The 72,089-nt window shown below is 41.5% G+C and overlaps 2 protein-coding genes and 1 pseudogene across 2 annotated transcripts; all 3 read right to left on the bottom strand.

The window, feature by feature from the left end:
* Window positions 1-4,932: 4,932 nt before the first annotated feature.
* LOC126008658 (olfactory receptor 12-like) lies at window positions 4,933-42,689 on the bottom strand. Its single transcript, XM_049772897.1, is given in 4 exon segments — window positions 4,933-5,354; window positions 5,357-5,875; window positions 42,496-42,561; window positions 42,680-42,689. Coding segments are annotated over 4 exon segments (1,017 nt in total).
* Window positions 42,690-43,157: 468 nt separating this feature from the next.
* Window positions 43,158-44,076, bottom strand: LOC126008964 (olfactory receptor 12-like; annotated as a pseudogene).
* A 24,606-nt stretch (window positions 44,077-68,682) lies between these two features.
* LOC126008659 (olfactory receptor 12-like) lies at window positions 68,683-69,630 on the bottom strand. Its single transcript, XM_049772899.1, has one exon. It carries the CDS (start codon window positions 69,628-69,630, stop codon window positions 68,683-68,685), a length of 948 nt encoding a protein of 315 aa, XP_049628856.1.
* Window positions 69,631-72,089: the final 2,459 nt, after the last annotated feature.

The following is a 72,089-nucleotide window of genomic DNA, read 5'->3' on the forward strand; positions in this document are numbered from 1 at the left end:
TATTTAAGCACCATGATTACAAGCATGATTATAGTTGGGTTTCAGTCATAAAGAGAACATCCCCCTTCACCAGTGCAACATTCCCACCACCCACGCCCCTCCTTCCCAACCCCTGCCACAGACAGTATATTTCTCTCATTCATAAGATTCTCATGATAGTTGTTAGTATAGTTATTTATTTATTTTTTTACTTATTTTTTTGACTTTTGGGTCACACCCAGCCGCACTCAAGGGTTATTCCTGGCTCTATGCTCAGAAATCACTCCTGGCAGGCTCGGGGGACCATATGGGATGCTGGGATTCGAACCACCAACCTTCTGCATGCAAGGCAAATGCTTTTACCTCCATGCTATCTCTCCAGCCCCTATAGTTATTTTTCTAACTGCACTCACCACTCTTTGTGGTGAGCTTCATATTGTGAGCCAGTCCTTCTGGCCCTCATCTCTATTGTCTCTGGAAATTATGATAATGTCCTTAATTTTTCTGAAAACCCATAGATGAGTGAGACTATTCTATCTCTCTCCCTCTAACTTATTTCACTCAGCATAATAGATTCCATGTACATCCACATAGAAGAAAATTTCATGACTTCATCTCTTCTGACAGCTGCATAATATTCCATTGTGTATATGTACCACAGTTTCTTTAGCCAGTGAATGGTATTTTTAAAGTATCTCTTCTCTTTCTTTATTTGTAAATACAAAAGCTATGGATTTTTGCCTATTGATTTTTTAGCTTCCAATTACTATACAAATCTATTGCTTCTGGACTTTTTTTTTCTTTTGTTTTTGTTTTTGGGCCACACCTGGTGACGCTCAGGGGTTACTCCTGGCTATGCACTCAGAAGTCACTCCTGACTTGGGGGACTAGATGGAACGCTGGGGGATCGAACCACGGTCTGTCTTAGGCTAGCGCTGGCAAGGCAGACACCTTACCTCTAGCGCCAACGTGCTGGCCCCTAGAAGATTTTTTTGTAGTCTTTAGGATTTTCTAAATAAATAGTGAGTTTGACTTCTTCCTTTTCTATCTGAATGTCCTTTATATATTTTTCTTGCCTAATTGCTATGACAAGTACTTTCAGTTCTATACTGAATAGAAGTAGCAAGAGTGGGTAACCTTGTATTTTCTTTCTTAGAGGAAAGGCTTTTAGTTTTTCCCCATTGAGCATGTTTGCTGAGGGCTTGTAGTAAATGACTTTTTAGGAAAATTTCTTTAATTCTCACCTTGTTGAGGGTTTTTGTCATGAATGGGTACTGGATTTTGTCAAATGCTTTCTCTGCATCTAGTAGTGTGATCATATGATTTTTAGTTTTTCTTTTATTGATGTGGTATATTTATGATATTGTATTATATTAATCAATTTGTATATGCTAAACTATCCTCGCATGTCTGGGATGATAGATTCAGTTCTTACTCAAACTCTCTGCCTTACTTTGAGTTGACGTTTGTATGAGGTATGAGACTTAATTTCTTTTTTTAAAAGAAATTTACTTATTTATTTAAATTTTTTTGGGCCATACACAGCGGCACTCAGGGGTTACTCTTGGATCTGGGCTCAGAAATCGCAACTGGAAGGCTCAGGGGACCATATGGAATGCCAGGAATCAAATCTGGGTCGTCCTGGTTCAGCTTTGTGCAAGGCAAATGCCCTACCACTATGCTATCTCTCCGGTCCCTTGATTTTATTCTTTTCCTAAAATACTTTGGTTATGCAGAGGAGATGTGGCAGCTATCCTTATGACTACAGTATCAGCTAAATGTAAGCAGGAAAGATTCAGTATGATTACCCCTGTCTTTTTGTTTCTAGCTTATTCTCAGGTCCCAATGTGGCTGCCCTGTCTCTAATCATAACTTCTGTAAGGAGAGTGAATTGTCATGCACTAATCATTATGGTTTTTAACTACTTACAAGGTGGACAACTGAATCATATAAAAATTTTCTTTCTTTTTCCACTTATTGGGTCATGTTTCTCTCTCAGTGATTAAACTTATGAAGTACAGTCAGTGATGTAGGAGTCTATTCTTTAGATCAGCATGTTAGATCTATACTGTTTATTTCCCTTTTAACTTCTTTGCTACTGAAGAATCCCTGTTATTTCTCAAAGTATTTTCAGTCTGTTGAATTTCCTATTTTATTACTTATTAACACAACAGTTTTGATTACTTTAACACCTAAAATAAGGCTTCTTTTCAGGACATGAGTTTTCTTTTTTCTTTTTTTTTTAAGGGAAGGAAAAAGGTAGCAAAGGAAAAGAGGAATAGAGGGAAAGAAAGAAGGAAGGAAATAGGGAAGGAAGAAAGGAAGAAGAAAATAAGGAAGAAGTAAGTAAGTAAGGAAGGAACATGATTTTTTTTAAGTCTCTTTGAAACTCAGCAGGGCATTTTTAGGACATCTGTTCTTTTTTTATATTATTAAATATATATTATTATTAATATATTATTACTAATATATATTATTACTAATATATATTATTATTATTATTAAATAATTAAACAACTTGATTACATACATGATTGTGTTTGGGTTTCCATCATGTAAAGAACACCACCCATCACCAGTGCAACATTCCCATCACCAATGTCCCAAATCTCCCTCCTCCCCACCCAACCCCCGCCTGTACTTTAGACAGGCTTTCTATTTCCCTCAGGTTTTTCTTATATTTTTCATAAGTCTCTTAAAAACTGCTGTACATGGTTCATGCTATTTTAGAATAAATTTAACTTGTGTCCATCATATTGAGATTTGAATTCTTGAATCTGTTGGTAATGGATACATTATAGAGTAAGAACTTAATGGGAATATATATTTCCACTGATTTTTTACTCCTAAACTGAATTCCAATAGTATGATTTTCTGTACACACAAAAAAATGTAAGTTAAATTTTTTATTCTTTCAACTTGCAATCAGGAATGAAGTTTCAAGGGTGAACCTCTGGGTGATCTCTAGTGATTTCTGTGATTATGGTGTAATATCTACTAGCATAAATTAACTTCTATCTCATGTTGAACCACTGAATTTTCCTTGGACTACTGATCTTTCCTGCTCTAGAGAGGAACCATTGTCAGGGGGACCTCTCACATCAAACACATTCCAAGTTCACGATGGGTGCCATGGATATATATTTTTAAGTACAGGTGGGGGTGGGGTGGGATGGAGGGAGATTTGGGACATTGGTGGCAGGAATGTTGCACTGGTGAAGGGGGGTGTTCTTTACATGACTGAAACCTAATCACAATCATTTATGTAATCAAGATATTCAAATAAAGAGAAAAAAATTAAAAAAAAAAAGAAAAAAATTTTCTTTTGTTTTTGGGTCACACCCGGCAGCACTCAGGCTCTATGCTTAGAAATTGCTCCTGGCAGGCTTGGGGGATGATATGGGATGCTGGGATTTGAACCACCATTCTTCTACATGCAAGGCAAATGCCCTACCTCCATGCTCTCTCTCTCCGGCCCTGCATATTTGTAACTTTTAATGAAATATATTTGGTGATGCTTTTAAAAATTAAATGAAAAGGTACTAAGTTCAGGTAGGAGAACTTTTCCTATAACTTCACTGTCCAATAAACAAATGCACAGCATGAATGTGAGAACATATAAAATTATTCGAAAAATTTTTTCTGTAAAGTCTGGGTCAAGAAGTTGAAAATCAGAATCACTTTCACTCCCACCAAAGGTTTTTTTTAATGAGAAATCTTTTCTACATAAATACATATATGAATATATACATATAATTGGACATTTGTATTTATAAATGAGACTCAGTATATTATTATATATACATCCATACATATCTCCATATTTGTATTTGTAATGAGAGAATGAGAGAGAGAAGGGAAGGTATATTCTGTGAAAGGAGACAATATTATTGTTTGATGTGGGAGTAAATACTATTATCAGATTGCCATATTTGAAAATCAACTAACAAAGTCATATAGGAATTGATCACTGCCACCAACACATTTAATGACTGGTTAGTAACTGAAAGCTTTCTCTAATAAAATGAGAGTGGTATCTAGTCTCAATAATTCAAATGCAAGGAAAATTAAATGTTTAAAGCAGAATAATTAGAAAATTAAAATGTATCAAAATTGGAAAAATAAAGTAAATTATCTCCATATGAGTTAAGATATCCAAATTAATTTAAAATTTTTCATTGCATCTGACAAATTTACCAAATGGCAAGATTGAAAACCCCAAGCATCAATGTCAGAGTGTTTTATAAACACTAACAATGAGTATTTATTTTGTTGTTTTTGGGCGACACCCGGTGACGCTCAGGGGCCACTCCTGACTATGCACTCAGAAATTGCTCCTGGCTTGGGGGAACCATATGAGATGCTGGAGATAGAACCCAGGTCTGTCCTGGGTCAGCTGCATGCAAGGCAAATGCCCTACTGCTGTGCTATCTATCCATTCCCAACAATGAATATTTTAAAAGAAAAAAATTTGGTTCCTTCCACAGGTTTTTCAAAAATAAAATATTAGGGCTAAATTTAGCTATGGAGAAAAGAACATGTAAGTTGAAAACTATAAGATATTATCAAAAGAACTGGGATAATTGCATAAGTTGAAAGATACTCAGTGTTCATTGATGACAGATGGCAGGCAGTCATACCCAAAGACATTTCAATTTTAGTGCAATCAATATAAAAATACAATATACTTATTACATAAAGAAAAGGGTGTATCCTATAATTCACATGGAATCTTAGTATACCAAACAATAAACACAACCATTAAAATATTAATTATTTGGGGGTCTCCTACTTTAAATTTCAAACACACTCCAAAGCTATAGGACAAAACAATCTGATGCTGGTGAAACAACAGATTCATTCACTGGTTACTGAAACAGACTAGGGATTCCAGTGGCGAACACTCATGAATGTGTTCAAGATACCTTTGAAAAGTTACTTGGGCCACCTACCTCATGTTCCCAGGCACTTCTGTCCTAACCGCCAGAGGGCCTCTTTCACATCCTTGTTCTGAAGACTGTAGATGAGGGGGTTGAGCATGGGGATGACCAGTGTGTAGAACACTGAGACAACCTTGGCTTGCTCCATGGATTCCACAGCTCCTGGCTGGGCATACATGACAAAGGCAGTTCCATAGAAGAGGAACGCGGCTGTCATGTGAGAGCCACAGGTGGAGAAGAGCTTGTGTCTGCCAATCCCTGAGCGCATCCTGAGGATGGTGACAATGATGTAGCCATAGGAGACAAGGATCACAAACATGGTGCCCACGATGATGAGCCCACAGATGCCAAACATCACCAGCTCATTGAGGGCTGTGTTGGAACAGGCAATTTTGAGTAGGGGTGGCACATCACAGAAGAAGTGGTCAATGTGGTGGAGCTGCAGAACGGGAGGCTGAACGTGAAGCTGGTCTGGGTGATGGTGTTGAAGACACCCCCACAGTAGCAGACAAACATCAGACGGGTGCATACAGTGGGGCACATGGTCACGGGGTAGCGGAGGGGACTACAGATGGCCATGAAGCGGTCATAGGCCATCACGGCCAGGAGCAGAACCTCAGTGGTAACAAATAAAGAGAAAAAGAAGAACTGAGCAGCACAGCGGGCAAAGGTGATGATTTTGGTAGAGGAGAAGGTGTTGGCCAGGGTTTGGGGAGCAATGGCAGATGAGTAGCACACGTCCAGAAAAGAGAGGTTACGCAGAAAGAAGTACATGGGGGAGTGCAGGCGGGTGTCCAGCGTGATGACCATGATCATGGTCAGGTTCCCCAGGATGGTCACCATATACAGGCCCAGGAACACAACAAAGAGCAGGGTCTGGATCTCCGGACCTCCCTCGAACCCCACCAGCACAAAGTCTTGCCAAGACCCTGTGGAAAGGTTCCCACGTCTGAAGGCTAGCACGGCTCAGAGCTGGGCAGTGAGGAAGAGGTAGGAGGGAGGAGACGGGGGAGATTATAAGGCCAAGGTTACTTTTCTCCTGGAATACAAGAACCCTTATGTGCCACTGTCCAATGCACCAAGAAGGTTTCATGTACCATCTGTTTGCCTTCCCGATGATTCAGAATGACCTGAAAGGCAGGAGACTGTGATGAAGGAAATTACAAACTCACCTGATAACTCACCTGAGGACAAGGTTGTTGCTCTGTGGTTCAGTGTGTGGAGCCCTCACTGCCTAATTTCAGCCCCCAAATTGACTTCCATGGCGGACTGTTTTCACCAATACCACATGCTGGTATCTCAAATCCTCTGCTCCTTCCACTTTACTCATTTCAGAAATATTGGTTAAGCCCCTGCTGCCTACAGGAAGAAGCCCAGAACAGGCAGAGCAAGAGTTGGGCATGGTATCTTCTGGGTGGTGGGTGTAGAAGTGCCTGTGCCTAGCACACTGATCATCAGTGTCACTGAGCCTTACTCTGATGGCCCTGGTCTGGCTGAGGTCACAGAGGGACAACACAGGGCCATGCATGGTCACTCTCCTCTGGAGATCAACTCCTGAGTGTCTTCTATGTTCTAGAGTCCACTGTCCTCACACGAGGGTCCCCCAACTTTAAGCGCCTTTTTTCCCCCAGAGTCCCACTACCCCTTACACACAAGATCTCCCTCTTGTGTACCAGAACCCACTGCCTCTTACAACATGGTCCTCCAACTCCAACTCCTAAGTGTTTCCTCCTTTATGAGCTCACTGCCTCCTCACAAAGGTTTCCCCAACTCCCATAAGGGGTACCTCACCATTCAGGGTGGGCCCATGAGTGGCTAGAGCAGCAGTGACAGGGCCAGTGCCCTCAGTGGGACTTTGGCTTGTCTATGTTGCTCTGATGAGAGGGCTGGGTCCTCTCCGTCCTCCCTGAGGTCCAGGGTTGCAGGGAGAGGAGTTATGGTGGAGGATGGTGCTGGGCTCCCAGGGAATGTGTCCTGGTCCCTCCTGTCCTGAAGCAGAACAGAAGCTGGTGCCTATCACTGTCACTGTCAGCTAAATGTACATTAGGGCAACTGCACATGAGTCACTCTATAATGAAGCCTCTACCTGTGCAGGTGGGACTTGAGGTCTCCAACGGCCAATTAGATGTAATTGGCATCTGCAGTGTGCTGGGACTTCCTGTTCCCTCGATCCCAATTGTCCTGTGACCAACTTTTCTAAATTCCCTTCCCAAATTTCCCTGATTCCGTGACCAAATTTTCCTTATTCCTTCAGCATCCACTGGGGGTTCCAGCTTGAGAGAAAAAGGCAACAAAAAAACCACCTGGCATAGATGAGCACAGGTGGACATTGTGAAGAGTCTGAATACTGCATAACTATCACATTTCATGGTAGGAAAAAATGGAAGCACATGGCGCTTGCTTAATGGTGGATTGTTAGTGTAAAGTTGGAACACTCTGAACACTTGTAGAATAGCCAACACTTGTTGATAGGAAAATGCCGATTGTGTGTTATCAAGGAAACAGCCAACACTTGTTGACAGGAAAATGCCAATTGTGTGTTATCAAGGAAACAGGTCAAATATTTCTAAAAGAACTGAAGAGATAGCACAGTGTTAGGGTGTTGGCTTTGCATGTGGCAGACCCAGGACTGAGCTGGGTTCGATTCTCAGCATCCTATATGGTCCCCTGAGCCTGCTAGGAGTGATTTCTGATAACATAGCAAGGAGTAACCCCTGGGCGCCACTGGGTGTGGCCCAAAAATAAAAAAAAAATTTTCTAAAAGGATAAAGGAAGAGTGAGAAAGTGAGTGAGAGATAATGAACAACCTCATAACTGTATCTCGTGATAATTCTATTAAATAATTTTTATAAATAAAAAACCAAGTCAAGTCAGCTCTAGACTATGGATCTGGTGGGAACAACTGACACAATGAAAGTATCTCACCTGTTGTCAGGGTTTTGGAGAAGTTCTCTACTGAAGGGGAAAGTTCTCTTTTCTTCTTTTTTTATTGTTTGAAGGGGAAAGTTCTCATGTCACTAACTTCATTCTTGGATTTGGTGAATCGTGCTTATCCTAAATTCTCACAACATGATGTGGCAAAAACAAGGAGTATTTTCTTTTCAACTATCCAGTCTTGTAGAGGACATGGGGACCCAGAGTCAGGCTGTGGAGGCTGAGAGTTTAGAAAGGGCTGCTCTGTGATCCCAGGTACAGATGTGCTCTGAGACATAGGTGTGTTCCCACCTTAGCTTCACAGAATCATAAGGATAGAGAAAGAGGAAGAAAATGAGAAGTGTTGGTATTAGCCAGTTTTCATTTGGCCCTGTCCCTACTCTTGGAGGTGGGTTTTGTTTTCCAATAAAGGATGCTTTGGGGGTCTGCAGGGGAAGCTGCCATCTTGGTTCATTGTTCCATGTGGTGGAGCAGCCTGACTTATGGATGAAGAGTTTGTAGTGTGAGTTCCTAATCTGCTATTCCTTCCCAACCATGTGTGAATTATTTCCCATCTTGCAATTGCTGCCAGACCCACGTCTCTTGTCCTACCCGGATTGGGGGCACTGGAATCCCTCTCCCTCTCTGGGGATTGTGGAACACACTACCCACAATCTCACAGAGGAGGAGTAGAAAGTAGTAGCTCTCTCATTCCCATGGACAGACTAAGTTTGTCCACCATTCCAGGAGATGCTGAGGTACTTACATAGGCAGCAGCAACCAACGAAACAAAGCATCATACCACTTCCTGGAAAAGAAAGAAGATAATTGGTTAAGTATTGGGATGTTGACTTGATCTTTTGTTTGTTTGTTTGTGGGCCACATGTGCTGGTGCTCAGGGGTTACTCCTGGCTCTGTGCTCAGAATCCTCCCCTCCCCCCAGCAGGCTTGGAGGATCATATGAGATGCCAGGGATCGACCCGTGTTCGTCCTGGGTCAGCCACGTGCAAGGCAAATGCCCTACCACTGCTATCACTCTGGCCCCAATAGATTTTTTATTTATTTATTTATTTATTTATTTATTTATTTATTTATTTATTTATTTACAGGGGTAACTCCTGGCTGTCTGCTCAGAAATAGCTCCTGGCAGGCATGGGGGACCATATGGGACACCAGGATTTGAACCAACCACCTTTGGTCCTGGATCGGCTGCTTGCAAGGCAAACACCGCTGTGCTATCTCTCTGGGCCCCAAGATTTTTTTTTTTAATAAACTTACTGGTTATCTCTTCTTCAGACAAATGTGGCTTCATTTACTCACATCATTTTGATGTAATTATTGAATTTTTTTAATTATTAAAATTTTTGATATGAGCGATTTATATATCTTAAACATTAACCCTATCTTTATTATATTATTGTGTGCAAATAATTTTTTTTGTTTTGTTTTTGTGTCACACTCGGCGGCACTCAGAAGTCACTTCTGGCAGGCAACGGGGATCATATGGGATGCCAGGATTCAAACCATCGCCTGTTCGAATCTATACTGCATGCAGGGCAAATGCCCTACTGTTGTGCTATCTCTTCAGCCCACAGATAATTTATATCAGTTGAGTGTATTTTAATTTTGTCCAAGCTTCTTTTGTCATGCAAATTTGAGTTATTTTTATTTGTTAATATTTGTTTCATCTTTGTTTCATCATATAATTGAAAACATATTTGCTGTCCAATTCCTGAAGTGTTCTGCTTATATAATATTCGGTGTATTTTATGAATTCTGGTCTAATTTCAAGGACTTTTATCCAATTTGAATGGAATTTTGTGTATGGTGTGAAATAAAGTTCCACTTTTTCTTCCCTCTCTCCCTCCTGCCCTCCGCCCCTCCCTCTTTCTTTCCCTCTCTCCCTCCCTCCCTCCCTCCCTCTCTCCCTCCCTCTCTCCCTCCCTCCCTCCCTCTCTCCCTCCCTCCCTCCCTCCCTCCCTCCCTCCCTCCCTCCCTCCCTCCTTCCTTCCTTCCTTCCTTCCTTCCTTCCTTCCTTCCTTCCTTCCTTCCTTCCTTCCTTCCTTCCTTCCTTCCTTCCTTCCTTCATTCCTCCCTCCCTCCCTTCCATCCTCCCTCCCTCCCTCCCTTCCTTTTTTTGTCTTTTCCAAGCATCATTTATTGAAGACAGTATCTTTGCTCTGCTTTATGTACTTGACTCTTTTGTCATGAATTAGCTATCAAATATCTGAGGGTTTATAACTATGTTCCCCATTTTAATAAATTGGTCATAGAGTCTGTTCTTATTCATATTTCATGTTGCTTTGATTCCTTTATATAGCATAGTATATTTTAGCTATATAGTGTAGCTATATAGTGTTGTCCAGGACACATTACATAATGCCTCCCAATTTCTTGCTTCTTAGAATGGCTTTGGCTATTTGTGGTGTATTATAATTCCATTAGATCTTACACCAGTGAGTATGGCATATATCAAAAAGACTAGGAACAACCTCTGCTGATAAGAATGTGGTGAAAAGGGAACTATCATTTACTGCTGGTCAGAGTGTTGTCTTGTCCAGCTACTATGAAAAACTGTACAAATATTTCTCAAAGAAAATAAAAGTAAGACTAGAACAAGCTATGCCAAGCTGCCAAATTGACCAGAGAGATCAATCTCTGGGTTGAAAACCCTAAGACCCTCTTTGAAAGGGGACTAGCTGATTTCCCTTCCTTCTAAAAGGAAGACGGAAAGCAGACTCCATACTTGACTTCTCCAATATTAAAAGCCAAGTTTCACAGCTCCTGATATCATCAAATTTCACAGTACTGGAGCACATGGCCACATATATGGTCATTTGGAATTTCCAAATTTTTCAGTACTATCAGTCCTAGAATCGAAGCACATTTGAAGGGAAGGTTGCATCTCAATGAATGAATAACACAGAAGTCTCAACCAGCACCCACCAGCTCAGTAAATCCTCAATGATTTTTAGTAACATCACTGTAAGATACAGCAAACATCACAAATTGACTTTTACTGGCTTATTTTCTGATAATTCTATTTTTAATTTGTTGTAACAAAAAAATGAAACAAATTTATATCTCTAAGGGGTCAGGCTTGTGGGATGGGAGGGAAACTGGTGACAGTTGTAGAGGCAACATCACACTGGTAGTGGGACTGGTATTGGAATAATGAATGCCAGAAAAACTGTAATATAAACAACTTTGTAAATAATAAAGTTTAAATAAAAAATTTAGAAAAAAGTTCTCATATGATCCAGTGACCCCACTTCTTGATATTTATTCTTGGTACAAACAAAAATTTATTAGGATATATCGCCACCTTGGATGGAAAAAATAATATGTCAGTGGGATTTAAGAAAATTTCTTACTTGATCTATTTGTTGGCTTCCAAGTGTTTATATAATGTATTTTTCTGTGCACATGTATAAGTTGTTCATTGTTCTATCAAAAAAGTTAACAGGAAGTTCCATAGCTAGATATTTGGAAAAAATTTTAATAATGTCCAGACTTGTGTGATTCCCATTAGTGCAAAGAAAGTTCTGTATCAGGTTGAGTCAGTATATTTGTCTCAACTTAATTGATTTGATCAAAACAAACCACTTGATTTCTTTGAGAGAGAGAAATTGGGTCACTCAAGTCAAATCTATTCCTATTGGCACCAAGTTCACTATTGGTAATGTCATGAATATGTATTCAAGTTATTTTTAAAACACATGAAATTTCCAGAAATTTTATTGTAATTTAAGTCACTTAGTGGAAATCTCTAGTGGGTTTGAGACCTGGGGCATGGCTGTGTATCTGTGGTTTACAGATGGGAAATGTTCATGTTGGCATATATCAATTTATTGAAAGACAAGCACTTTATTGATAAGATTTTAACATATTAGGCTGTTAGGAAAGACACCTAATTTCTTTGTTTAATGTTCCTTCTCCCTGGGAACAGAAGTCAAGACATGCAGGGTTGCTTTTCTCCCCCAATATTCTTGCTCATTATTGTCCTAGAGATTATGCCTAGCATCCTTCCTTTCCCAGCCTCCACTCAGTCTGTTTTGTTATCACCAAAGGCATTCCTGTGGAATTCCAAGAGTTTTCACATGCCTCAACGCGTCCTCATGAACAAGGTCATTCAGAGATGAGAGGAATTGTTGCCAACAACTGAGTTAAAATAATGTCAAAACTTGTGGTTTGACACAGGAAGTCATACCATTACCTCCTTCATCACCATCAAAGTGCTATTGTCTTTACATTACTTCTAGTTATTTTGGATAAGCTCACTCTGGATATCTTATTAAAAACGAACTTAAAAGAAGCCAAGTTGAGATATAACTCTTTTCTGTATATGTTCTACTGTCCAAAAAAGTGGTAGACAAGTGTTTGGAGAGTAGAGCCATGAGCAAGCACTGAGTATTGCAGGATGTAGCAAATTTTATTTTTTAAGTCTTGAAGTTGTTATTGCAAAAGTCAATTATTATTATTATTATTATTATTATTATTATTATTATTATTATTATTGGTTCTTTTTTGGGCCACAACCAGGTGGCGCTCAGGAATTACTCCTGGCTCAGGGGATCATATGGGATGCTGGGAATTAAACCTGTGTTCATCCTGGGTCAGCCGTGTGCAAGGCAAACACCCTACTGCTGTGTTACCACTCTTACTCCAATGATTATTATGTTTTTTGTAGAGACTTAAGATAAAAAAGTTTATTTGTGAATTAAATTTTTTAAAAACTCTTATATTTACACATATTTTTCTTTTACTTTTTATTGGGAGGCTTGGAATTGAAACCAGGGGCTTTATGAGCAAGTCACATCTCTGGCTACATTTTTTTGTTTATTGCTGAAAATACTGTAGTTTAAATGATAACACTCCTATCATTCTGGTTTATTTTTTTTATACTTACACCCTTCAATTTTACCACATCTGCAGTTCCCCACATCAATTTTTTGACATTTAGAAACCTGAAAGTTGTTTATTTTTATTTTTTATTTAAATACCGTGGTTACAAATTTGTTCATAATACAGTTTTATTTCCAAAGATTAAGTTGTTCATGATTTAGTTACAGTCATACAATGTACAACAACCTTCACCAATGCACATTTTTTTGCCACCAATGTCCCCCGTTTCTCACTCTCCCTGATGCCTTCTCTCTTTCCTGTCTCAGGCATACATTTTTCTTCTCTCTGTATCTCTCTTTCTCGTTCTTTCCTTCTCTTGCTTCCTTTTTTTCCTCCCATTTAGACACTTTGATTTGCTGTATAGTACACATTTCCTGCCACCAATGTCCCCAATTTTCCACCCACCTATCCTTCCCCGCTTGCCTCTAGGGAAGGACTTTTACTTCAAAAAGAGACAGTTTAAACTAAAAAAGAAAGGGTGGAGGTAAATTGTAAGTGAAACCTATTAACAAACTTTTTCTTGATGAAAGTTGAATCATGTTGCTAGAATGATTCATTGTCATCATTTCTACAAAATCTTTTTTTTTTTTTTTTTGGTTTTTGGGCCACACCCGTTTGACGCTCAGGGGTTACTCCTGAGCTATGCACCCAGAAATCGCCCCTGGCTTGGGGGGACCATATGGGATGCCAGGGGATCGAACCACGGTCCGGTCCGTCCTACTCTAGCGCTTGCAAGGCAGACACCTTACCTCTAGCGCCACCTTCCCGGCCCCATAAATCTTTTTAATGAAAAGTAACCTTTCCCTCATGGGATATATGTGAGTACATGCATATTAAATAAAGTATATTAGTATAAGCATATAGATCAACATACATCTATAGTACATATATGTTAAAAGACAATAGACAGTTACAGAGTCAGAGGACAGGTGTCTTCTAGGGAGAGGGAAAGAATTATTATTGACTAGTATGCAAGTAACTACTACTTTTAGTATAACAATGTTTTAAGTTGTTATACTGTAAAGTAAGTCAATATAAAATTCTACAGGTTGAAGAAAAATGCAAAACTTATATTTCAATCAAAAATTAAAATATTTTCATAATACTGAAATTCAAAATGTAGGAGTAGAGAGAAAAAGCTTGCCTTAATAATATTGATAATAATATTGATAATAATATGCACAGCTTCCACACTTCTTAAGGTAAATGACATAAAACTTTATCTTGAAAGAAGTGAAAAACATATTTTCCCCTACACATTCCTGATGGGAGTTGTCTGTCTCTTTCTCATGCAATGCAATGTTCCCCCCTCAACCTCCCCTCTGTGTTAACTACCTGCTTGTCTTTTATCTACTGAGTTACAGGTGCTGATCCATTTGCTGGCTCCCCATGGTTTTACAGACCCTGCATTAATTGTGCTGAAGACATCTTGGAGACTTAATGTCTGGATCCCGCTCACTTGGAGACTTGAAGTCTGGACCCTACTCACACCTACCCCCAAAACCTCCAGATTTCCCCATATCAAAGCCCATTCCTGTTTCCTCTGTAAAAATAACACAGCCCACCTGAAAACTGTATAAAAACCCCTTGATTTCAGACTTTGGAGTTCGCAACCTCTGCTCTGCTCTGAGCACGTTTCGAACCTCTGATCGATCAGATTAAACTTGGAACTTGCCTGCAATTTGCTGAGCACGTGCCTTTTTCACTATTCTGTGCTGGGCAACTGGGGGGTCGGGTCGTCCGGATTTTTCATTTTTGGCGAGCCACCAGGAGACCCTTACACACCCCACCCGAGCCGGACGAGTGAACAAGGTCTGCTTGGTGAGTTCCCTGGGATCCCTTCTCCCTCCTCCTCCCCTTAGCTCACTCTCTAGTTCCCCGTGTGCTTTGCTCTGGGTTTATCTGTGGGAAGCGCTATTGCAAACAGACCTGATAATCGACTAAGGGGCTTAGTCGTGGAAGTGTGTGACTTTGGAATCCCAGACTGAGGTTCCCACTCGATGCGTATACCGAGTGGCAAAGGAGTTGACGAACTCCAACGCAAAGTCACATCCCTGGCCGCGCGCACCAGGGTGCCTAGGAGGCGATTTAAAGCAACGGGGAAGACGTTCCCTGGTTGCAGGAAGGAGGTCTGTCTGTGTAAAGGTTTGTCTGCGTCGTAGGTTTGCTTTCTGTCGCTATTATTGAATTTGAAACTGTTGTTGGAATATTGGCTTGCGATTTGAGTTGAATATCTGGCAATTCTGATATCGTCATTGTGTTTCTCTATTGTGAGTCCCTTGGGGCTCGTCCTTTGATTGTTGAGCCGAAAAACTTTCTGTTTAAGATCTCTCACTAACTGTATCTAAACTAACGCTACTGAGTCCGACCGCAAAAGTCCCCCGGAGCCAGGTACCCCGTCTTCTCCATAAAAGACGTGGTCCGATAGATAAATCCTGGTGAAGAATAAAGGGTCTCAGTCAAGTCTCTCCAGATAGACTTGCCCTCCAGCAAGACAAACTGAGCTCCGGTTAGGAACACATTGGTTTAAGCAATACACTTCTCCCTCAAGTGGTCGGACATTCTCTTTTTCTATGTCTTCTGTGACTAGTTCTTTCTGTCCTCTTACTTGTAACTGGACTAATCCAGCCTCATATTCTGGTACACTCATCCCAGTTTGTTGTTTTCTCTCTACGGAACACCCTACCCTTGTTTTCGTGTTCCAAATCGGACTCTGTATTGTGTTTTTTTTTATTCCTTGTTGGTTGTTACACTGTTAGGTGTGGAAAGAGGGCTTGATATATTGCTGTGTGAAAGAGAGGCTTGGTAACAGCTGTTTGTGCATAAGGCTGGTGAGACCAGGCAGCAATGGGACAGGTACAATCCACACCACTTGCTCTTACACTAGAGCACTGGAAAGAAGTTAATAAAAGGGCAAAAAAAACAGTCTTGGGTTATAAAGAAGAGAAAATGGCAGGCATTTTGCTCTTCTGAATGGCCCTCCTTTGGTGTAGGGTGGCCTAAGGAAGGCTCTTTTCATTTGCCATCGGTACGGAAAGTAAAAAGCGTTATCTACCGCGCCAAACCCGAGGGACACCCAGAACAGGAGTCCTATATTCTTGTTTGGGAAGATTTGTGTGAAAGCCCCCCGGAATGGATGCGCCCCTTTCTGTTTCCAACAGCTCCCGACAGCCTGGTCGCCTTGCCGCCTGACCCTGAGCGCTCTTCCTTACCCCCACCTACTAACCATAGCATTCTTCCCGTAAGAACCCAAGAAGGAGGCGCCCCGGAGGAGATAACGAAGCCAGCCCCTCCCGGCTCACCTCTATGCCCACCACAGTTCCCCAACATTTATCCAGATACAACTGATCTTCTTCTTTTCGAGCCCCCCCCTTACAGGCCCACAGAACGGAGATTCGCCCAGCCTGCATCCACACAACGGGAGGCACCTGTCTCCCCTGCGTCTCCCTCAACTTGCGAAAGTTCAGAGAAGCAGGGAGCAGGTCAGGGGGCGTGGCCGCTTCCCGGGTCTGCAGAGCGGGGAGCGTCTGCCCAACCTGCGTCTCCCTCAACTTGTGAAAGTTCGGAGAAGGGAAGGGCAAACGGGGGGGCGTGGTGGGTCACCCCAGCGCCTGCCTCGATCTGCGGGAATGCAGGAAGTGCAGACCAGGGGACGCTGCGGCTCACCGCAGCGCCTGCATTTGGGAGAGGGGAACCATCCACACTGTCAGCTCCCACTGCCCCTCCCCAACCACCACCACCACTATTAACCAAGGGGCATGACCGGGCCCCTTGCCTGCCTTCTGTTTTAACAACAGACGGACAGGAATCATACTATCCACCCTCCCCCCCTGACTCAGAGGGAGGGGATGGACGCACAGGACCAGCTGCAGGGACCCGGAGCCAGCTAAGAGGACAAAGCTCTGCCCCTCTTGCAGCATCTATAATGCCACTAAGACCAGTGGTCCCCAACGTTCCTTTGCCCGATGGGCATGGTGGAAATATGCCTACCTTACAGTACTGGCCTTTTCCCTCCTCTGATTTGTACAATTGGAAGCTAAATCATCCTTCTTTTTCAGAGGACCCTACTAAATTAATCAACCTTTTTGACTCCCTAATGAACACTCATCAACCAACCTGGGATGATTGCCAACAACTGATAAAAACCCTCTTTACTACTGAGGAACAAAATAGAATCCTGGCCGCAGCACGGAAAAATGTGATTGGGAATGGTGGTTTAATCACCGACAGGCCTGATGAAATAGATGACATCTTTCCTTTGCGCAGACCTGACTGGGACCCCAACGCTCCTGGAGGTAGGGAACATCTGTCCACTTATCGCCAGACACTCATGAGAGGTCTCCGGGAAGCTGCTAGGAAACCCACAAATTTAGCCAAGGTAAAAGAAATAATACAAGGGCCAGAGGAGCCACCAGCTGTCTTCCTAGAAAGACTAATGGAGGCATATAGGCGATATACCCCATTTGACCCTGCTTCTGAGGTCCATCAGGCATCAGTAATCATGGCTTTTGTAGGACAGTCAGCAACAGATATTAGAAGGAAGTTACAGCGGCTAGAAAACATACAAGGCAAAAATTTGCAGGATGTGTTAAAAGAGGCAGAAAAGATATATGAGAAAAGAGAAACAAAAGAAGAGAGAGAAGAAAGGTTAGAAAAGGAAGCCATAGAATGGGCCGAAAAGGAAGTTTATAACCTAATGCCAAACTGGCCCAAGCACCCCTCCCTTCAAGCTAGGGTGCTAAATGAGGATCTGGATTCAAATATACACGAGATTCTAAAGTACACTCACAAGCTCTTAAATCAAACCAACCCAAGCTTAGCGGCTGACTGCTGGCTATGCATGAAAATGAGTAACGATTGGCCATTAGCAATACCTGTGCCTAAACCAAATATAAGTAGCTTTTCAAACTGCACCTATACCAAGCCCTTTAAGGTAATCCCTCAGGAATTTGACTCCTCCACTTGCTATGTTAGAAATTACTCACTAACCATAGATTTAGGGCAAGTACCAACAACAAGGTGCTCTAACATCTCCGAAGTCTCGTTGGACTTGGGATGCCTCCCCCCAGGACAGGTCTGGGTCTGTGGAGGAAATTTGGCTTATCCAGTGTTACCCAGAAATAGCACAGGCATTTGTGCACCTGCCTTCCTGCTACCCAACATTGATGTTCTCCCAGGAACTGAACCAGTCCCTCTTCCCAGCATAGACCTCCTGGGAGGACACCGAACTCGAACTCGTAGGGCTGTAGTATTACTACCCCTGCTGGCTGCGTTAGGTGTGGTCGGAGGATTAGGAATGGGAGCTGCAGGGTTAGGAGTTTCATTGGACCGGTATAATAAGTTATCTGATCGACTGGCCTCAGACATCCGGCAGGTTTACAAGTCTATCCAGGACCTACAAGACCAGCATGACTCACTCGCCCGGGTGGTCCTGCAAAATCGGAGGGGACTAGACTTAATCCTAGCCGAGAAAGGAGGATTGTGTGTAGCTTTACAAGAAGAATGTTGCTTTTATGTTAATAAATCCGGAATAGTACGAGACAGAATAAAGAAACACCAGGAAGAATTAGCAAAGCGAAGGGAGGAACTCTATGATCAACCGTTATGGTCTCTATGGGGAGGAATCCTCCCCTACCTCCTGCCTCTACTTGGTCCACTGCTAAGTGTACTCTTAATAGTTGCAGTAGGACCCTGTATCGTAAACAGAGTTGTAACTTTTATCCGCACTCAAGTGGGGGAAGTTAAGCTAATGGTGCTAAGACAGCAATATCAGGAAGTACCCACAAAACTCTGAGTAACCACTTGCTGCACCTTGAACTTAACCCCTGAAACCAACTCCGCCCCACCTCAGCAGGAAGTAGTTACAGAAGAGACGTCTGCCCAAAATCCCTTCAATGTTCTTGGCTAGCAGTGGTTACTTCGGTTACTTCTGTGTTAATTCTAAGAATAGAATTATTAACAAGAAGGAGTGGGAAATGAAAGAAGTGAAAAACATATTTTCCCCTACACATTCCTGATGGGAGTTGTCTGTCTCTTTCTCATGCAATGCAATGTTCCCCCCTCAACCTCCCCTCTGTGTTAACTACCTGCTTGTCTTTTATCTACTGAGTTACAGGTGCTGATCCATTTGCTGGCTCCCCATGGTTTTACAGACCCTGCATTAATTGTGCTGAAGACATCTTGGAGACTTAATGTCTGGATCCCGCTCACTTGGAGACTTGAAGTCTGGACCCTACTCACACCTACCCCCAAAACCTCCAGATTCCCCCATATCAAAGCCCATTCCTGTTTCCTCTGTAAAAATAACACAGCCCACCTGAAAACTGTATAAAAACCCCTTGATTTCAGACTTTGGAGTTCGCAACCTCTGCTCTGCTCTGAGCACGTTTCGAACCTCTGATCGATCAGATTAAACTTGGAACTTGCCTGCAATTTGCTGAGCACGTGCCTTTTTCACTATTCTGTGCTGGGCAACTGGGGGGTCGGGTCGTCCGGATTTTTCAATCTCTAATTGAATAAGGCAAAAGTATCTATTCTCACTAATTTCAAACAAAAGAAAAAAATGAATGTCTAAGTTCACAAATAAACAGGTAAGAAAATGAAAGTATCTAAGTTAAAAAATTAAATAAAGGTCTTAGAATGATAGACTAGTGAATAGGGCACTTGCCTTGCACAGTTAACCCAACTTCAATCCCTGGCATCCAGAAGTCCCTCAGCCCCCTCAGTAGTGATTTCTGAGTTCAGAGTCAGAAATCAGCCTAAGAACTTCTGGGTGTGGCCTAAAAACAAACAAAAAAGAATTAGTACATAAAATAATTTGCATTATATGATCTTAGTTGTGGAAAACCCATACATTAATGTTATTGCATCTGATGAATCCTACTCAACTAAAAGAATAAAACCACACATAATTAATATCAGTTTATACTTATATATCAGCAATTACTATTTTAGAAGGAATCAAGACAAATTCCTTTCACAACACATTCACAAAGTATAAACTTCTAAGAAATAAATGTGACAAATAGAGGTGAAAAACTCTAGCATTGAAAGCTACAAAATGTTGTTGTCCCATCCTGCAGAACTCTGTTATTCTGTGGGTGTATAGAGGGGATCCAGCCTGTAAAGAGAATGGGGGGAGGGGGGGAAGAAGAGACGGAGACCAAGTAAAGTGTCTTATCAAGGTCTTATTGAAGGGTACAGGTTCTTTTAAGCACAATTAAAGCAGGGGGTGGAGAGGAAGCAAAATGGAACAGCCAGCATTACAGACAGTCTTTACAGGGTGCATCCCTATAATTAAACTTTACATGTTATCTTTACACAGGAACCAATTTTCACCTTAAGATAGTAAAGATCAAAGATATCTCAAGCTTCCTGAAATATATGCCTGATAGGAAACTGTGACATTTCTTAGGGCTCTGGGCTAGTGAATGCCTTAGGCTATGTATTCTTGCCACACAGACTGGTTTGTCCTGCCGAATTCCATATCAGGGTTTGATCTCTGGCTGTCTCTGACATGTTGTCAACTTTATATTGACAATATATAAATATAAATGGACAAATGGGTAAATGGAAAATCATTCGGTGTTAATTGGTGGGTAATGGCAGGCAACATGACCCAAAGAACTAAAAAATTCAATGCAATTCATATACACACAATTATTAGAAAGAGGAAAACTTTGCTGGAGGTCATATTAGATTTTAAACACTTCCCAAAGCTACAGGAAAACCAATTTGGTATTGTTATGAAGACAGACTGATAAACAATGGAACACAACAGGGAACCCAGAGTTGCCATATATCTTTGTAAAAGGTTCTAGGACACTCAGAACTGAATCATAATAAAGGCCACCTTGAGGAAGAGGGTAGGGTATGGGTGATAGGACAGTGGGGTTTCAGTACATTTCTTACTCTGGAATGGATAGTAGAAATTTCAAGAACGAACATGATTTGGTGTTTTTATGCCCATGCACATAAATACAAGTTAAATTATTTTTTCATCTTGCAGCCAGAAATGGCATCTACAGCAACCTTTGGGTAATCTATAGTGACAACTGTGATGTAATATGACAATCAGCAGCCCAAAGTTCTGCTTTGTACTTAACCACTTTACTTGGCTCAGAATGCTGATGCAGTCCTTTGAGATAGAGGAACAATACTATTTACCAGATGTCTGAATTCAAACCTATTTCTAGGAACACCGAAGCCACAATGGAGGATGCCTTTGGTAAGTATTTAAGTTACCCATTGTAAAATCTCTTTAGTGTTGGTGTTGAGAAGTGACTGACATGGTGCTAAGTTGAGGCAGGAGAACTTTCAGTATATCTTCAAGTTTCCGAAAAGTGATGTCAACCAATCTATCAGGTGGAATTAGTAGGATCAAGTTGAATTGTACATCAAAATTATAAAGAAAATTTTTGTGTGAAATTGATTAAGTTGCTGAAAAGAATCATAGACTTCATTTCTACCCAAATCTTTCTCTTTTTTTTGGTGGGGGGGTCACACCCGGCAGCACTCAGGGGTTACTTCTGGCTCTATGCTCAGAAATTGCTCCTGCAGGCTCGGGGGACCATATGGGATGTCGGGATTTGAACCACCATCCTTCTACCTCCATACTATCTCTCCGGGCCCCCTGAATCTCTTTTAATGACAACTCATGTCTTCAACATACAATGTAAGTACATAACATACTTATTATTTTATATATTATAATCTACTGATAGATGATATTATGCATGTAGTTGAAGGTAAACAGCAGAGACATAGTGAGAAGTAGGATGTAATCTAGGGCAAAAGGAGAATATCTTATTGACTAGTTTATCATTACTATTACAAGGTTGAAAATCTGAAAATCAGTGTGATGTGTTATCTCAATATCATGGAAGAGAAAAGCTATGGTAGCTCAATTAATGTAGAAAAGTAGGACTGGAGAGATAGTCCAGCAGGGAGGCTTTTGCCTTGTACATGACTGACAGAGGTTCCATCCCTGGCACCCCATAGGATCCCCTGAGCCCTGCCAGGACTGATCCCTGAGCACAAGAGCCAGGAGACAGCCCTGAGTACTGTTGCATTTGGCCTCCAGATAAAAAAACTGAACAAAAAGAAATTAATGCAGAATATTATTTGGAGAAGCTCAACAGAGCTGCATAATGTAAAAGCACTTAAAAATTTTAACTATAGTTAATGCCATGGCTTACTGGCTTGCTCATAACAGTTATTTCTGGCATTCAAGTGTTCCAACTCCCATCCTACCACTAGTGTAACATGCCCTCCACCATTGTCCCCAGTTTCCCAACCTTCCTGAAGCCTGGCAGATATAAATAAGTAATTTACTATTCTTTGCCACAACTAAAGGGTAAAGGAATTATTGAATAAAATTTTATAAAAAAAATTGTGAAAAATGCCATATGTTGAATTGGGGTCATTAGTCCAATGAAGGTTGACTATACTGTTAATTGCCAGTTGAGCATTCCATTATTGGTTTTGTTTGTTGGACTTATGTGGCTTCTATGACAATTTCACTTTTAATTTGGTGTGTTTCTACTGGGAAGTCAGTATAAAATTATGGAAGAGTTAGAATAAATACAGGAGCTTCTGTCTGGTTCCTGGGTTTCATGTTGATGAATCTGGTAAAGGCAAGACTGGAGATAACAGAGATGAGTCATTCCCTAACAGAGTATCCAGTGGTACCTTGTCAGAATGTCTTTTCCACTGTTAGTTGGAAATAATCACTCTGGACAAGAACTGCGTACTGAAAGGTGGTAAAGTGCTAGGCATGATACCACTTCAGGAACAAAATTGCAAATTAATGCCTAAAAAGGAAGAGGTGAGAGAGAAAGAATAAAATGGGTTGTTATAGAGTCAGATGGGGGGTAATGGGAGGGAAAATGAAGCAGATGGTGGGTGGTGTTGTTGAAAAATGTGCACCAGGGAAGGGTGTTGGACATTGTATGACTGAAACTCAATCATGAACAACTTTATGCATCTCATGGTGAAACTAGACAGATGACAGTAGTGGTTTATGGGTGTGGCTGCCAGGACTTCTGGAAATAGAGAGGCACTGGGAAGGGTGGGATGGGGCCTGCCTTGCCTTCAGAGAGTCCTTGGCAATGGCAGGCACAAAACTCTATCCCTGGAGATTGAGCAGTTAGGAGCCTCTGCAGAGATGACTGGAGACGCGGTAAAGTTGGGACATTGGCAAGGCAGCAGTTGTAGGGTGAGTCTTTTGTAGGTCTGTGTGTGGGTTTTTGTATGGGTTGTGTGTACAATTGCCAGGGCTTCAGCAGGGTGGGGACTTGCATCACTGCCCCCCCTCGAGAGACCCCAGTTAGATCAGCTGTGAGGCTGGTATGTCATGAGCTTTTGCTGAAAGCAAACCAACTCTTCATCTCATGATTATGTTCATCTTCTATGATGAATTACACAAATAAAAACTCATTTGCAGATACAGTTCTGAAAAATACATCTAATAAAGGGAGGAAAAATTCTTGTGGGTACTACTACTTAATTATGAAATAATTTTAATTGGCTTTGGGCAATACACAGTTAATACTGTCTCTACATCCAAGAATCACTTCTGGCAGGCTTGGGGACCATTTGGGGTGCCAGGTATCAAACTCAAATTGGCTGCATGGAAGGAAAGTCTCTTGCCCAGTTTACTGTCACTCCAGCCCATTTAAAATTTGTTTATATTTATTGAATCACTGTGAGGTACAAAGTTATAGTTATAATTGAGTTTCAGTTATCAATGCTTGAGCACCCATCTCTTCACCAGTATTCCTCTCCTCCCATGTTCCCAGTTTTTCTCCCATCCCCCAGCCTATCTCTCTGACAGACAGTTTTATTTTTCCATTTAGGCACCGTGGTTTGCATGAAGGGGTATTATGCCTATCACTGTACCTCCTTTCAGTACCCAGTTCTTCTCCAGAGCTATCACTTCCTACCTACCATTTTTAACATAGTGGTTCCTTTTCTGCTCTAAACAACCTCCCTACTTTGTGGCAAACTTACTACTCAGGACCAGTTTTCTTGGCCTTCATTTCTGTTATCTTTGGGGGATTATTATCCTAGTATGTTTCTTTATATTTTGCAAATGAATGCAATAACTCTATGTCTGTCCCTCTCCCTCTGACTCATTTCTCTCAGCATGACTCTCCATGTTCACTCATGTATCAGCAAATTTCATGACTTCATTTTTTAAAATGTCTTTGTAGTATCCCAACATGTAGATGTACCATATCTTTTTTACTCATTCATCTTGGGCACTTGGATTGTTTTCAGGTTTTAAATAGTGCTGCAATGAACATAGGAGTACAGAGAGCTTTTCTGCATTATGTTTTGGGGTCATTGGGTCATTTCTCCAGGAGTGGAATTGCTGGGTCATGTGGAAATCAATTCCTAGTTTATTTTTAAATAATATTTATTTATTTATTTTGACCAAAAGTGAATTACAAATCTTTCACAGTAATATCTTAGGTACATAGTGACATCAGGGGCATTCCCACCACCAATGTTGTCCTCCCTCCACTCCTGTTTCCAGCATGCATCCCATATCCCCCTTCTTTGCTCCCTGGGCTGCTAGTATAAGTGGTCCCCTCTGTGTCTAGCTTGTTGTTGATTGGGTATTGATTTTGTTGTTTTGGCTTTGGATTTGGTGTTTAAGTCTGATCATTTTTTATTTTTACTCAATGTTCATACGACTGTTTGGTCATGGTACCATCCATTATTCCCCCCTCAATTTATGAGGCAAAACAAGATAATTCAAATTATGTGGTTCTGTTTGAAAGAAAAAAAGGGGGGGGGGCAAAAATGAACAAACAAAAAAACCAGGAGGAGTAGTTCTTCTAGACTAGAGGCTATAAATATCAATTTAAGAGAAGAAAGGGAAAAAAGGAAGAAAATCATAACAACAATACCAAAAACAACAACACCCCAAAACACTACAATGACCAAAAAAAAATCAAACAAAAAATCAGAAAAGTGTCTGTGTGATTAGCAATTGGGAGAGACTGTGCGTGTCACCTGTGTGTATTTCTCTCCTGTTCTGTGTCCCGAACCTCTCCTGAGTGGGCCAAGAAGGGCCCAGCAAGGTCGCTCTCCTAGAGCCTCCAAAAGAACACGGCCACTCTACTTCATGGCTTTGTGCTCTTCCTAACTAATGAACCCCACCATAACATACAGAAAAAATTACACTACAAGTGTGACAATGGGGAAACCTTTGCAGACAAACACGATGCACAGAGAATGAAGACCCAATGATGACCCAAAAAATACCAACCATCTGATTAATCTTTCAGATAAGGAGTTTAGAATAGAAATATGGAGGATCCTCAAGGAAATCAAAGAAAACATAGCTCTTGCTGAACAGAACACAAAGACAGAAATCAGAAAACTCCAAACTGATGTAACAGGTCTAAAAAACACGGTAGCGGAACTGAAAAATACAATGGAAAACCTCTCCAGCAGGGTAACAGCAGCCGAGGGCAGAATCAGTGAACTGGAAGATCAAATGCAGAACAACTCCATACAGAAAAAGAGATTGGAAAAGAACCTTAAGGCAAACAATCATACAATGGAAAAAGTATTCAAAGAATGTGAACAGATGAAAATAGAAGTCTTTGATAAACTCAACAGAAACAACATAAGAATCATTGGAGTCCCAGAAGCCCAGGAAGGGGATCCACAGGAAGAATCAACAGTCAAAGACATCATCACAGAGAAACTCTCAGAGCTAAAGACTGCATGCAATCAAATCCTGCATGCATGAAGAGTACCAGCTAAAAGAGACCCAAAGAAAAACACTCCAAGACACATCCTAGTCACAATGACAAATTCTACAGATAGAGATAGAATACCGAAAGCAGCAAGATCAAAAAGGGAAATTATAATCAAAGGAGCATTCATAAGATTTACAGCAGACATGTCACAAGAAACTCTCAAGGACAGAAGAAAGTGGTGGGATATTGTGACAAGACTGAATGAAATGGAGGCTTCACCTAGAATACTGCACCCAGCCCGACTCATGTTCAGGTTTGAAGGAAGGATACATAGCTTCAGGGTTAAGCAACAGCTCAGAAACTTTACAGATGCAAAGCCAACCTTAAAGGAAAACTGAAAGATCTAACTTAGGATAAAACAGACCAACAGACACAGCAAACTTATCCACAAAGATGACATTAAATCCCATGACAATCATCTCCCTCAATGTAAATGGACTAAATGCACCAGTTAAGAGACACAGAGTAGCTAAATGGATCAAAAAGATGAATCAAACTTTCTACTGCCTACAAGAAACACACCTGAATAGTCAGAACAAACATAAACTCAAAATCAAAGGCTGGAGGAAAATCATCCAAGAAAACAACACCCATAAAAAAGCTGAATGGCCATATTAATATCAGATGACACAAACTTTAGACTCAGAAAAGTTGTAAGGGACAAAGGTGGACACTTCATACTAATTAAGGAATATGTGCAACAGGAAGAAATTGCACTATTAAACATATGCACCCAATGAGATATCAGCAAATTATCTAATACAATTACTGACAAATTTGAAAGAGAACATCAGTAAAACACAATAATTGTGAGAGACCTCAACATGGCCCTGTCAACACTTGCTAGGTCAACCAGACTGAAACCCAACGAAAATATACTAGCCAGAAAAAGAGAATTGGAAGAAAGAGGCCTAGTGTGTGTGTGTGTATGTGTGTGTGTATGTATATATATATATATATATATATATATATATATATATATATATATATATATATATATATATATATATATATATATATGACACTCCATCCCCAGAAACCTAGATACACATTCTTCTCCAATGTACATGGGTCATTCTCTAGGATAGACCACATACCTTCATAAAATCAAGAGGATAGAAATTTTGCAGACTACTTTCACTGACCCAAGGCTCTGAAATTAGATGTGAACTACAAAGAGACACAGAAGAAGAATATTAACAACTGGAAATTAAACAGCCTGCTACTGAACAACCAGTGGGTCTGAGATAAAATCAAAGAGGAAATCAAAACGTTCTTGAAAACAAATGACAATGAAGACACAAACTATCAGAATCTATGGGACACAGCAAAAGCAGTACTGAGAGGAAAATTTCTAGCTTTACAAGCACACATTCAGAAGGAAGTAGGGGCATACCTCAATAGCCTAATGATGCAGCTCATAAAATTAGAAAATGATCAACAAAAGGAAACAAAAATAGGGAGACAGAAGGAAATAAAGCTTAGAGCAGAAATCAATGAAGTAGAAACCCAAAAAACAATTTGAAAGATCAACAAAATTAGAAGTTGGTTCTTTAAAATATAAACAAGATTGATAGACCATTGGCAAAACTCACAAGAGAGAAACTTGATAACCCATATTAGAAATGAAAAGGGGGAGATCACTACAGATATTACAGAGATTCAAAAGGTAATCAGAGACTACTTTGAGTAACTTTATGCCACAAAATATGGGAATCTGGAAGAAATGGATAAATTTTTTGATTCCTGATACTGGAGAGGGAGGCTGCAGCTGGACCCAGAAAATCCCACATGCCAGGATTACTGTTCCTCTCCTACAGGTATGGCTGGGATACTGGGCAGACAGCTGGCCAATGGCCTCCTGGGCTGACCAACTACTAGTCCAGGAGACCGAGATCCCCCCATGCCAAACTGGTCTTCAGGGCCAGGTTTGGCAACTGGGCTCTGGGGGGTGGGGGGAGGAGGGAAACTCCAACCCCAAGCTTTTTCAAACTGAAGAGGAAGGTTGCAGCTGGACCCAGAAAATCCCACATGCCAGGACTACTGCTCCTCTTCTACTGGCATGGCTGGGAATCTGGACAGACAGCTGGCCAAAGGCCCCCAGGACTGACCAGTTAGTCCTGGGGACCGAGAGCCCCCCACGCCAAGCTGGCTTTCAAGGCCAGGTCTGGCATCTGAGCTCTGGGGGGATGGGGAAGAGGCAAACTCCTCCCCTATGCTTTTTCATACTGGAGAGGGAGGCTGCAGCTGGACCCAGAAAATCTCACATGCCAGGATTACTGTTCCTCTCCTACAGGTATGGCTGGGATACTGGGCAGACAGCTGGCCAATGACCTCCTGGGCTGACCAACTACTAGTCCAGGAGACCGAGATTCCCACATGCCAAACTGGTCTTCAGAGCCAGGTTTGGCAACTGGGCTCTGGGGGGAGGGGGGTAGAGAGAAACTCCTCCTGTATTCATACTGGATCCCCTGCAGCAGTGTCTTTTCTTACTAATACTCATTTTTATAACCGCACGGGCGCAAATGCGCCCGCACAACAAATATACTTTTTGAGCAGTATCTAAAAATATTCTTCATTCTAGACGGTTCCTAGGAAAAGAAACGAAATATCAAAGATTTGGATGATAACACTCAAATAGTTCTTTAAAGTCAATCTTTATGGACGTGACTTTCCGTACTGACTCCAAGCTGAAATCACAAACAATTCATATACATGTATATATCCCCTGTCATGTATTGCCTCTCCCCTACCCCTGTGTCTCCTCTATCCCCTCATTTTTCAATCCTGATCCATTATCTTCCCCTAATTTAACCATCTTTACCCTCAGTTCCTAACTTGGTAGGCACCAAGACCGATCTCCTGCCCCAACAGATCACCTTCCAGCTCCTCAGTGAAAGACATCCTCTGGGTCCCCGTTCTCATACCTCAGCAAAGAACTACAACCAGCACGCCTGCTGACTCATACTTGATGGCCCCTCTCACCCCCACCAAATCGTGGACTGTTGCACGATTCAGGAATCGGCCTCAGCAAAACCCCCAGCTCAAAGACACTATATGGTCTTGTAATGCAGCAAAGCATCTCTCAATCTCAATTCCAAGGCCTGTGAATTGAAAAGTGCCTTGGCTTTTACTCCCCACAAGAATATATCAAAAGACTTAATTGGGAGTTCTATATTGCCTATTGGTAGCTCAATACCTGTATAACAATACATGTTAAGATGTGTATTCCTAAATATACAAGTAGCCTCCTCCACCACTTGTTTTATTCGAATACCTTTTCTTTTAAACTCAGTTTTATTTATTTGTTCTATTTTAATATATACATTTTTTCTCTATCCTTACCATTTTCGGTGCTGCTTGGTACAAAATGCCTTGACTGGGATAAAAGCTCAGAACAAAACCAGACGACAGAGACTGTGTGTGCAGCCTGTCATCCTTACCCAGAATAGCACCAGCAACACAGTATGACATCATACATTTTTGTATGGGCACAGTAAAAAAAGGGGAAACTATAGACACAGAAACAAGATCTTATCTTCTAGAGATAAGAACTCACTTTTTATAGCAGAAGGGTGCCTCCCATCCTGAACATGTGTCATGTGGATGCAACCAGTCCCCAGGAGATTGGACAGTGTTAGTCTAATCTGAAACCCCAGATCCCCGACGTAGAAATGATACAGCTCTGGGCAACACCACCGGGAACTAAGCTCTATTGGGAGATTTATAACACTACTCTGGCACCAACTTGTGCTAGTTTTTGATATGACAACGAGGGAAGGAAAACTTGACCTAAGACCAGGCTGTCCTATTACATCACCTAACACTAAATGGAAATCAGAAGAGCTATCGTCCTTTGAACTGTGAAAAATAAGAGCACCAACCACAGAAAACTGACTTTGACAACTGTGACTGAACAGAGCCTACCTTGGGACTAATAAGGAAAACCCTACCCTAGGCTGTAGTCCAGGACACATAAAAAACAACAACAACAATAACAACAACAAGATGTCTTATTGCAGAGGTCCAACTTGGACAACAGAGACTGAGCAGAACCTTTGGATCCATAATATCCTAGGCTTCAGCCTAGGGACTTAACGAAATCAGGGAGCAAGTGTTACAGAAGACTGAGCACCACATCAACGATGGATGGGAACCTCTAGAACCTAGAGACTCTATCCTAGACCCTGACCTATAACCTGTGCAAATACCAAGATTGCTAGCTACAGTGGCTTGAATTTCTCACACACAACCGAGAGGAAACTTTTCTGGTATCACAAAAAAGCCTTTGGGATGGGGTAATGAGTATATATGGAGCCAGGAGTTGATCCCATGATGGTATCTTCAAGGATGAAGAAACCCTGAATCTCTTAGGCCACGGGAATTCCCTTTCTTCCCCAATGCTTACTGTGCCTATGCAAAAAGAAAAAAAAAGTGGGGGGAACACCAAACTCCACCACCCCAGCACCCATACTTTTTCTTGTTTTGTTTTGATTTGTTAGTTTTTGACTTTATTTTTCTTCTCTTTGTTCTTTCACTTTTCTTTCTTTTTCACACTTGTGGTTATTATTTAGAGATCTATTTTTATTTTTATTTGCTGGGTCCATTTTTTCTTTTTTCCTCCATTTTTTTTCTTTTCTCCTTTCTTTTTTTGGTAGTTGTCACTAAATTTTTTCTCCCCTTTTTCTTATCCTTTTTTTTTTTAATCTCCAATGACGGTGGAATGGATGCTCAATCTACAACAAACTGTAAAGTGGAGACCAGTTGCACTGGCATACTGGGGGGTAGAGGAGGGAGATATGGGATGCATGCTGGGAATAGGGATGGAGGGAGGTCAGCACTGGTGGTAGGAATGCCCCTCATTCATTGTCACTATGTACCATAAATGATGCAGTGAAAGATTTGTAATGCACAGTGGTCACAATAAAAATTAAAAAAAAATTTTTTGACTCCTATAACCTTACACGGTTGAATAAGGAAGATGTAGCATATCTAAACACCCCAATCACCATTGAGGAAATTACAACGGTAATCAAATGTCTGCCCAAAAAACAAAAGCCCAGGCACATGTGTATTCACTAATTCTTTCAAACCTTTCCAGAGGAGCTACTACCAATCCTGGCCAGGCTCTTTCATGAAATTGAAAAAACAGGTACACTTCTAAATAGCTTTTATGAATCCAACATCACCTTGATATCAAAATCAGACAGAGATACTGCCAAAAAAGAAAGTTACAGACCAAATATCCCTGATGAACACAGATGCAAAGTTCTCAACAAAACCCTGGGAAATAGGATCCAATGCCTCATCAAGAAGATCATTCACGGGGCCGGAGAGATCGCATGGAGATAAGGCATTTACCTTGCACGCAGAAGGTCGGTGGTTTGAATCCCGGCATCCCATATGGTTCCCTGAGCCTGCCAGGAGTGAATTCTGAATATAAAGCCAAGAGTAACCCTTGAGTGCTGCCGCATGTGACCAAAAAAAAAAAAAAAATCCTTTACTACGATAAATTAGGTTTCATCCTAGGAATGCAAGGATGGTTTAACATCCATAAATCTATCAACATAATACACAACATCAACAACAAGAAAAATAAAAACCACATGCTCATATCAATAGCTCCAGAGAAAGCATTTGATAAGGTCCAACACCCATTCTTGATAAAAACTCTCAGCAAGATGGGAATGAAAGGAACCTTTCTCAATATAGTTAAGGCCATCTACCACAAGCCAATGGCAAATATCATCCTCAATGGAGAAAAACTTAAAACCTTTCCTCTAAATTCTGGTACAAGACATGGCTGTCCTCTCTCACCACTGTTATTCAACATAGTACTGGAAGTACTTGCTATAGCGATTAGGCAAGAAAAAGATATCAAGGGAATCCAGATAGAAAAGGAAGAAGTCAAACTCTCACTGTTTGCAGATGACATGATAATCTATTTAGAAAAGCCTAAAGACTCTACCAAAAAGCTTCTAGAAACAATAGATTCATATATCAATGTGGCAGGCTACAAAATTAACACACAAAAATCAATGGCATTTTTATACACCAATAATGATAGGGAAAAATGGGCATTAAGAAAACAACCCCATTCACATTAGTGCCACACAGACTGTATTACAAAGGAATAGTTATCAAAACAACATAGTATTGGAATAAAGAGAGACTCTCAGATCAGTGGAATAGACTTGAGTACTCAGAGAATGTTCCCCAGACATACAATCACCTAATTTTTGATAAAGGATCAAGAAGTCCTAAATGGAGAAAGGAAAGCCTCATTAACAGGTGGTGTTGGCACAACCAGTTAGCAACCTGCAAAAAGCAAACTCAGACCCCCATATAACACCATGTACAAAGGTAAAATCCAAATGAATTAAAGACCTGTATATCATACCTAAAACCATAAGGTATATAGAACAACCTGTAGGTAAAACACTCCATGACATTGAGAGTAAAGGCATCTTTAAGGAGGAAACAGCACTCTCCAAATAAGTGGAAGTAGAGATTAACAGATGGGAATATATTAAGCTGAGAAGTTTCTGCACCTCAGAGAAAATAGTGCCCAGGGTACAAGAGCCACCCACTGAGTGGGAGAAACTATTCACCGAATACTCATCAGATAAGGGGCTAATCTCCAAAATATATAAGGCACTGACAGAACTTTACAAGAAAAAAAAATCTACTCCCATCAAAAAATGGGGAGAAGAAATGAACAGACACTTCTTCAAAGAAGAAATGCAAATGGCCAAAAGGCACATGAAAAAAATGCTCCCATCTCTAATTATCAGGTAAATGCAAATCAAAACAACTAAGAGGTACCATCTCATGCCACAGATATTGGCACACATCACAAAGAATGCGAACAAGTGTGCTGGCGGGGATGTGGAGAGAAAGGAACTTTTATCCACTGCTGGTGGGAATGCCATCTAGTCAGCCTTTATGGAAAGCAATATGCAGGCTCCTCTAAAACCTGAAAATTGAGCTCCCATACGATCCAGCTATACCATTCCTAGGGATATACCCTAGGAACACAAAAATATAATAAAAAATCCCTTCCTCACACCTATATTCATTGCTGCACTATTTACAATAGCCAGACTCTGGAAATAACCAAGATGACCTTCAACAGATGAATGGCTAAAGAAACTGTGGTACATATACACAATGGAATATTATGTAGCTGACAGGTGATATGAAGTCATGAAATTTTTCTATACATGGATGTATATGGAATCTATTATGCTGAGTAAAATAAGTCAGAGGGCGAGAGATAGACACAGAATAGTCTCACTCATCTATGGGTTTTAAGAAAAATAAAAGACATTTTTGAAATAATCTTCAGAGACAGAGAGAGGAGGGCTGGAAGGTCCAGCTCATGACATGAATCTCACCACAAAGAGTGGTGAGTGCAGTTAGAGAAATAATTACACTGATAACTATCATAACAATATAAATGAATGAGGGAAGTGGAAAGCCTGTCTAGAGTACAGGCATGGGTGTATATGAGGTGAGGAGGGAGATTTGGGCCATCAGTGGTGGGAATGTTGCACTGGTAAAGGGGAGTGTTCTTTACATGACTGAAACCCAAGTACAATCAAATTTGTAATCAAGTTGTTTAAATAAAGATATTAATAAAAATTCTACAAAAAATACACCAGAAAAGCACCACAGCAATAAAGACAACAAAACAATAATCACGACCCCCAAATAAAAACAAAACAAAGTAAAAAAGATTGAAAAAATCCAAACAAACAACAGCAATAACCAAAAAAACAATGTGTGTGGTTTTTTTTGCATAGGCACAGTAAGTAAGTGTTGGGGAGATTAGAAAGGAAATTGCTTTGGCCTAAGAGATACAGGGTTTCTCCACCCTTGAAGCATACTGTCATGGGAATAACTACAGGCTCCATACATGCTCTTTTACTCTCCCCTAGGTCCTTTTGTGGTGTCTGTAAACTTTCCACTCAGTTTTGGATGATAAAAATCAGGCCTCTGTAACTAGAGATCTTGGTACTTGCACAGGTCATAGGACGGAGTCTTTCTTTATGGTTCTAGAAGTTCTGTTCCATCACTGTTGTTTTAATCAGTCTTCTGTAGTTGGTGGTCTTGGTTTTTTCACCGATCCTAAAATAGTCTTTCACTATGTTTCCAGAAGTTCTGCTCAGTTGCTGTTGTCCCAAGTCAGACCTCTGGAATTAGAGATCTTGGTTGTACTTTTGAAGAAATAAAGTCCATATTGTTTTTCAGAATGGCTGAACCAGTTGAACCTCCAACTATCATTGAATGAGGTCCCTGTCCCGCAATATTCCTGAAAACACTTTGTTCTTTTTCTTTGCAATAAGTCACAATCTCTTTGATGAGAGTTGGTATCTAATTGTTGTTTTGATTTGCATTTTCTTGTTGATTCATGCATGATATAGAGCTTCTTTTTACAAGCTTTTTGGCTATTTGAATTCCTTATTTGAAGAAGTTTTTGTTCAATTTTTCTCCCTATTTTTTTTTTGGGCCACACCCGGCAATACTCAGGGGTTACTCCTGGCTGTCTGCTCAGAAATAGCTCCTGGGCAGGCACGGGGGACCATATGGGACACCGGGATTCGAACCAAGCACCTTTGGTCCTGGATTGGCTGCTTGCGAGGCAAACGCCACTGTGCTATCTCTCTGGGCCCTTTTCTCCCTATTTTTGAAGGGAGTTGGACCTTTTTTCCTTGTAAAGTTCTGCCACTGTTTTATATATTTGGGCAGTGGTCTTCAAACTTTTTTTTTTTTTTGGGTCACACCTGGCAGTGCTCAGGGGTTATTCCTGGCTCCAGGCTCAAAAATTGCTCCTGGCAGGCACAGGGGACCATATGGGGCGCCGGGATTCGAACCGATGACCTCCTGCATGAAAGGCAAACGCCTTACCTCCATGCTATCTCTCCGGCCCCCCAAACTTTTTAAATGTTGCCAGCTCATTGTCCCTCAGACCGTTGGAGGACCAGACTATAGTAAAAACAAAAACTATGAACAAATTCATATGCACTCTGCATATATCTTATTTTGAAGTGAAGAAACAAAATGGTAACAAATACAATATGTGGCTCATGGGCCGTAGTTTGAGGACCACTGATCTAGACCATCAACCCATTATCAAATTTCTTTTTCTTGTGGCGGGGTCACATCTGATGGTGGTAAAGGGTTACTCCTGGCTCTGTGCTCAGAAATCACCCCTGGACCATATAGGATGCCAGGAATTGAACCACTGTCCATCTTGGGTTGGCTGCTTGCAAGAAAAACGTCCGACTGCTGTGCTATTTCTTTGGCCCCTACCATTATCAAATTTTTGATGGGCAAATAATTTTCTTCAGTCTGTGGGATATCTTTGTATTCAATTAACGTATTAATTTTAGGTGGAGCTATTTCTTAATTTGTCTCATTTGTTTATGATTGCTTATACTTGCTTGGTCATTGGCACTAAATTCATTTTTTTAATTTTTTATTTTTAACTATGAGAACAAAGATGCAAAGAAAGAGGACAAGGTAAAGTTACAATGGAAGGACAATCACCCATAAACAGAATTCTCAGAAGTCCCCTTGCTGATATCTTAACTTTGAACTTTTAAAAAATTATCTTTATTTAAACACTATAATTACAAATATAATTGTGGTTGTATGATTACAGTCATGTAAAGAACAACCCCCTTCACCAGTGCAGGATTCCCATCACCAATTTCCCAGATCTACCTACTCCCCACCCCACCCACACCTGTACTCGAGACAGGCTTTCTTTTTCCCTTATTCATTCACATTGTTATGATAGTTTTCAGTGTAGTTATTTTTCTAACTGCACTTATCACTCTATGTGGTGAGTTTCATGTCATTAACTGCACCTACATGGGAAGATGGGGGAAGTAAGGGTTGGGACTGAGGCAGTAAAATATTAGAAATGAGCTTTGTAGGGCAGTATTAAGGTCACAATACAAGATGGATATTATGGATATATAAAATATATGCATATTGGGCCCGGAGAGATAGCACAGCGGCGTTTGCCTTGCAAACAGCCGATCCAGGACCAAAGGTGCTTGGTTCGAATCCCGGTGTCCCATATGGTCCCCCGTGCCTGCCAGGAGCTATTTCTGAGCAGACAGCCAGGAGTAACCCCTGAGCACCGCCGGGTGTGGCCCCAAAACAAAACAAAACAAAAATATATATATGCATACAATACTATCAATATAAAAACAAGGAGAAAATATTTCCATTGACTGTCCCAACATAAACCAGTGCTAGAGCGGCCGGCCCTCCTCCCAGAGCGCATTCCCATTAGTGTAGGGAGAGGTAGGAGGAAAGCTTGTTGACCCCTATAAAGTCCACTTAGACTGGTGCCCAGGGAAGGCCTGAAGTCCAGGGGAGAAAAACCCTATACCTGGCAAGAGCTGGTCTCCAGAATCAAGGAGGAAACCGGAAGCCAGATGTCTGCCCACCCTCCTCCCCATGCACCTACCCCTTGGACTATGGAGGGAGGGGGAAGCCTGAGAACCACTAAGAGTCCACCTGAACCCACTTCTGGCCATCTGAGCTGGCACCCAGGGAAGGCCTGGAGTCAGGGGAAAAAGACAAGGATGGCTGGGGGCCTGCCAAGCCTCTCAGCACTCCCCAGGCTAGGGAGAAAGGCTCTGGTATGAGGCCTCCCCATACCCTATACCTGGCAAGAGCTGGTCTCCAGAATCAAAGAGGAAACCGGAAGCCAGATGTCTGCCCGCCCTCCTCCCCATGCACCTTCCCCCTGGAGTACAGAGTGAGGGGGGAAGTCTGAGGACCACTAAGAATCCACTTGAACCCACTTCTGGCCATCTGAACTGGCACCCAGGGAGGGCCTGGAGTCAGGGGAAAAAGACAAGGACAGCTGGGGGCCTGCCAAGCCTCCCAGCAATCCGCAGGCTAGGGAGAAAGGCTCTGGTATGGGGCCTCCCCAAATCCTATACCTGGCAAGAGCTAGCTGTTTCCTACTTTTTATATTATTAGAGGAGCCATCTTGATTTCTGTAAAATGAGGGTGTACTGCAAAATCACTCAATTGGTAAGGCTTTAGATTGCTTCTTACAATGTGCAGAAATGGAATTCAGGGGTTAGAAGATAAGGTGTGTGTGGGTCCTTTTTGGGTGTGGGTCCTGGAGAGATTATAGTCCTTGGTGTCTGTAGGCTGGCTCAGCAGAAAAGAGGCAGAGAGCATGGCCACTGTTCTTTATAAGTCTCTGGGTTCCCAATCACATGGCAGGAATTGGCCCACCTTTGTTGGGTGGGGATATCTTACCGGGTGTGGGTCCTGGAGAGATTATAGTCCTTGGTGTCTGTAGGCTGGCTCAGCAGAAAAGAGCTTAACTTTGAACTTTTAGCCAAAGAACATTAAGATAAATAAAACAGAACCCATGTACAATTACTTTGCCCTCAAGTCCCCCGATTGTAATACATTATAATATTTTTTAGCAGGACACAAAGCAATCTAAGGCCATAAAACTTATGTAACTCCTTAAACATTAAAGGCATAGTATTTTTTTACATTTCCATGCACATGCATATTAAAGTTAACTTCAAAAGTTTAAGTGGTTTTTTTTCCCCCAAGGATTAGAGTCAAAAGAGCACAGTAAAAACGGTGTCAGAGTGGCAATTATTGTTTGCATAGACCCACCAAAATATGAGGGACATGGAAAGGAAAAACCCCGGCCTAAATATAAGGAGACCCTACCCCTGAAGTTCCCTGACATAAGCTCCAGGCAAGCTAGTTTGTCCAATCCAAGATATTGTCTATAGTGCCAACACACTTTTATTTTTCACACAGTCTCTGTTGTTGGTATCATGTTTCTGTATTAAAGATCCTGGAATCTGCATATCCTACATTGAAGTCAGGATGTGGAGCATCCTCTAGTTTCACCTCACAATTAAAGGGCAATGCAGAGAGCCCTGTACTGTAAGCAGGTCATCGTTGTTGTTAAGTGTTAAGGGAGGTTTCTTTTGAGCAGGTCGATGTCAGAGCAGAGGTAGGGTCTTTCCTGGTAGAGGATTGCTTCCAGGTGATGTTATAGACAAATTTGGATGTTTCATGGATGGCTTCCCTGGTTCAGGGGTGAATGGGGAATGGCCATTCTCCTGAGGCCTGTGCCAGGTCACTATGTCAATGTTCAGGGTGTAAGGTCCCGTTGCACTACAAGATTTGTGTGTTCCAATATCTATTAGATAAGATATTATTTGTATGTATAGTATTTTCCCATTTTAATGTGCCTTTGCAAACAAGGAACAATGCCATGTAGTGTTTTCGGCGCATATGAGACCATAAGAACAAATCCAACAATCCCCATGACATGATTCAATCATAAGCATTAAACTGGGGGACTCTTTCACCAAAATTCCTTATTGAACAGCTCACAGAGAGAAGAAAAATAAGTGGTTAGAATAATCACTGTATACGAGAATATTTAGTAAGACTTATAGCTGTCAGAGAAAAACCACATAAAATATTCAAAAGACATTCGTGTCCATTTTATGTCTTTTGAAATAGTTGGGGGTTGTTAGATCAAATGCATGGCTTTTGGTCTGTGATTAGGATTGTGCAGTACTGAAGTTAAAAAGAATAATGTGGGCTACTGATGGTGGGGGGGTGATAGAGTTTAGGAGTAAAAATAAGCTTTGTAGGGGTGTGCAAAAGGGCCGAATACAAAATGGACATTCTGCACATGCAAAACATAACTTAAGGATAGGGAATACTCTTAATATATACTGTGCACATGGGGGCGCTAGCCCCTGCAAGGTTTTGAACATGTACACTGGTAAGAAATTACCAGTGACAACCATAGTGCAACCAAGCAAATCTCAGCACTCCCCTAATTAGGACCCACCATTTCTGGCCGCCTGGGCTGGCACCCAGGGAAGGCCTGGAGGCCAAGGGCAGAAGAGGGGACAGCTGGGTGCCTATCAAGGGTCCCAGCACACCCAAGTTAGGGAGAAGGCCTTCGACATGGGGTCTCCCCAAACCCCATGCCGGATAGAGCTAGCCTCCAGATTTAAAAAAAAGGCACTAAATTCTTAAAGATGGATCTATATCAATGTTATTGGGAGATCTGCCAATGTTTCCTCGATTTACCTTATTAATTCAGGCACAATATTGCCATCTTTAATTCATTTTGGTTTGACTTTTGTGCATACCCTGAGGAGTAGTCTAAATTCACCTTATTTTTACATGTAGCCAGTTTTCCCAGCATCACTTGTTGAAAAGTTCCTTGCTTCACTTTTTTTCTTCTTTGTCAAAGATTAACTGATCATATACCCAAGGGTCTGTCTCTGTATTTTTGATTCTTTTCCAATGGTAAGAGGTTTGTCTTTATTTCAGTGTCAAACTGTTTTCATTACTACTGCTTTGAAATGGAGTTTAAAGTTAGGAAAAGTGATGTCTTCTATCTTCTTTTTTCCCAAGGATTTCTTTTAGTACTAGAGGGAGGGGTGTTAATTTTCCAATATAAAATTTAAAAGTGTTTGATTTATTTCTCTTTAATCCCTCATCTTTCATTTTGTTTTATAAATATATCTATTTCAGCACAATGATTACAAGCATTATAATAGTTGGATTTTAGTTATATGTGTATATATATATGTACATATATATATAAACAGCACCCTCCCTTCACCAGTGCAATGTTCCAAACACCAATGCCCTCCATCTTCCTCCTCCCCCACCCCTTGCCTGTATTCAATACAGACATTCTATTTCTCTCATTAACTACCATTGTCATGGTAATTGTTATTGTAGTTATTTCTCTAATTGCACTTATCACTCTTTGTGAGTGCTTTCATATTGTGAGCTGAAAATGGAGCACAGCACAGAAGACAGGCAGATAGGGGTGCTGGCGTCTGAGTATAAATCTAACTTTGTATTTCTAAGTGGCCATCAGTTACCTCCCTAGAAGAAATGCAGGATTCAACAGTCCGTGCTCAGGAGCTCCTGAGAAGCAGCAGCAGCAGCGGTCGGCAGCATCCACAGCGTCTCCCTCTCAAGTGTGTTCATTTCTATGTTAATTTTGTCAAGATCTGAATTTGAGTCAGTAAGACACTGGTTATCTCAGTGGAGAATTGGAGGGGAACTACAGTAGAATTTGAGTGAATTCTTATTCTTGACTTAATTTGTGATGATTCTCAAGCTTATATGATCTGAGCCTATTCACAAATATACATTGAGTTTTTCATACAGGAATGAAGACATGAAGTTCCATGGCTAGGCCTTTGGCTAATCCCTAAGGGAGATTGCACCTTGGTGTGATGGCCAATCACAGAAGGCACAAGCACAGAGGAGCTTCTATCTCACCATGGACCATTTTATTTACATAGATCTTGGACCAATGGTCAGATGAGTCACACATGTCAACTGTATTCCTAATTAACCAGACTCGTATTCAGGTGAATGCCTTGGGCATGATACTTCTGTAAGGTTGTTGAAGATGAAATGATCAAAGGTTACATGGAGACAAACTCTTTCAGAATATATTCAACTGTCTAGAGGAGATGGCACAGCTATGCATGTAGGTCATAGCAGAAGAAATGAGAAAAATTTTATCTGTGAGTTAAGGGGACATTTTCTTTGTAAAATATGGATCAAATCTCTAACAAGAACAATGTCTTCTCTCCTACAAAACATTTTTAGTGACATCAATTTTTCTACATATATATGATTGCACAAGTATAATCATAAATACATGAAACACATATTGACCATAATATAAAGCTATGTACATCAATAGATCATATATGTAAAGAAAAAGACCAAACAGAAAGAGATAGAAAGAGTATATTCTGGGGGGCCAGAGAGATAGCATGGAAGTAGGGCATTTGCCTTGCATGCAGAAGTATGGTGGCTCAAATCCCGGCATCCCATATGGTCCCCTGAGCCTTCCAGGAGTGATTTATGAGTATAGAGCCAGTAATAACCCCTGAATGCTGCCAGGTGTGACCCAAAAAACAAAACAAAACAATAAAAAACAAAAAAGAAAGTATATTCTGGAGACAAAATTATTGATGAGTACACAAGTAATTATTATTAAATGATTGTGTCATATTTGTAAAGCAATATATTATATAGAGAATATGAAAAACAATTTATGATCACACCATTAACAAAGAAATTTGGAAAAATGACACAATTTCATAATAGATAATATTTTAAAAAAGCAGGAACAGAGGAAAATGCTTTAATTTAACATAATAAAGTCACATAGGCAATGCTCATGGACACCACAAAAATCAATGGTAAATTATTGAAAACTTTTTATAATTAAGGAAGACAAATATATCTGTTCTCACTACCTCTATTTAACAGACAACAGAATTCCAAAGTTAAACTTATTTAGGCAAGAAAAAATGTACTTTAAATTGAGAAAAGAAATTGAATGATATCCTCACAAGATAATGATTTTATATATTGAAAATTTTGAGATTCTACAAATAAATTGATTATATCTAAAAAGTTGAATTGTATCTTTACAAGATAATGATCTTAATATTAAAAATACCTAAGATTCTACAAATAAATTCATCATATTCAGAAAATATGATGCAAAGGGAGAAAAACTGAATCACTAATATTAACATACTTCTATTCAATAACAATGAATATTTAAAAATGAAGCTATTCCTTTACCAATACATTAAGAATAAAATAATGAGTACACTTAACAAATGAGACTAAATATTTTACAGTGAAAACTATGAAACATTACCAAAAACTTAAGATGATAGCATCAAAGGAAAGTTATTTAGTGTAAATTGGTGGAAGATAGCACTATTACTCAAATAAATCAAAATTTATTGAAATCAATGGAAAAATCACTATACTGAAAATTTCTTCAGAAATTTTGTGCTCATATTAAAAAGGGAACTATTATTAACAGCATTGTAAACCACAGACTCTCGTTGAATAATTTTTTCTCCATAGTCTTTTTTTTTTTTTTGACTTTGGGCCACACCTGGTGACGCTCAGGGGTTACTCCGCTCAGAAGTTGCTCCTGGCTTGGGGGACCATATGGGACGCTGGGGGATTTAACCGCGGTCTGTCCTAGGCTAGTGCAGGCAAGGCACCTCTAGCGCCACCACGCCGGCCCCTCCATATTTAGTCTTATTTATTTATTTTTAGATACACAGTTACAAAGTTGCTCATGATTGAGTTTCAGAAATATAACGAAGCCATAAAATTTGCTTATACATGGATGGGTATGGAGAGTATTATGCTGAGTGAAATGAATCTGAGGGAGCAGATAATTGCACTTACTGGTGGGATTAAATTTTTTTTTTTTCAGGAACCATAGCTCTGCAGAGAAACTAGGAAATGTAGTTTCTTATTGTTCAAAAAGGAGGAATCTCGAGGAGAACTTGGAATATACATAGCATTGTCTCTGCACAAATGTTCATTAATGTTTATTGGTAAAAAATAGTTTGTAGAGTGAAAATTTTAAAACAATACAACAAAAAATGTTAAATTTATACATCAAAATAGGATGCTATAATGAACAATCAATGAACTAGACCTGCATGTCTAAAAAGATACATCTCAAACATAAATGATAGAAAAGCATAAAAACAGAGCTGGGGATAAAAATCAATGTCTAGCTGATTGTCTCTAAGGGGGTAAAGAAATTGCATGGTAGGAGGCAAATGCATCTTTTTTGATAGGCTTTTTCAAAAAGTTTGTTCCTGCTCCCTGAGGTTGAGGAGGGAAATGGTAACTGACTGCAGATGGAAGCTTTTCAGAGTGATGAAACCCTAGAAACTCTGTACTGTAGTGAGGGCTTCAGTGCCCTGTAGTGAGGGCTTCAGTGCCCGACCCAGAGACAGGAGGATGGAGATCACATCTGTGGTCTGTCTGATCCTGATGACCTCACAAGCTCTATTAACCTCACAGATGCTCCACATTTGCTCCCCTGCCCTTTCTCTGCTACGAAATTAGTCTATATCAATACTCACAAAGGAGCCGGATGGAGTAGGTGGCCAGGGGAAGGTCAGTAGAACCTTGTACAACTGGACTCCACGCTGGTGGGTCAGAGAACATTTATAGAGCTCTGGGTTGGACCTCCTGGCTTTGAGGAGCAGACTGGGGGTCTGCACAGAAGAGGAGAAGAAGCAGAAACAAGACACAGCGAGGACTCACCTGTCTCCATTGACTAGCCCGGGCCCACCAAGGGCATAACTGCTCCTGGTCAGGTGCCCTTTTTGGAATTCCAGGGGGCTTTCTAGGCTCACATGTCAGAGTCCTGGAGGAAAAGGTGGGTGAACTGACCCACAGACCTCCACTGTGGACTGGCGAACATAGGATCCACCTGGCTCCAGAGAGCGCTCAGAGCTCTACCTACCACCAGGGCCCCATCTCTGACATGCAAGCTTTGTGGTGCATCTCTGCTAAATTATTTAAGTTTTAAGCCACCAAAAGCTCCTGATCCAGAATCCACCACAGTCTACAGAAGAATTAATGAAGATGGAAAGAAAGCATGAATGAACAGTGACTCATGCCACAGCAAAATTTCCCACCTCAGGACATGAGTCAGGATGGCCAAAGGTGGCCAGAGTAGCTGGAGTTCTGAGGGCTGTAGGACAGGACCCAGAGGTACCAGTCCTTCTGGTCACCTACCTCACGTGACCAGGAGCTTCTGTCCCAGCCGCCTGAGGGCTTCCTTTACATATTTGTTCCGAAGACTGTAGATGAGGGGATTGAGCATGGGGATGACGAGCATGTAGAACACTGAGACAACCTTGCCCTGCTTCATGGACTCCACAGCTCCCAGCTGGGCATACATGACAAAGACGGTCCCATAGAAGAGGGACACTGCTGTCATGTGGGAGCCACAGGTGGAGAAGACTTTCTGTCTCCCTGATTTTGAGTGCATCTTCAAGATGGTGATGGCGATGTAGCCATAGGAGACAAGGACGACGAGTGTGGTGCCCACAATGATGAGCCCACAGATGCCTAACATCACCAGCTCATTAAGGGCTGTGTTGGCACAGGCTATTTTGAGTATGGGTGGCACATCACAGAAGAAGTGGTCAATGCGGTGGGAGCTGCAGAATGGGAGGCTGAAGGTGAAGCTGGTCTGCACAATCGAGTTGAGGCAGCCCCCACAGTAGGTGCCCAGCACCAGGTGGGCACTGGCTGAGGGACACATGTGATGGGGTAGTGCAGGGGCATACGCCATCATGGAGGAGAAAAGCCTCAGTTGTAGCTAAGAGGAAAAAGAAGAACTATGTGGCATAGCCTGCAAAGGTGATCACCTTGGAGGAGAAAAAGTTGGCCAGGACATTGGGCGCAATGATGGAGGAATAACAGAGGTTGAGGAAGGAGAGGTTGCGCAGGAAGAAGTACATAGGGGAGTGCAGGCGGGTGTCCAGTGTGATGACCACAATCATGGTCAAGTTCCTCAGAACATTCACCATGTACAGGGCCAGGAACACAGCAAAGAGCAGGGTCTGGGTCTCCGGACCTCCCTAGAATCTCACCAGTACAAAGTCCTGCAAAGACCCTGTGGAAAGGTTTCCATGGCTATGGGCTGGCATGGCCCATGGCTGGGTACTGTGAGGGGCCTGCAGAGTGGACATGGAGGAGAGAGGGTCAGGTCAAGGTTTCCATTCACTTCTTCCCTGAGCACTGGGCCTTTAGGTGCTTCAGTCCCCATTGACCACTCAGTGACCTGGACTCAGCAGCAGACATGCTGGGGTGCATGGGGTGGGGGTGCCCATGTTTCAGAGGTAAGCCAACAGAGTGAGAGCAGAATGATCCAGTGCCCACCAACAGCGCAGTATGCTACAATTTTTGCCCAGCTAGCCAGGACCTTATTTCCTGGGCACAGTCGGATATATGGGGACATCCCTGGGTTTGCCCAAGGAGAGGAGGGGTGCTGTGGACCTCCACCCTATGTGGCCTTCTGACCTGGCCATTAGATGTGGGTCAGAGCAGGACCATCCAGTGTTCTCAGAATCAGGAAGTGGAAGACTGAGCAAGGGAGCTGGTGACAAGTGAGCTCAGGGGACACTGCTCCATGGTCAGTCCCAGATGTGGGGTGGCTCTTCTCCTGCTGCTCAGACCAGTCTGTTGCTCTAACTGCCTGCCCCATGCAGTGTCCTCCTCCCACTGTGGCATGCCTGGGCAAGTACTTCATTTCACCTTACAGGTGCCACCTGACTCCCCAGGACCCCTCAACTAGGGTCAGCCTGTGGTGTGTTGAGCTCCTGACTCAGACCTATGCTACTGGGCTGATCACTGTGCACCACTTACCTGCTCTTGGCCACCTTGGCTCTGCTGTCCATGCAGGAAGTGTGCTGTGAGGAGCTGAGGTTTGTGGGATCTCAGTAAACCCAGAGTCTCTGAAGTCCCTACCCCAGTTCTATCTGTCAGGAGGAAGGCGGCACACTGCACTAGGGACCATCCCCATGGACACAGCTGGCACTCAGCCCTCACATGGCCAATTAGTACATCTGAGGCTCCTGCAGTGTCTCAGGACCCGTATCCAGGTCCCTATAGCCCTGTGGTCAGTTTTTCATGACCTCTGCCTGGACGTGAACAGGGTGGGAGAACCAGGTGGATGTCTGGGGACTCTGTAATCCCCTGCCATTCCCCTTCTGCATCTACAGAGGGACAGAGACTCATGGGAAGATGTGCCCAAATTGCCCTTACTGAATCACACTCCTTGGGCAGCTTTTCACTCAGAACAATGATCCCACTGGGCCGGATCATCCTCTGCATGAGCCCAGCTCCAGTGTAACCAGAACATTGATTTTAATGCAACAGAATTAAATGACTAAGATGACACATATTTAATATACAGAAAGTGTGAAACTAAAAATTTTGAGAGGAAATCATGTCACAGACAATCAGATGACTTGGTACAACTCCATACTACTAAGCAATTCAACTAAGGAAGAATGGTTCATAAAGAGAAATTTCATGGAAAATGTTCAACCTGGGGCCGGAAAGATAGCACAGTATTAGGGCATTTGCCTTGCACATAGCCAATGCTGGACGAATGATGGTTCGAATCTCGGCATCCCATATGATTCTCTGAGCCTGCCAGGAGTGATTTCTAAATGCAGAGCCAGGAGTAATCCCTGAGCGAAGCCAGGTGTGACCCCCCCAAATAAAATAAAATAAAATAAAATAAAATAAAATAAGCAGACAGTATAAAGAAGACGTAAAATGTTTTTTATTTTTATTGTGACCAATGTAATTACAAGTCTGTCACAGTTATATATTAAGGTATATGGTTAGTGATAGTGAATTAGGGCCATTCCCACCACCAGTGTTGTCCTCCCTCTATCCCTGTTCCTAGCATGCATCCCATATCTCCCCCTCTTTGTCCCCTGGACTGCTAGTTTAATAGGTCCCCTTTGTTGTAGGATGGGTATAGAAGATGTAAAATGTTTATATAATAGTAACATTTAAAAAAAATTAACTTTTAATTTAAATTTTTTCCCTTCAAAGTACTTTAGTTAAGCACGATGGTTGCAAAATTGTTTAATTTTGGGTTTTATTCAGAGACTGTACAGCCCCCTTCACCAGTGCAGCTCTCCTAGGGTGGGGCAGTCTTGGGAAAGTCACAAGGGCAGTTTCATCAGGAGGAAGTTAGTCACTGAAAGTCAGTCATAGGGAAGCCAATCAGAGAGTCAGTCAGGAGGAAGTCAGTTACCAGGTCTGTCATGGAGAAGTCAGTTACAAGGAAGTCATTTAGAAAGAAGTCAGTCAATGAGGAAGCCATTCATGAGGAAGTGAGTCAGGAGGAAATCATTCAGTAGGAAGTAAGTCACATAAAGTCAGTCAGAAGGAAGTCAGTCACAGGGAAGTCAAACACGGGGAAGTTAGTTACAGGAAAGTCAGTCATGAGGAAGTCAGCCATGAGAAACACCTTGTAAAACAACTTCATTGACAATAATTTTTATCTATATGATCAATATATGTAAATAAATGCAGTATATGCATAGTGATAGTGAGAAAGGACAGAAAGGAAAGGAGAACAACGAGTACAGGGAGGGAAAGATATTATTGACTAGTTTATAAATACTACTCAAAGATTATGTTATTGTTGAAAACTAATTATAGTATTCAAAAGAATAAAGGTTACTGGAGAGTTAGCACAGTGGTAGGGCGTTTGCCTTATATACAGCTGACCTGGGAGGGACCCAGTTTGATTTCCGGCATCCCATATGGTCCCTCAGCCTGCCAGGGGTGATTTCTGAATGCAGAGTCAGGAGTAACCCCTGAGCATCTCTGGGTGTAGTCCAACAATCAATCAATCAATAAAGTTAAAAAAAAAAGGGGGGGGGGGAGACTCAATGGAGAAAATAATTGAGTACTCAATAACTTTCTTTTAAGAAACATTTAGAAAGTAGGAATAAAAGAGAAAGGTCATATATAAAAAGACATATGGATCATATTACTCAATGATAAAAATCTGAAAACTTTTATATCAGGAACAAGACAAGAATACATGCTCTCAGGGCTGGACATACAGTAGAGCAGGCAAGTTGCTTGGCTAACCTTGCATTCAGCCAACTCAAGTTTGACCCCTGGCATCTCATAGATTTCCAAATCTGCCAGGAGTAATCCCTGAGCATTGCCAGGTATGACTCCCCCCTCAAAAAAAAACCCACCTAAGATTGGGGCCAAATAGATAGCACAGCAGTCTTGCATTACATAATTAAGGATGGAGCTGGATGGCGGTGGATGGCGATGGATTTCTTTCTGCCACCCCAGGCCACATGGCTTTGCAACTCCATCCAGCCGGCGAGTCCCAGGCCCAGGTGAAGCGCGAAATCACTCACTCACAGGCAGGCTTCAGGAAGCATTAACTTTATTCATGCCCTATCCACCACATGTGTGTGGCCTACTCATAACCTTTCAAGCATTTAGCCATTCTTGGCTAGCCCTGCGTCTTAACTCACTTCAGCCATCTTCAGGGCCAAAGGAAACGGCCAAAAGGGCCGAATTCCCTCGGTCCCAGCCTTATCTACTTTTTCCAAGACCCCTCCCAGGAATGGGAGGTCTTGCAGGTAAGGTCACACCTATTATCCGGTTCCCAAGACCCCTCCCAGAAATGGGTGGGTCTCAGGTACACCACATTTCCCCCTTTTCTTAATATTTTATGCACCAACGTAATAAAGTGAAAATTAATATACCAGCCCTTTTTAAAAACATAACATTTTTGCAAAATATACTATTCATTTGTAACCTAAAATTTTATTAATGCTTTTTTTACCAAGCACTATTCCGGAACTTTCATGTTCCTATACTTTTAAACTATATTGGGGGAACCTTTTGTTCCTATACCTTTTTTATACACAAGTACTACAGCATAAATGCTTAACATACATTTTAAAAACAGGCTAAGTACATTAAAATACACAGTAAAACATTTTGCAATTGAAAATATTAACTATGAAAGACAACAAAACACATTTAAATTATAAAGGAAATGACTAAGACAAAGATGCAGGTGGTTAGAAATTAGATGTTTAAATGGGCCAAGCTGTATTACCTCCCTAATTTTTTTTATTTATTTTTTTAACCACTAACTAACTAAAACTTATTCCATCACCAACTATGAGTAAACTATAAGACTACCCGCTTAGTTCCTACACCTAAAATCATAGTTCAAATGATTAATTTGTCCCACGTTGATCTCACCACGTGGCTTCTGTAAACTTTGTGCAGGCCGGTTTCGCTCGCGCTGTTGTTGACCATGTGGTTTCAGGTTTCGCAGCTGGATTCCAGGCTCGCTGTTTTGGAGCAGAGTTGAGCCGAGCTGAGCCGAGCCGAGCCGAACCGAGCCTAGCCGAGTTGAGCGGAGCCAAGCCAAGCCAAGCCGAGCCGCTTTTCCCCTTAGGGCGGCACTTAGCAAGTTTTCGGCCACACCTTTACAGGGCGCTTTTGGATGTTTAGAGTTGTAAAAGTCCAGTCCGAAATTTCCAAAGTTGAAATTCAAATTCAAGCCAAAGGTCATTCTCAGAAAATCAGTCCATTTTCAATAGTCTTTTTTCTCCTCCGTTTCCAATTTAGACTTTTAATAAGTTTTTGAAGAGGCCGAGGTTTTTGTTTCTTGTAACAAAGTTTCAGTTCTGGGCCTTGGATGGGAGTGATACAAGTTTTCAGCTCCCCTGTATTACTGAAATTTCTGCCCCTAGAAGGGGTCGTGGCCATCTTTGAACATGGCTTCACGTGGCCAAACCCTTTGGGCTGACTGCATTTGAAAAGAGCCAAAATCAAACAGAAGAGCAGAAATTTCACCATATTCGCTGTTTTTTTTTTTTTTGGGTTCAGGATTCAGGTCAGAGTTCGGGCGCCATTATGTAGCATGAAATAATTAAGGATGGGGCTGGATGGCGGTGGATGGCGATGGATTTCTTTCTGCCACCCCAGGCCACATGGCTTTGCAACTCCATCCAGCCGGCGAGTCCCAGGCCCAGGTGAAGCGCGAAATCACTCACTCACAGGCAGGCTTCAGGAAGCATTAACTTTATTCATGCCCTATCCACCACATGTGTGTGGCCTACTCATAACCTTTCAAGCATTCAGCCATTCTTGGCTAGCCCTGCGTCTTAACTCACTTCAGCCATCTTCAGGGCCAAAGGAAACGGCCAAAAGGGCCGAATTCCCTCGGTCCCAGCCTTATCTACTTTTTCCAAGACCCCTCCCAGGAATGGGAGGTCTTGCAGGTAAGGTCACACCTATTATCCGGTTCCCAAGACCCCTCCCAGAAATGGGTGGGTCTCAGGTATCTACTTTTTCCAAGACCCCTCCCAGGAATGGGAGGTCTTGCAGGTAAGGTCACACCTATTATCCGGTTCCCAAGACCCCTCCCAGAAATGGGTGGGTCTCAGGTACACCACACAGCAGTAGGGCATTTGCCTTGCATGCAGAAGGTCGGTGGTTCAAATCCCAGCATCCCATATGGTCCCCCGAGCCTGCCAGGGGCAATTTCTGAGCATAGAGCCAGGAGTAACCCCTGAGCACTGCCGAGTGTGACCCAAAAACCAAAACAACAAAAAATAAAACTAAAAAAAAAAAAAAAAAAAAAAAAAAAAAAAAAAGGGGCCGGGCGGTGGTGCTAAAGGTAAGGTGCCTGCCTTGCCTGCGCTAACCTTGGACGGACCGCGGTTCGATCCCCCGGTGTCCCATATGGTCCCCCAAGCCAGGAGCAACTTCTGAGCACATAGCCAGGAGTAACCCCTGAGCGTTACTGGGTGTGGCCCAAAAACCAAAAAAAAAAAATAAAAAAAAAATAAAAAAATAAAACTAAGATTATTTGTTTTCCTTAATCCATTTCAGCATAACACTAGAAAGCCTTGCCAAAACAACAAGAAAAATAAAGGCATCTAAGTTGGGAAAAAAGTCAAAGATTATGTGGAATGATTTTATATTTAGAAAGCCTGAGGATTACATAATAATATGTATAGCCCATAAATATATTTAAAAAAGCAAATTAAGAGAATTGGATGAATGCAAAACCAATACACTAAGACTTTTGTTTGTTTGGTTTTATTTTTTTATTTTTGGATCACACCTGGTGGTTCTCAGGGGCCACTACTGGCTCTGCATTCAGAAAGTGCTCCTGGCAGGCTTGGGGGATGCCGGGATTTGAACTGCAGTCCGTTCTGAATAGGCTGTGTGCAAGGCAAATGCCCTACAGCTGTGCTATCTTTCCAGCCTCTTTTCTCTCTTTTGAAAGGCCCCAAACACTGCTCAGGGAACCCAGAAGCACCTTTTAGCACTTCTTTATCCATGGTTGGACTTTCAGTTCAATAGGAAACCCTGAAAATGCAGGTCCTGGAGTCCCGGTGATTATCTAGATAGTCCTGGTGAGTCTCCACTGCTCACAGATAAATGCTGAGGGGATCATGTGGTGATGGTTACCAGACCAGGGTTGAGTTTGTCATAGACAGGATTGCATCTTGGACCCTGTACTATCTAGCCCCCATATAATTTTATTTCTTTATAATAAAAATAAACACTAAAAAGTAAATTAAGAGGGCACTTCTTTTTAATAGTGACTTGTAGTTTTCTTTTTTTCTATTTTTTTTTAAGTTTTTGGCCTATACCCTGTAATGCTCAAGGATTACTCCTGGCTCTGCACTCCTTGCTCTACATCAGGGATCATTCTTGGCAGTGCTTAAGGGATGCCAGGGATTGAATCTGGGTTGACTGCGTGTGAAGGGAAGTGCCTATCTGCTGTACTATATAGCTCCAGTCCCCCGTTTTCTATCACCTTCTTGGCTAAGCTAATTCTAGGTACTTATTTTGGTGAGATATATTTGTGAATGGATTTTTAAACTTATTTATCTTTTATTATTTTCATATAGAAATTCCAACCCTATGCATGTTAATTTTTTTTTTTTTGGTGTTTTGGACCACACCCATTTGATGCTCAGGGGTTACTTCTGACTAAGCACTCAGAAATTGCCTCTGGCTTGGGGGGACCATATGGGACGCCAGGTGATTGAACCGCTGTCCTTCCTTGGCTAACGCTGGTAAGGCAGACACCTTACCTCTAGCGCCACCTCTCCAGCCCCATGCATGTTAATTTTAACCTATATTTCACAGACTAATTGCTTCTAATAACCTTCTGTTGAGTCTGTAGGGTTTTCTAGCATAGTATCATGCCATCTTCAAATATTTATAGTTTGACTTGTTTCCAATATAATTACCCTTGGTATCTCTTTATTGATAAATTTCTATGGCAAGAACTTTAAGTACCTGTACTCCTTAAAAAGTAGTGGTGAGAGTGGTAAAATCAGCCTCCTCAACAGCTGGTGCTGGGAAAAATAGATGATCATGTGCAAAAAAAATTAAACTGGATCCATATTGTGCACCTTACACAAGTCATTTCAAAGTGGGTCATAATCTTGAGATCATACTGGGAACTATAATGTACATTAATGAAAATATAAGCAGAAAGTTCCAAGGTCTGGACCTTAAAAGGGTCTCCAATAATAAGTTGCTATTGGAAACAGAATATGTTGGGGACTGACTTGTTTGAGGACATTTTGCTGTTCTCTCTGCCATAGCCCAGCTTTTCACCTAAAAGCAATATGCAGTCTTGCTGTAAATTTTTGAGCTAAGAGAAAAGAATGTGCAGCTGCAGGACATAATTAAGCTCTATGCCCGGAGGAGAGTAAAAACTGCCTGGTACAGTTATCAGAAACTAGGCCCCATTCCTTAAGACCACATTCCGGAGTAATTTAGGCTGTTATCAATAAGTATATGCTACATTGTCTGTTCAAGATCACTGAGACAAGCACATCTTGCACCATTTCCTGATAGTCAAGCAATTAGGAATGCAGCTAGAAGGACACTAAAAGTTTCCATTGAAACAGCACGTTCAGCATAGCTTGAAGGTCATCCAGCCCCCTAGCCCACTGTCCACTTCGCGCCAAAAGTATGATTGACAGCACCTTTGTACTGCCCCCTTCTCCTTCACTATAAAAGAAGGAGTTGTATTTCAATAAACGCCTTTGAGCAGTGAGATATTACCTTAGGCCATTTATTATTAACCTCTCTTAAATTTCTTACAGTGTGGTTGTGCTTCTACTCAGCAAAATAGAAGTGTGGTCGTCTGAGAAGCCTTCCCAGCTAATTCCTGCTGGCCGGGCCCCCCTGGGGGGCTTCTGGACCCTGCATTTTGGCGCCCAACGCTGGGCTCGAAGATCACCGCCACACTCCGAACGACTACAGGTCGGCGAGTCTAGAGCTCCTTCGTAAATCGCGGAAATTACCTCATCAGGGTAAGCGTTGAAACGAGTTAGCCTTAATCAAATATTTAAACTGCAGTTTTTCCAGTCGTTCCGATCGCCGCCCCTGATTGGCTTTTGGGGCTTAACCCATAGGATACGCTACCATGGGTAATTCTTTGAGTACTGAACTTAAATTCATTAAATATATACAGTCTGAGTTGAAAGCCAGACATATAGAGGTTACCAAAAAAGATATTTGTAATTTTTTAATATTTGTTCATGATGTTTGCCAAAAATCTAGTGTTCCTGGGCTCCCTCTCGCTCTAACTCTGTCTCTCAGTTTCCTTCCTCTTCTGACCCTTCATCTTTACTTCTGCCGCTGCACCCTCTGTGCAAAATCCTAAACAGCCCTTCACTTCCCTAGTCTCAGCTCCGTCCCTGTTCCACCAACTCCCCTCACCACCCTCCCCTCCTTAACCAGCAATTGCAACAATACAAAGCCTTTAATTAAAAAAGCCACACAGCTGTTTCAAGCCGTGTGACCCCAGCCCCTTACACGCTCTCCTACTTGAAATCTATTGGGGGCGGCGCTGTCTCCCCCGCTGAAAAGCTGAACTCTTGCAAAGTTAACTTTTTCTCCGCAGTAAAATCTTTCCTTCCAGCAAGCAAGCACAGATTCTAATCTCTGAGCTCATCGCTGGCTTCACCTTAAAGGGACAGCGCCCATTTTCCAAATCCCAGCTTAAACCCGGTTCCACACGTGGCAACAAACTTTTACTACTCCCCCCCCCCCCTCTTGGCCATGCGGCCGCTTCAGCAAAATTCAGCGAGCAGGGCGAAAACCTCCCATCCCTTACTATACAAATGCCTATCTTCCCTCAGGCTTTTATAATTGTCTCTCTGGTGCTACAAATGTTCCTTTTTTCCTGAGTTGGGATGCCTAAGTTGAAATGTTTTTCTAAATATAAAGGCCACAGTTGGTAAAATTAAAAAGTCTTAAATGTGTTACAAAATGTCATAAAAAGTTCTTTAACCTATGCAAAGGTCACATATGTGTGGCAATACTTTGTACCTGTTTTTAAAACTGTAAGTTTCTCTGTACCTAAGTGCAAAACATAAAAAAAAAATTATTTTTAATCTTAAAAGTATATGAAGTTTGTAAAGTGGTTCAGGTCATGGGCATTTTTTAATAGTTTAAGCTCCTTAATCTGCGTTTAACTGTTTCTCATATTTTGTCTTTTTAATTGCTCTTTCCTCTCCATGTTTGCTATTCAAATCTAATAGTCAAATAACATTTTGTAACATTTTTTAACTTTGTTTTTGAGGAATAATTTGTAAATATAACACAGGTGTCTTTCTTACCTCTGCATTGGGAAAAAAAGCAAAACTCCTTTGTTAAAATTACTGCACATGTTTAGAAAGTTAATTTTTTAAAAACTAAAATAATACAAGTGAGCAAAATAAGTTGGTCAGCTTTCCTTAACAATAATGTATAAACATTCCAAAACTCTAAGCTAAGCCTAAGCTCTTTTGAATGCATATAAATATAGCAAAATAGCATTGCCATTTGAAAAACTTAAACCAAATAGTCTAAACCTTAAAGGCAATTAAATAGTTCAAACAGTGGCATAAAAGCCATTTTAAAAACAAAAACAGTGTAATAACTAACTAAATAAATTTGTTCATAAATTAATGTTCATAAAATTAAACCTTAAGTAGCTTTGTCCTTTTTCTTAATTTCAAGCCTAATTTTAAACTCAAAGGTAAGTAAACATAATTTTGCATTTTCCAAGTTTAATCTTAAATTGTCTCTGTTCATGTTGTGGTTAGCCTTTTTTAAAATAATATTGTTAATTAGTATCATAAAAGTAACTAAATTTTATAAGCAAATTAACAAGTATTAAAAATAATTTTGGTCTTAAGCTCTAGGTGTGTAAATGCATCAAATGTCTTTAACTATATTTTATAATGTCTAAACATTTTGTTAATTTGGTATCTAATATTTTTTACAAATTATTCACTTTAAGTCTTCAAAGTAAAAACAGTTGTTTTTTAAAGTCAGTTTTTTATACCTTTAATAATCATAGTTCATGCTCTTGTGTTTAATCATAAAAATTTTAACACTTTATTACAGCTGTTTTACTATTCTACTGTAAAACCAATTTATAACAAACCTGTTCCTTTACAGCAAATGATATCATACTTCAAAGTAAAAACTCCTTCTACAGCGCTCATTTTTTAACTGCTAACATTTTCCTTCATGATTTAAACTTCAAATTAAAATTGTTTTAAAAATGTTTTGTGTTAAAGCTAAACCTTAAAATTTATTTTCAGCAGTTCCACTCCAGCTACGTTAACAATTTTTTACAAACATGCCGGCTAAATATTTAAAAGCGCTTGTCAATTTTTCCAGTGCAAATTTTGAATAAATCCTCTTGTCTGTTCATGTGTGTGTGTTATGCGTGAAAGTGGCCACAATGTTGTGTTTCGTGTTGTTTGTTCTGTCTGTCTATTTGTTATTTTTGCATTTCATATAAATACAATTTTTAAAGCCTTATCCATTTTTAAAATTTCAATTAATTTTTTTACCTGGCTTAGTCTCGTCATCTATAAACTGTGAAATCCTGCCAAAAATCCTGTGCTCAGCTAGCTTTGTTCTATCAGCATGGCAAAAAAGGTAGGGGATGGTAAACCCCAAAAATTTCTCAAATGGCCATCAGGAATAACTTTTTCCTGGAGAATTTCTGGACTTTGCAATCCCCAGTTTTTCTGCTATGTGTAGTTAAGGCCAATAGAATAAGGCCAAATTTGGCTAGAGAAAGAAGCATCTAGCTTTAAAATAATAACTAAGAAGTTTAAAGGAAATCATTTAAGTTCAGTTTAAAGGTTTTTGAACAATTGGCTATTATTAATTATAAAATTTTTCAAAATGCTAAAGTCTGGCAAAAGTCAAAAGGCATTCCTGTGGCATTCAAAAATAATCATTTTACCTCCTGCCAAGTTGTTTTCTTATAGACCTCCTACAGCTTCCTGCAGTCCTATCTTCACCCACTTCAAAACAGCCTGTCACCCCCTGCTAGCCCACCATTCCTGCCGGACCTGTTTCTAACTGACTCTGCCTAAAGAAAATGCTGAATTTGGTACTCTGCCTGGCTGTCCTTGATGCCCACTGCCACCAACCACCCCCTTCGCACCAAGTCTTCATTAATTTGTTTGCTCCACTTCACTCTCCCTTGCAAGACGATGACAACACCTCTGGTTCCTTCTCTTCACCCTTTGCTGCCCATGCTGTCCTCCGGACCCCCCTCCTCTTCTCAGCTCATCCTTGTCATGATCAACGCTTCCGCCCTCCGCCCAGATGCAAACGCCTTTGGTACCTGCTATTCACCCACCTCAAACCTCATCCTACAGCTGGTCAACGTCTCCACCATCACCGACCCTGCCTGCTTTGGCAACCTCCTGCCTGTCTCTAACCCCTTCGCTCTGCGATCCAGCCCCAAGCCTCACTTCAGCATCACCTTGGAACAGATGGTGAAACTTATACTTTGCCTTTTGGTACCCAATATGATTCCACCTATTGAAAATTGTAATCAAATTCTTGTCATTAATTCCTCCTTTCAGTTCATAATTGCCCCCAATTTAACGTTTCTTGCCTGTTTCACTGGTTTATCTCCCCCATTGTTTCACATTTGTTTTTTCAGTCCTAAAACTACTGTGTTTTCATTGTTTTAATGCCTAACTTACCTGTCAAACCTGCTCTCACCCTAGCCTTAATCATAGGCCTGGGTGCTACCGCTGTAAGCACAATAATTTATTCATTGGTTCATACTCTAAAATCTGTCAATGCCTTAAGTATAACTGTTGTTAATAATGTTTACAAACTTAAACTAAGTTTACAACACTTAAAGCACATTGTTAAATCCCTAGCAAAGATAGTGCAGCAAAACCACCATGCTTTAATTTGGTTTCCTTTTTTTTGAAGAAAGGGGGAGTCTGTGTAGCCCTTAAGGAACAATGTTGTATTTTTAAAGACAAAACAGGTTTAGTTAGAGATAGCGTTCAACATATTGGTGATGGTATAAAAGATTTTGAAAAACATTTCAATGAAGAACAAGGTTGGTACCAGGATTGGTTTTTCTCTTCCCCTTGGCTCCACACAATCTTGTCCACTATTTTGGGCCCTCTTATTAGCCTCATGCTGCTCTTTTCTCTTGGCCCATGGATTTTCCGCAAAATTACTGCCTTTATTAAAAACCAGGTAGATGAAAAGGCAAAAACCTCTATTCAGGTTAACTACCAGCGTCTAACCCCGCGTGACTCCTGTGAAAACTTGGCTTTAGTCACCAAGCCGCCTTTCCAGCCACTAAGTTTCCAGGAGATAGAGCGCATAGCTAACAGACGGAGCTCGCTCCGGCACTTGTGCTCTCGGCTGTGGAGACACCTACGACGGGATTAGCAAGGTCCCAGTTAGGGCACGGCCCAAAAAGGCTACAACGCATAATTCGGATCTCTGCGCGCACCCACGGCGCTTGTAGCCACCTTTTAAATGCGGCTTTGGCCGTGTCCGACCTGGTCAAACCTTGTATGCCTAAGACACGGTTCTTCCACCCGCTCACAACTTTCCTTCTTTTATTAGAAGAGAAAGGGGGAGATGTTGGGGACTGACTTGTTTGAGGACATTTTGCTGTTCTCTCTGCCATAGCCCAGCTTTTCACCTAAAAGCAATATGCAGTCTTGCTGTAAATTTTTGAGCTAAGAGAAAAGAATGTGCAGCTGCAGGACATAATTAAGCTCTATGCCCGGAGGAGAGTAAAAACTGCCTGGTACAGTTATCAGAAACTAGGCCCCATTCCTTAAGACCACATTCCGGAGTAATTTAGGCTGTTATCAATAAGTATATGCTACATTGTCTGTTCAAGATCACTGAGACAAGCACATCTTGCACCATTTCCTGATAGTCAAGCAATTAGGAATGCAGCTAGAAGGACACTAAAAGTTTCCATTGAAACAGCACGTTCAGCATAGCTTGAAGGTCATCCAGCCCCCTAGCCCACTGTCCACTTCGCGCCAAAAGTATGATTGACAGCACCTTTGTACTGCCCCCTTCTCCTTCACTATAAAAGAAGGAGTTGTATTTCAATAAACGCCTTTGAGCAGTGAGATATTACCTTAGGCCATTTATTATTAACCTCTCTTAAATTTCTTACAGTGTGGTTGTGCTTCTACTCAGCAAAATAGAAGTGCGGTTGTCTGAGAAGCCTTCCCAGCTAATTCCTGCTGGCCGGGCCCCCCTGGGGGGCTTCTGGACACTGCAAGAATAAAAATAAACAAATGAAACTACATCAAGTTAGTTTCCGCATGGCAAAAAACCAAACAAACAAACAAAAAACTGAACAGGCTAAAACTAAAATATAGCTAACAGAAGAGGAGAAAGTACTTGAATCCAAGACATCAGATAAAGGCTTAATATTCATGATATATAAAGTACTCACAAAGTACACAAAGTAAGATCAACAACAAAAATCCATCCAAAAATTGAGAGAGGGACTTCTCTGAGTGAGACAAATGAATGGGCAACAGACACAAAGTTCTCATTGTCACTTATTATTAGGAAAATCCAAATCATTCTCACACTTGTGACAAGGACACACATCAAAAATAGTGGGGACAATCTGTGTTGGTGGAGTTATGGTAAAAAAGAACTCTCATCCACTCTGGTGTGTGTGGGGGAATGCTTTCTGGTTCAATCTTTGTGGAAAACAGAATAGAGATTTCTCAATGAACTAAGAAGTGCACTGACATACAACCCAGCAATTCCACTTTTGGAGTATTTACCCCGAGGATACAAAAATATTAATTCAAAGGGCATATGTACAGCATTAGTCATTGCAAGAAAGTACAATCACTAAGATATGGGAGATGGATAGTGAAGATATGGTCTACCTATACAATGGAATGCTTCACAGCTGTAAGGAATGTGAGGCTATGCAATTTGCTGCACCATGAATTCAGCGTCAACAACATTGGAAACAGGAGATCGAAACTTCAACAGCCAACCTTAAAAATGTGCCTGTCGAGAGCATAAAAACCGGCTAACCTTTGCAAAAGCTGGCTCCCTGTGTGTGACACCAGGCGGGGAAAATCCGCGAAAGTACACCGGCCCAGTGGGGCTCAGCTGTGAAAGACTGTGAGTGTGACCTGTCTATGTCTGTCTACTGTCCTCTTGCATGAAACTCTTGTGAGTGGGGCAAAAAGAGCCTCCAGAAACCTCGCTCGCCCAGACGCCATTTTCAGGGAGGGACTTCAGAGCATAAAAACCGGCTAACCTTTGCAAAAGCTGGCTCCCTGTGTGTGACACCAGGCGGGGAAAATCCGCGAAAGTACACCGGCCCAGTGGGGCTCAGCTGTGAAAGACTGTGAGTGTGACCTGTCTATGTCTGTCTACTGTCCTCTTGCGTGAAACTCTTGTGAGTGGGGCAAAAAGAGCCTCCAGAAACCTCGCTCGCCCAGACGCCATTTTCAGGGAGGGACTTCAGAGCATAAAAACCGGCTAACCTTTGCAAAAGCTGGCTCCCTGTGTGTGACACCAGGCGGGGAAAATCCGCGAAAGTACACCGGCCCAGTGGGGCTCAGCTGTGAAAGACTGTGAGTGTGACCTGTCTATGTCTGTCTACTGTCCTCTTGCGTGAAACTCTTGCGAGTGGGGCAAAAAGAGGCTCAGAGGAGCACGGCCGCTACGCGGCCGTGCACTCTTTCTAAGGAAAGAACTCCATTGCAACAAGAAGGAAAAATCACACTAAGAACGGCGCTATATCACAGAAGCAAACATTTCTCTCTGGACTGTCTTCTCTGTTGCATGCTCGGGCCTAAGATTTGACCCAGTGTGAGGCTTCATCCACGGAGGACTCCCCTCCCTTAGAGGCAAGTCAGCCCATCCAGAAAGGGAGGAGCCAGAGGAGTGTGCTGCCTACATCATATAGACAATGAATACCACCACAACACGTAGAAAAACCCACAATACAAGTGTGACAATGGGGAAACAACGCAGGCCAGCATCAGACATAGAGAATGAAGATGACAATTCTGAGGACCAGATAATGACTGAACAACTAATCAACCTCTCAGATAAGGACTTTAGACTAGCAATATGGAAGGTGCTCAACAGACTCCAAGAAACCATGGATCGAGTTGAACAGAACACTAATAAGAACCAAGAAAATATGAAGGCAGAAATGACAAAACTCCAAACTGAAATAACATGTCAACTAACAGGACTGAAAAAGTCAGTAAACGAAGTGAATGACAAAATGGATAAGCTCTGGGACAGGGTATCAGAAGCTGAGAATAGACTTGGTGCTGTGGAAGATGAGTTACATAACAATTCCATACAGCAGGAGAGATTGGACAAAAAACTTAAAGCAAATGAGCAGACAATGGAAAAATTAGTCAAAGAATGGGAACAGACGAAAATAGAAGTCTATGATAAGATCAACAGAAACAACTTAAGAATCATTGGAGTCCCAGAGACCCAGGAAGAAAATTTCCAGGAAGAATCAATGGTCAAGAACATCATTAAAGAGAAACTCCCAGAGCTAAAGAATATATGTGATCAAATCCTGCATGCCCGAAGAGTACCAACCAAAAGAGACCCCAGAAAAACCACCCCAAGACACATCCTAGTCACAATGACAAATCCCACAGATAGAGACAGAATTCTGAAAACAGCAAGATCAAAAGGGGAAATCATGTTCAAGCAAGCTTCCCTGAGATTTACAGCAGACCTGTCACCAGAAACGCTCAATGCCAGAAAGCATTGTGACAAGACTGAATGAAATGAATGCTTCACCCAGAATACTATACCCAGCAAAACTCACTTTCCGGTTTGATGGAAGAATACATGGTTTCACAGACAAAAAACAGCTCAGAAACTTCACAGACACAAAACCAGTCTTAAGAGAAAAACTGAAAGACCTAATCTAAGACAAGACTACCCAAAAGACACACCAAATTTTGAAATAAAGATGGCGTTAAATCCCAGGACAATTCTTTCTCTCAACGTCAATGGACTAAATGCACCAGTTAAGAGACACAGAGTGGCTAAATGGATCAAAAAACTCAATCCAACCTTCTGCTGCCTACAAGAAACGCACCTGAATAGTCAGAACAAACATAGACTCAAAATAAAAGGCTGGAGAAAAGTTATCCAAGCAAACAACACCCATAAAAAAGCTGGAGTGGCCATACTAATATCAGATAATGCAAACTTTATACTCAGGAAGGTGGTAAGGGACAAAGACGGACATTTTATATTAATCAAGGGGTACGTAGAGCAGGAAGAATTCACTCTCCTAAACATATATGCACCGAATGAGGGGCCAGCAAAATATTTAATACAACTGTTGACAAATCTGAAAAATAATATCAACAACAACACAATAATTGTGGGGGACCTTAACACGGCTTTGTCAACACTGGACAGGTCAACCAGACTGAAACCCAACAAGAATATACTAGACCTGAGGAGAGAAATGGAAGAAAGAGGCCTAGTGGATATATATAGGACACTCCATCCCCAGAAACCTGGATACACATTCTTCTCCAATGTACATGGGACATTCTCCAGGATAGACTACATGCTGGCACATAAAACATACCTCCATAAGATCAAGAGGATAGAAATTTTGCAGACTACCTTCGCTGACCACAAGGCTCTGAAATTATTTGTGAACTCCAAAGGGACTCAGAAGAAACACTTTAACACCTGGAAGTTAAACAGCCTCATGCTCAATAACCAGTGGGTCCGAGATGAAATCAAGGAGGAAATAAAAAGATTCCTGGAAACAAATGACAATAAAGACACAAACTATCAGAACTTATGGGACACAGCAAAAGCAGTACTGAGAGGAAAATTTATAGCTTTGCAAGCACACATCAGGAAGGAAGAAGGAGCTTACCTGAGTAGCTTAATGACACAGCTAATAGAACTAGAAAATGCTCAACAAAAGGACCCAAGAATAGGAAGACAGAAGGAAATAACAAAGCTGAGAGCAGAAATCAACGAAGTGGAAACTCAAAAAACAATCCGAAAGATCAACGAAAGCAGAAGTTGGTTCTTTGAAAAAATAAACAAGATTGATAGACCACTGGCAAACCTAACAAAGAAAGAGAGAGAGAGGAACTTGATAACTCGTATCAGGAATGAAAAAGGAGAGATCACTACTGATATGACAGAGATTCAAAGGGTAATCAGAAACTACTTTGAAAAACTCTATGCCACTAAAAATGAGAACCTGGAAGAAATGGATAAATTCTTGGACTCTTATAATCTTCCACGGTTGAAGGAAGAGGATGTAGCATATCTAAACACCCCCATCACCATTGATGAAATTAAAACAGTAATCAAATGTCTGCCGAAAAACAAAAGCCCAGGTCCAGATGGATTCACTAATGAATTCTATCAAACTTTCCAAGAGGAACTACTGCCAATCTTGGCAAGACTCTTTCATGAAATTGAACAAACAGAAACACTTCCAAATAGCTTTTATGAAGCCAACATCACCTTGATACCTAAACCAGACAGAGACGCTACCAAAAAAGAAAATTACAGACCAATATCACTGATGAATGCAGATGCAAAGATCCTCAACAAAATCCTGGCAAATAGGATTCAATGCCTCGTTAAGAAGATCATCCACTACGATCAAGTAGGTTTCATCCCAGGAATGCAAGGCTGGTTTAACATCCGTAAATCTATCAACATAATACACAACATCAATAACAAGAAAAATAAAAACCACATGATCATATCAATAGATGCAGAGAAAGCATTTGATAAGGTCCAACACCCATTCTTGATCAAAACTCTCAGCAAGATGGGAATGGAGGGAACCTTTCTCAATATAGTTAAGGCCATCTACCACAAGCCAGTGGCAAATATTATCCTCAATGGAGAAAAACTGAAAGCCTTCCCTCTAAATTCTGGCACAAGACAAGGCTGTCCTCTCTCACCACTCCTATTCAACATAGCACTGGAAGTACTTGCTATAGCGATTAGGCAAGAAAAGGATATCAAGGGAATCCAGATAGGAAAGGAAGAAGTCAAGCTCTCACTGTTTGCAGATGACATGATACTCTACTTAGAAAACCCTAAAGACTCTATCAAAAAGCTTCTAGAAACAATAGACTCATATAGCAAGGTGGCAGGCTACAAAATTAACACACAAAAATCAATGGCCTTTCTATATACCAATAGTAATAAGGATGAAATGGACATTAAGAAAACAACCCCATTCACAATAGTACCACACAAACTCAAATATCTTGGAATCAACTTGACTAAATATGTGAAGGACCTATACAAAGAAAACTATAAAACTCTGCTCCAAGAAATAAGAGAGGACACACGGAAATGGAAACACACCCTGCTCATGGATTGGCAGGATTAACATCATCAAAATGTCAATACTCCCCAAGGCATTATACAGATTTAATGCCATCCCTCTAAAGATACCCATGACATTCTTCAAAGAAGTGGATCAGACACTTTTGAAATTCATTTGGAACAATAAACACCCTCGAATAGCTAAAGCAATCATTGGGAAAAAGAATATGGGAGGAATTACTTTTCCCAACTTTAAACTGTACTACAAAGCAACAGTTATCAAAACAGCATGGTATTGGAATAAGGATAGGTCCTCAGATCAGTGGAATAGGCTTGAATACTCAGAAAATGTTCCCCAGAGATACAACCATCTAATTTTTGATAAAGGAGCAGGAAATCCTAAATGGAGCAGGGAAAGCCTCTTCAACAAGTGGTGTTGGCACAATTGGATAGCCACTTGCAAAAAATTAAACTTAGACCCCCAGCTAACATCATGTACAAAGGTAAAATCCAAATGGATTAAAGACCTCGATATCAGCCCCAAAACCATGAGATATATAGAACAGCACATAGGCAAAACACTACAGGACATTACAGGCATCTTCAAGGAGGAAACTGCACTCTCCAAGCAAGTGAAAGCAGAGATTAACAGATGGGAATATATTAAGCTGAGAAGCTTCTGCACCTCAAAGGAAATAGTGCCCAGGATACAAGAGCCACCCACTGAGTGGGAGAAACTATTCACCCAATACCCATCAGATAAGGGGCTAATCTCCAAAATATACAAGGCACTGACAGAACTTTACAAGAAAAAAACATCTAACCCCATCAAAAAATGGGGAGAAGAAATGAACAGACACTTTGACAAAGAAGAAATACGCATGGCCAAAAGACACATGAAAAAATGTTCCACATCACTAATCATCAGGGAGATGCAAATCAAAACAACGATGAGATACCACCTCACACCCCAGAGAATGGCACACATCACAAAGAATGAGAATAAACAGTGTTGGCGGGGATGTGGAGAGAAAGGAACTCTTATCCACTGCTGGTGGGAATGCTGTCTAGTTCAACCTTTATGGAAAGCGATATGGAGATTCCTCCAAAAACTGGAAATCGAGCTCCCATACGATCCAGCTATACCACTCCTAGGAATATACCCTAGGAACACAAAAATACAATACAAAAACCCCTTCCTTACACCTATATTCATTGCAGCTCTATTTACCATAGCAAGACTCTGGAAACAACCAAGATGCCCTTCAACAGACGAATGGCTAAAGAAACTGTGGTACATATACACAATGGAATATTATGCAGCTGTCAGGAGAGATGAAGTCATGAAATTTTCCTATACATGGATGTACATGGAATCTATTATGCTGAGTGAAATAAGTCAGAGAGAGAGAGAAAAACGCAGAATGGTCTCACTCATCTATGGGTTTTAAGAAAAATGAAAGACACCCTTGTAATAATAATTTTCAGACACAAAAGAGAAAAGAGCTGGAAGTTCCAGCTCACCTCAGGAAGCTCACCACAAAGAGTGATGAGTTTAGTTAGAGAAATAACTACATTTTGAACTGTCCTAATATTGAGAATGTATGAGGGAAATGTAGAGCCTGTTTAGGGTACAGGCGGGGGTTGGGTGGGGAGGAGGGAGATTTGGGACTTGGGTGATGGGAATGTTGCACTGGTGATGGGTGGTGTTCCTTTTATGACTGAAACCCAAACACAATCATGTATGTAATCAAGGTGTTTAAATAAAAAAAAATAAATAAATAAATAAATAAAAAGAAAAAAAATGTGCCTGTCAAGGTGGCAGTCTTGGGGGTTTGGAGGGAAACTGGAATGTTGGTGGTGGGAGGTGACATTGGTGGTGGTAGATTTAATGAAAGGGCTGAAGTGATAATACAATGGAGAGGGCATTTGCCTTGCATGTAGGCAATCTGTGTTTTATCCCCCAAACCCTATATCAGGAGTGGTGAACATGCAGCTCTCGAGCTGCATGAGGCTTCCGGCCATGCTCTTTGCCTCTTATCATTCTTTTGTATACTGTGGCTCTTTGCCAAGTTTGGATTTTGTTCTGCTGCTTCTGAGGAGGGACCTCTGAGGAGAGATCTCCAAGTGCGTAGTCCCTCCCGCCCCCAGGCTGCGTCATCCCGTCTCCCATCCCTCGGAAACAACTGCACGGGCCAGCGAGTGGGTGGACCCATGTGTCACATGTTGGGTCACATCTTGCCATTAGTTCTGAGTGTGGAGGACGCAGCACATGCTCACCATTGCAGAATTTTTACCCAAAATGTCAAAATGCAATATGTGTTTAATATATTATTGTTAAAATTGTATGCTTTTGTGTGAGTGTTTGTTTTGGCAGGTCAATGCGTGGTGTGGCTCTCTGACTCTCACAGTTTAAATTTTTGGCTCTTCTGTGTCGAACACTGCCCTATATGGTTCCTCAATCATTGCCAGGAGAAAGCCCTGAGCACCACTGGGTATGGACCCAGACAAACAGACAGACAAACAGAAAAGACTTAATGAAGAGGGTGAAGTAGCAGTTTATGAAATGAGATGAAATTCTTGAAAATATTTTATATAACAATAAGACAACATCCAAGACATATTAGGTATTCTTATAATTAAATACTGATGATCCTATCAAAAAAGGTTAAACTACTTTCATAGAAATTTTCCATATACTTTCTATGCATTTCCAGTGAACAATAACAGGATGCTTAACATCACTATTAGATAGGTGAATCCAAACCACAGTGAGATGTTACTTCATGTCTATTAAAATGATGAGTATATTTTTCATGAAAAAGAAAAGCATTGATCAGCATGTGAAGAAATGGGAACACAATTACATTGAAAATGAAAATGGGATAGTCACTTTGGAGATAATAAGTTCAAGATCCTATAATGATCCAGTAGTCCTACTTTAGAATCTTTTTTTTTTTTTTGGCCACACCCGTTTGATGCTCAGGGGTTACTCCTGGCTAAGTGCTCAGAAATTGCCCTTGGCTTGGGGGGACCATACGGGACGCCGGGGATCAAACCGTGGTCCTTCCTTGGCTAGTGCTTGCAAGGTAGACACCTTACCTCTAGCGCCACCTCGCCGGCCCCATACTTTGGAATCTTTCTACAAAATAATTGAAAGTAAAATATCCAAGCTATTTACATAGGTGTGAGTAGAGCAATATTTTCACAATACTTGAGAGGTGGAGGCAGCTCAGGAGTTCATCAATGAATTAATGGATAAAAGAATGTGGCATGTTCCGAGAATGGTGTAGAATCCTGCCTTGAAATGAATAGGTAGGCAGTCACACTGGGCATATAAAGAATTACAATTGGTGTAATAGGCCAGACACAAAGAACAAACACTGAGTGATTTATTTAACTCAAGAGTCTGAAGGATTTGTCAAATGCAGAGTCAAAAAGATGAATGAAGGCTCGGAGGCTAGAGAAAAGTGGAAAAGGGGTAGGGACTGCTGTTTAAAGCCATGAAATTTAGTATATCAGATTAAGAAAACAGTCTGGAGGTCTCTTGCCTGTGATAAATTTATTCATAACTTGACTAAATGGAATACTCAAAATTAGTTACAACAAAAACGGGTAATTTTTACATTGATTAAAAATGTAAACATTTAGGGTAAAATAAGAATTAAAATTTAAAAATCATCTTGAATTTTAAGATTATTTTCTCTACATCACCTCATTAACTGAAGTAGGACTATGTCAGGAGTATTTCAACAAATTCTCTTGAATTAATATCAAGATTGATTGAACTAATATTAATATCAAATTACCTTGAACTAATGTCAAATGTCTGATCAGTGGATTGTACTATGTTGATTGTATGTGCCTGCTCTGAAGATGCTGTGTCCAAGCATTGAACAAAATCCATTTCTCCCTGTGTGCTAGAATATTAAGGCAGTATAGAGGCAAATATCTGCAAATTATTCTAAAATATTTTCTTTGGATGTCTTCTGCAGATCATATGAGACTAGCTTTCCTGATTCATTTCACATTGTGAAATAATACTTTCCTTTAAGGACCACTAACGAACCCCAAACTGTCTGTACCATTATGTTCTATAATGATGGAGTTTACATATTTGCATGAGAAAAGAAAATTTTTTATATCAAAAAGTAAATTGTTAGAATATTCAAAGATATCCTTCTGAAAGCTATAAAATTACAAAAATGCAAGACAGGAAATAAAATATGAGAAGAATAAGAAGGAAGGAAGGTAGGAGGAAGGAAAGAAAGAAGAAAGGATGCAAGGAAGGAAGAAAAAAGAAGAAAGAAAGAAAGGATGTAAGGAAGGAAAAAAGAAAGAGAGAGGGGGATAAGTCTGGGCAATAGCACAGCGGATAGGATGTTTTTGATCTTCAGCATCCTGTGTGGTGCCTTGAGCCTGCCAGGAGTAATTTCTGAGTGCAGAACCAGGAGTATCTCATAAGTGCCGCTGGAAATGGCCCAAAAACAAAAAGAAGAGAAAGAATGAGAGATAAAGTAAGAGGAAGGAAGGAAGGAAGGAAGGAAGGAAGGAAGGAAGGAAGGAAGGAAGGAAGAAAGGAAGGAAGGAAGAAGGAAGGAAGGAAGGAAGAAAAAATCAGAGAGGGAAGAAGGAAAGATTAAAACCAGAATGAAGAAGAAACTAGGAAGAGAAAATGAAAGTAAAAGGAATTAGGATGGGGATAGGATAGGAGGAGGAAAAGCTGAGGGAAGAAGATACTGAGGTGGAAGGATGAGAGTAACCATCTAACAAGACCCCAAAATCAAAGACCTGTTATCTATGAAGCAGAAAGTGGTCTTTGGATTTGGGGTTATAGCCAGTGGTGCACAGGGTTTACTCCTTACCCCATGCTTAGGAATTATTCCCGGAGAGCTTATGAGACCATTTAGGATGCTGGGGATTGAAGCTGGATTGGCAGTGCGTTAGGCAAACTCTCTACCCACTGTACTATTGCTTCATCCCCAGAAAATGGTATTTTTATTAGATAAACAAAAACCTATTGATATACAAATAATTCTGGGGATCTCAGAGATGATGGGTGGGGTACAGGACAGAACCCAGATGAGACCACAGGGCATTCTCCAGCTTAACCTGTGAACAGATTAGATGTTGATCTTTGCTTATTGCTTTTCTGAGCTGAGTTGATGAGATAAATGCTGGGAGGAAGCTTGGGCTGTCTCCACTGAGCCCATTATACACATGCAGGTACAAGGAGGATATCTGTCAGCCATTTGTGAGATAACAACCTTCTAGAGTAGACTCTTGAGAAGGGCAGGTAGCGGGCTCTGTCCAGGCAATGGGCTCAGCCTACAGGCCCAACTCTGGGGAGTTAGGGGGTCTCTTTCTAGTGAGCCTCCTCTTACTTCTTCTCTCTGCAAACATGCACCAGAGTCTTCATTCTTATCAGTGACAAATATGCCCACAAAGAGCCTTTTCTATGTTCACAGTGGTCAGAAATAGTTGTCACCTGGCAAGCCAGAAGTGGTGGGTCAGTAAGATTTGAAACACTGGGGACCCCAAATATAGTTGGGCTCCCAGTTAGGGAGGAGGAGGGCACTAGGCTTAGGAGCTTCTGGTGGGAGCAGGTGTGCTCTGCTTGGCATGATGGGCAACTGGTGACCAGAAGAAAGAGGCAGAGGGGCAACTGTTCAGGCTGAGGAGTCTTCTATAATCCCCCTTCATGGGGATATGAAAGATTTGCATGAGTAGAAGGCAGAAGCCATAGCATCACTACTGGCTGGTAAAGATGAGACCAGCCCTGCTTCAGAACTGCTCATCATTCTGCCCACTGTGTACTCCAAATGTTAAGATCAGGTGGTGATTCTATCTCTGCAACAAGAGTTGATCACTCAGAATACATCTGGTTCATTTTAGTGTCTCACACTTGCAATGTCAACATACACAGGGGACTTTGGGAAGAGCTGAAGGATGGATGGAAGTAAGAACACATGGAGGAAGAGAATAAATCACTCCATATCCACAATGTTCATCCTCTGAGCCCCCCATAACCCTCAGCACACCCATCCCTCCTGCCACCTACCTCACTTGATTGGGCGCTTCTGTCCCAGCCGCCGGAGGGCCTCCTTCACATCTTTGTTCCGAAGACTGTAGATGAGGGGATTGAGCATGGGGATGACGAGCGTGTAGAACACCGAGACAACCTTGCCCTGCTCCATGGACTCCACAGCTCCCGGCTGGGCATACATGACAAAGACGGTCCCGTAGAAGAGGGACACTGCTGTCATGTGGGAGCCACATGTGGAGAAGACTTTCTGTCTCCCTGATTTTGAGTGCATCTTCAATATGGTGATGGCGATGTAGCCATAGGAGACAAGGACGACGAGTGTGGTGCCCACGATGATAAGCCCACAGATGCCGAACATCACCAGCTCATTGAGAGCCGTGTTGGCACAGGCGATTTTGAGTAGGGGCGGCACATCACAGAAGAAGTGGTCAATGCGGTGGGAGCTGCAGAATGGGAGGCTGAAGGTGAAGCTGGTCTGCACAATCGAGTTGAGGCAGCCCCCACAGTAGGTGCCCAGCACCAGGCGGGCACAGGCCGAGGGACACATGGTCACAGGGTAGCGCAGGGGGCTGCAGATGGCTATGAAGCGGTCATAGGCCATCACGGCCAGGAGGAAGCCCTCTGTGGTGACCAGCAAGGAGAAGAAGAAGAACTGTGTGGCACAGCCTGCAAAGGTGATCACCTTGGAGGAGAAAAAGTTAGCCAGAGCATTGGGCGCAATGACGGAAGAGTAACAGAGGTCGAGGAAGGAGAGGTTGCGCAGGAAGAAGTACATAGGGGAGTGCAGGCGGGCGTCCAGCGTGATGACCACAATCATAGTCAAGTTCCCCAGGACGGTCACCACATACAGGGCCAGGAACACAGCAAAGAGCAGGGCCTGGGTCTCCGGACCTCCCTCGAATCCCACCAGCACAAAATCCTGCCAAGACTCCTTGGAGAGGTTCCCATGACTGTGAGCTGGCATTGTCCAGGACTAGACACTGTGAGGGGCCTGTAGAGAGGACGGGGGGAAAAGAAAGGAGGTCAGGGCCTGAGCACTGGGCCCTTAGTTGCCTCTGCCCCTACCCACAGGCCACTGGCCATGCACCCAGGATGACTTGGCCAGCCTTGAGAAACTGTTGGCATGTCATTGCAAAGTCAAGCTGGTCTTTTGGGTTTGACACACAGGCATCTTGTCCTGCCTTCAGCTTGTCAGAGCTGTGGTGGGGAGTCCCTAAATCTCCTCCCTCTACCTGGTGGAAGGAGTCCTAGGTTTCTTTCCACCTGCTAGCTGTGCTCAGTACACCTGTGCCCTTTTATTTCTGCTCCCAGTAATCTCTCCTATAGTGCCTTCAACCCCATTCTACCTTGTGAGAGCTCTGGGCCCTTTGGGTCTGGACTCTGCACTCTGGGTCTGTAGCTTTCTTCCTATCATCTCTTGCTCCCTATGCAGTAAGAGTGGGCAGAAGGCAGAGCAGGTCACCTGGGATCCCAGTTAGAGTCTGAAGCTCTCAGGTTCTGAGTGACGAAGATCCTGACCTTGCTGAGGCAAGAAGGGTCCAGTCTGGACTCACCTGCCGTCCAGGTGTGTCTGTCAGCACTGCTGCATGTCAAAGCACCTGCATGGGTCACTTTGCTAGGAAAGATTAGCTCCACTTGGCAAGGCTGGGGCTCAGGCCTCAAATGGCCAATTAAGTGGTATTGTGTGTCCCATCCCAGGAGTACATTGGGACTTCACGTTCTCCTGAGCTGTCCTGCCACCCTTTGTTAGAGCCCTCTTACCTCTGAGTTGTTGGAGAACAAACTCAGAAGTTCCTTAGGTCCCCAGTGGGACAGACGAATAGCAGAAGCTAAGAATAAACTCTGTGCCTGTCACATTCTGTTCTCAGGGGAAGGGAATGAACTTCAGCAACCAAACTATTTCATCAGTGTCCTCCACTAAACTCGTGACCCACAGGGGGAAATGTCTGGGTCCTTTGTGCTGCCCCTGGTCTTTCCTCCATAGGAACTTGATTTTGCTCATAGGGAACATGACCCTCAATACAGTTAGAAGTAGGTGAAGTGAAATGCTTGAAAAAGAAAAAAAAGGCTGCACTTTCAAAGGTACAAAACCAAACATGTTTGAAAATGTCAAGGGAGTAGAAGGTTATTGGAGCCAATAGTGAGGATTCTCCTCCATCACCCTCAATCACAGCCTGGATGCTCCCATCCCCAAGACTAATGGGGAAAGCATGTGCTTATATATGGAGATTCCTCCAAAAACTAGAAATAGAGCTCCAATATGACCCAGCTATACCACTCCTAGAAATATACCCTAGGAACACAAAAATACAATACAAAAATCCCTTTCTTACACCTATATTCATTGCAGCACTATTTACCATAGCAAAACTCTGGAAACAGCCAAGACACCCTTCAACAGATGAATGGCTAATGGAATATTATGCAGCTGTCAGGAGAAATGAAGTCATAAAATTTTCCTATGCACGGATGTACATGGAATCTATTATGCTGAATGAAATAAGTCAGAGAGAGAGAGAGAGAGACGCAGAATGGTCTCACTCATCTATGGATTTTAAGAAAAGTGAAAGACATTCTTGCAATAATAACTTTCAGACACAAAAGAGAAAAGAGCTGGAAGTTACAGCTCACCTCATGAAGCTCACCACAAATAGGGATGAGTTTAGTTAAAGAAATAACTACGTTTTGAACTATCCTAATAAAGAGAATGTACGAGGGAAATAGAAAGCCTGGGTGGGGAGGAGGGAGATTTGGGACATTGGTGATGGGAATGTTGCACTGGTGATGGGTGGTGTTTTTTACATGATGGAAACACAAACACAATCATGTATGTAATAAAGTTGTTTAAATAAAAAAGAAAGTATGTGCTTTAATTAATTTAATTTAATTTAATTTCTTTTTGCAATATATGGTCCTGCTCTACACTTGATTCTTTTTAACTGAATACTTTGCCAGGACAGTCTTTTTCCCCTAACTTTATTTAAACACCATGATTTACAGAGTTGTTCATAATACACTTGTTTGGAACATTCAATATTTCAACACCAATCCCACCACTAGTGTACCCTTTCCATCATCATTGCCCTTAGTTTACCACCTACTGTGCAAACCTGTTTTCTAGGCAGGAGGAAAACATTCTATTTTATATGGCTTGATATAACAAAATGATAAATGAAATTATAAAACAACAACAGCTCAGTAAAAGAAAATTTGTGAAAACTGTTATATCTCAAATGCTTTTGTTAAGATCATTGTTTGAGGAGTTATTGAGCTGTTTGTTGTTGGTTGAGCTTTCCATGTTATTGCTCTCAGTTGAGAGTAATGGGCTTTGATGCTCCTTTCCCATCAAATTTGCTGTTCTACTCTGAGATTGTTAGGAGGGTGAAATTTGGAGGTGTTGTGCAGTTGTACACAGCAAGAGTT

This window comes from Suncus etruscus, chromosome 5, assembly GCF_024139225.1.
Source record: "Suncus etruscus isolate mSunEtr1 chromosome 5, mSunEtr1.pri.cur, whole genome shotgun sequence".
In the NCBI taxonomy this organism is placed as follows: domain Eukaryota; kingdom Metazoa; phylum Chordata; class Mammalia; order Eulipotyphla; family Soricidae; genus Suncus; species Suncus etruscus.

Bases quoted from the DNA above. Each gene is read 5' to 3' on its own strand.
- LOC126008659 (XM_049772899.1), bottom strand. From the start codon at position 69,630: ATGCCAGCTCACAGTCATGGGAACCTCTCCAAGGAGTCTTGGCAGGAT.